Genomic DNA, 62,688 nt, shown 5'->3' with positions numbered 1-62,688 from the left:
AGTCTGAGACCAGTAAGAATTGGCAAGAGTTGCATGGCTTCTGGGTAGGCAACTAACACATACTGACAATGTAATTTCTATTTTCAATATGACTCAATGAAAAACTGATGAATATTACATATGTTAGAAATCATCCTTCTCTCTTAATATTTAAAGAAAAGCTCCTCTAAGTTGGTTTGGAAAAAGAAAAATTAGTTACATTTGACGCCACGCTCTTGTTTTTAGGAAGGGACCCTAAGATAGGACACCATCTACTGTAGAGTGGAGTTTTAGACTTTAACTAGACATTGATGATTAGGTGACTGGCCTTGAGGGTTTTTTAAAGTTAACAGTGCTATTTCCAAAGAGGTTTTAAATAAAAAGTTGTTTCTAAGAAAATTTTCCCTAATTAGAGGTTATAAACATTCTTTAACGTTTTCCTTCTTAGCACGTCATTCCTTCTTGCATCTCAGACCTTCCTTCTAGTTATTTTTCTCTACTCTAAATTCATCCTTATTCTTTAAATGAAAGTTTATTGGTCACAAATTCTCCTTTTAAAAAAAACAAAACTAAATATGTCTTTATTTTGCCTTTGTTCTTGAAAGATAATTTCACTGGGCACTCATTCTAGATTGACAGTTATTGTCACTTAGCACCTTGAAGATGTTATTCTACTGTCTTTTGGCTTCAATTTTTGGCACTGAAAATTCGACTGTCAAAATCTGTCATTCCTTTGCATGTGGATATTTAGTTATTCTGGCTGCTTTTAAGATCTCTTTGTCTTTGTTGTTCTTCAGTTTCCTTTTACTCATCTTGCTTGATATACGTGTTATTTCTTGTATATGTGGATTCACGTTTCTGATTAGTTCTGGAAATTTTTCAGCAGTCATCTATCTCTTCCATTTTTTTCTATTCTCCATCTTTGGGACTCTGATTAGACACGTATTAGATCTTCTCATTCAATCTTTCAGGTCTCATCACCTGTCATTCATATTTTCTATCTCCTTATCTGTCCTTACTACAGTATGTCTTATTTTCTCAGTTAATTAACTACTCATGAAAGCTTTTCATGATTAGGTCTTCAGCTATGCAAGTTACTAAAAGCTTGTATCTTACTCCTGGGCTAAATCTCTAGTTTCTAGAGATGTAAACTTGGTTTCTTTGATCCTGGTTTGACTTTAGCATTTCAGATGTACCATTTAACAGTTGATATGAAACTTCCAGAAGGCACTCACTAGCAACTGAAACTAGTATCAGTAAATCTTTGTTGAGGGTAAACAACTGCATTTCTAAGTTTCCACCAATGCTAAGAAATTTTGGAGTTAGTAACTACCGTCTAACGGTACTTACAGTAAACACTTAAAAATTTGTACTTTGGGTTTGCCAAAGTGGGAATTAATGTCCTTTCAAGTTTATTTAAAGACTCAGTTCAGTTCTAGCAGACTCCCTCTAAAACAAGTAAGGGTGTTATGCATGTAACGACTGCACAGGAAATCTGGTTTTGCCTTCCACCACTTACATTTTAAGCAGGAATGCCATCACTACACAAAACCTACAAGAATCCCACTCTGAGTAATTAAATGACCAACCTCTTAAAAACCTGCCAGAAGCAACAGGGTCTATAAAAATCTATTTAGTGTGTCGTTTAGTTCTACTTCTGCTTTTAAAATTAGAATTATTTGGAGAAAAATAAGGTTTCCTAATATTCATGATTTTCATGTTAACCAAAGGATTGTGAAAACAAAGGATTAAAATTGACCAATTGAAACAGTATTTAAATTATGAGAAAATGGGTTAATGTGAGCCATTGAGGGTGTTCTTTATTCCATTTTGATACCACAGAAAAAAATAATAAAAATTGCCAAGGGATAGGGCAGGGTTAAATTAAAAATGTTTTAAGGGACATTTTACTAGGAACATGCATAATGCATTGGCTTTGAGTACATTCTGAAGAAACATGGATTCCAAAATTCCCTTAGCTCTTTCCTCTTTCCAGTGCTCTTCCCTCTATTGGGAGTAATAATTTTGCAAAAGTCCTATAAATGTCAGTCCTATCAGGACGCCCTAGCTCTGAATCCAGATGCTGCCACCAAAAGATGGAAAGTTGTTTCCTGGAGACAATACATACAGATCAACTTTCCAATTAGTAGCTACTTTTTAGAAAACTATCACTTTTGTAGTAGTCTGTTAACTGAGAAAAGAGAATGAAATTCACTTACTTGGTAATGATGTAATAGGATAAACAGGAAGCCAGTCCTTAAGAATGAGCAGTCCCCAGGTGTAGGTGGATTCATCCTCATTCAGTTTTTCCCTTACCTCCTCTTCCTCTCCCACCCACCATTTTCCTCCTAACATCAAGTGTTTTTTACATGCTTAATACCAAAATGTAAGCTCCTTGAGGGCAGGGACCACATTCTTTTGGTTCACTCTAATACCCTCTGTGCCCGGGCATGTGGCAGCCTGGCACAAAATAAATGCCAAATTAAGTACACAAATATTTATTGGGCAACTAGGGAAGGACAGAGGAAGGAAACAGCTAGGTGCTGGGGTCCCAGAGTATATATAATACAGAGACTTTCTTCTGGCTGGGAAAATGGGCTTGTTTACCATTTAAAATCAATGTTATTTTTTTTCCCCACCAAAGAACCCCTAATGGAAGAGAATTCTGTGAGGCTTTCTGCTTCACCTTGTTTGTGCCCTTTCCATCTATCAGCGTTTCACCATTGTGATGGGCTGTCTGCTGTCACCTCAACATCACTGTCCCCTCCTTCTGTAGTGTTCTTTGCACTGCAGGGGAGCCAGAAACTACACTTTCCAGAACCTCCTTTGCTTTCTAGTTCTAAGTCAGTGTGGCCCAAAGAGAAGCATTTCCAGGGGATGGAGGAGGCAGAGAAGGGAGAGGCCACCCTCCCTTGGAGGCCATCCAGGCAGAAGTGTGCACAGGCCCACAGACACGGGCATCGCAGCAGCTTCCAAGATCTCTCACAGGTCACCTGCTTTGGTGCTGTCAACAGCCTAGACAGCTGGTGACAGTTCCTTGAGACTCACTGCGTCGGTGCTGCAGGCTGAGGTGACGGGAGCTTCCTGGATGCTTCCAGATTCTCACGGCCTCCTGGGCCAGCTCCTGAGATCCGCCCAGGGTGGTACTGCAGATGCACCTTCCCTCGCCTGCCCTTCTGACGCTCGGTGGAAGCTTCTGACTCCCCACATTGAAACACTTTATGCTTACATCATCAGGTGGTTGTTTTCCTGACTGAACCCAAATAGAAAGGTTAAAATACTTGAATTTAGCATTAAGAGAAAAACAGGTTTCCTACATGTCTTAACTTAGTGAAAGAGATAATGCTTCACTGAGTCTACTGACTTTGTTAAACGCAGATGAAATGAAGAAAGATGAACCTGCAGGTTTACATCAGGCAATTTCTTTATTTCCTGTGTGACAGTATTTTGAGGACACAGATTCCTAAAAAAGTGGGGGAAATGGTTTTCTCTTCACTGATTGATGAACTATGTCTGGACAGTCGTTAAGCAGAAATGTGATGTATTCTGTCAAGGAAGTGGTCCAGTGTAACACTTTCAGGCTCCTGTGTGTGCCAATCTTGCTATATTTTCTTGCTGAGAAATACAAGGTCAAGCTGCTCAAATCTTATGGTGTACCGAAGAGGTCTGGGAGCCAGAGGTCAGTTTTTTGTTTTCCTAAGTGAATTATGAAAATACGCAATTTTTTTTTCCAGGAAAGGATGCCTAATGATGTTCTTTCCCACTAATGAGAAATTTTCATCATATTTAAATGAACTAAAAATGTCATTTAACTCATAACTTACCCAAACAACTCTCATCTCCTTCTGAAATTTAATTTTTATTGTAGTAACCTGATCATGTGTAAAAAATAGTTTTGCTTTTCAAAAAATAAATGCTGAATAAGTTGCCCTTGTGAATTGCTCTTCATTATTACGGCGGACAATGACCTTTTTTTCCTTTATATAGTTTTTATTGTGACATTCCTTTTTCTACATGAAGAAACAAATGAAAATCACACCAACTAGAGAAACTACTCTGCATTTTCCTTGCTCAAACCACAGATTAATTTTTGTGGAACAAATTTTCAAAAGTCATTTTTCATTATAAATTTGTCTAGATCGGTATTCAAAACATGATTTTTTGTGTGCAAGATTTTACTTTTTCTTTTCGGTACGCGGGCCTCTCACTGTTGTGGCCTCTCCCATTGCAGAGCACAGGCTCCGGACGCGCAGACTCAGCGGCCATGGTTCACGGGTCCAGCCGCTCCGTGGCACGTGGGATCCTCCCGGACCGGGGCACGAACCCGTGTACCCTGCATCGGCAGGCGGACTCTCAACCACTGCGCCACCAGGGAAGCCCGATTTTACTATTTTTTAACAAAAGCAGTGAAGACCCTGAAGAAGGACCCAGTGGCAACGTCTTCCAGGTGCAGTGTTCTCAGTGAGCGACACAGATACAGCTGCCGGGCACCCAGTGTACTCAGTGCTCCTGACTCCAGAGGCTGCCTCCATGGTTTGTTGTCTCAGACCAAGCTTCATCTGTGTCCATATCTGTATTTTTTTAGGGTTGATCCCACGCCTAGTAAAACAAGCTGCATTATGTTGAAACGGCACCACTTATTTTTCTACCACTAATCATTGTGCAAAACCAGAACATTTTCTTAATATTTAATGGCTAGTACAACAGCTTAACCCTTCATGCCACACTGTCATTCAGTTTAAGCAAAGAGGCTGGTTAATCTCAGTCTGCGTTGTTCAAGTATGTCTTCAGAACACACTAAAATGAATAATATGTGTCACTTGATAAGGAAAGTTCTTCAGTTTGAGACTCAGTTCAACTCAAACAGATTCAGATATGTTGACAGTCATGAAAGTAAGCATCACTCTTTCAAAGAGATTCTAAAACTCACCTAAAGAAAACCTTTGTTAAGAACTTAAAAAAAATTGGCTACTGTATTGTTTTTCATTTTATTTTTTCTAATCAAGACTACTCTTTTGTGGAAAAAATTGAGTTTTGATGACAAGCAAAGCAGCTTCTACCTATTAGCGGCAAAACCTTTTAAGATTGCCAAAATAAAAACTTTTGAGTACGCCAGTACTCCAGCAAGATGCAGAATGGTGGCCATGTGGTTACATCTCCTCTGTTGAGACTGCAGTGGCAAAAGTGTGAGGTAAGTATCAAGTCCCACGGAAGCAGAGTTCTCCTGAAATAAAACTATCCAGACACTTTTTAAAATCATCTTTATTTTGGTTGCAAAGATACAATTTACTTAGTTACTTAATATTTCATTTGTTCCCATTTGAAGTCTCATAGCTTGCCATGTAAAACATTGCCTTCACTATCAAACTGCTATATAAGAACATTATAAAATACAAACTATAAACTAAGATAATCTTCTTTACAGTATTCAGATTAGTGCATTAAAACAACATTGATTAAAAAAGGCAAGTGAGTTAAGTGGCGAACATCCAATTCCCTTTCTAATGAAGGATGGTACAAAATGGTATGAAGGGAAACAGAATTTTAAGTGTTAGGTGCTCAAAAACGGTAACTGTGGGAAAGTTACTTCCCAAAAGTAATCTTTATTATTCTACAGGACATAAGAGAAGGTAATTAATTTTCCATCATAACAGCTGTGGAAATACACAGCCGAATACAAGTTGGGATCTTTAGAATTCTAACACAATAGGTATTGATCTGTCATACTCTTCCTCCAAATCACATTAAACATTTATAGTGACCACACAATCCCCTGCAAACGAACGTGAGACTTAAACAGAACCCATATAAAAACAATCTATCCTTAGTATTTTACTAGCCAATCTACAGCAAATGCTTACTATATACACATCAGGAGTAAGAGATATACTAGGAAGTTATTCACTGATTTCATTCAGAATAAACAAGGGTCTTAAGAGAAAAATAACAGTAAAAGTTAAATAGACAATTTGTGTTGCTGTGAACTAGATAAAAACAAAACTCCAAACACAAACATATATGTTAATTTTTAAAGTTATTGACAATACTTCCTCTGCTGGCCCAAATCAAAATTAAATTTAAGATTTGTAATTGAAGTAACACAAACGTGGGTGCATGTTACACTGTGACAGAGAGGTGCACACAGAACACACACACACCTTTGAATTTACTAATTCCAAAAACTAAGTCAACAGGATAAATAAATTATAAACGAAAGGCACATACAATGTGGGCAAAAAACTAAGTTACTAGGTCGAAAAGCAGGAAGCTATGCCAGCAGTGATATTTAAAAAAACTTTCAGTATTAGAAAATATCAGATTTAATCCAAAGAAAACTTCCCCCCAAATAAAAATAACAAAGTATGGGAACCATCCTTTAAGCAACAGCTTTAAAATAATAACAATTAAAAAAACCTACCATGATTAAAGGAATCTTCCTACATAATTTACATAATGTAGTGCAATATTGTGCTCCTTTATAATCTTAGCCTTTCACTCCCCATATGATGAGACCGATAATTACGACTCCGATAACAAGGATAAAAATGATGATGCACAGGGTTTTCCTGGATTTGCGCTGCAGATGCGAAAAAACAAAAACACGTTTACAGATGTAGTGGAGCACCTCTATAGCAAGTGAAGATCATTCGGTTCACTTCTAGAGTAAAATCAATAGTAATTTATTGCCCTCATTTTGGGCTATATTTTTTTGCTTTTCAATACATATAGCCCTATGCTTTCAAAAAATATTCTTCTTGAATTAATGGTATAATTCAGGGGGTAATTATTCAACTTCTGTTGGTACTTTTTCTAGATGTGTGGTTGGGCTTAATTTAAAAATGACACAGAGAAATAAAAATTAATAACTTGAGCAATAGAGTTTACCTATGTGTGAAAACAAAAAACAGCTTAAAGGAAGATAAAAAAAGCAGAAGGTAAATATTGGTCTTTGAAAGCAGAATTTTCCAACAAGAGAAGAACTTAGAACTCATCTCTTTCAATTTCATCACGAAAGGCAGGAAGAATATTTAATTACCCTAATGGTTTACCCTAATTTATTTATTAGCGGAATTAGCTCCCCAGTCCAAGCTGAGTTAGTACAGGACTGGCACAGATTCATCTGCTTTCACCAGTCCTTTAAGGAAGGACGGTGGATGGGGAGAGGTTTTGGTTGTACGCGTTCCTGCTGGCCTGATGCCTGGTTCCTAGGCATCAGGCCAGGCCAGAGGCCTTCTAGGAGGCTCTGGGGTAGGGAAGGCCACATGGTTGGGGATTTAGGGGCTGGCCTCACTCAAAGCTGACGAAAGGTAGAATATATGAGTCCCTTCTTTAAAGTGGCAAGAAAACTTCCCTTCTCATCCAGACACCTACTCTCTATTCCCTTTATCCAAACCTCATAGAATTTTAACCAGGAGAAACTTTAGACAGTTTTTTGTCTCTTCCTTTTATAATAAGGAAATGGAGAAAGAGAAAGGGGAAATATCTTGCCCCATGGTCATACTGCTAGTGATTATCAAAAAAAGGATGGTTCCTTTCCACTGATGACTTGTCTACTGATCACACTGTGCTTAGGCTGTGAGCTACGTTTTTTTTAACATCTTTATTGGGGTATAATTGCTTTACAGTGGTGTGTTAGTTTCTGCTTTATAACAAAGTGAATCAGTTATACATATACATATGTTCCCATATTTCTTCCCTCTTGCATCTCTCTCCCTCCCACCCTCCCTATCCCACCCCTCCAGGCAGTCACAAAGCACCGAGCTGATCTCCCTGTGCTATGCGGCTGCTTCCCACTAGCTATCTATTTTATGTTTGGTAGTGTATATATGTCCATGCCTCTCTCTCGCTTTGTCACAGCTTACCCTTCCCCCTCCCCATATCCTCAAGTCCGTTCTCTAGTAGGTCTGTGTCTTTATTCCTGTCTTACCCCTAGGTTCTTCATGACATTTTTTTCCCTTAAATTCCATATATATGTGTTAGCATACGGTATTTGTCTTTCTCTTTCTGACTTACTTCACTCTGTATGACAGACTCTAGGTCTATCCACCTCATTACAAATAGCTCAATTTTGTTTCTTTTTATGGCTGAGTAATATTCCATTGTATGTATGTGCCACATCTTCTTTATCCATTCATCCGATGATGGGCACTTAGGTTGTTTCCATCTCCGGGCTACTGTAAATACAGCTGCAATGAACATTTTGGTACATGACTCTTTTTGAATTATGGTTTTCTCAGGGTATATGCCCAGTAGTGGGATTGCTGGGTCATATGGTAGTTCTATTTGTAGTTTTTTAAGGAACCTCCATACTGTTCTCCAGAGTGGCTGTACCAGCTCACATTCCCACCAGCAGTGCAAGAGTGCTCCCTTTTCTCCACACCTTCTCCAGCATTTATTGTTTCTAGATTTTTTGATGATGGCCATTCTGACTGGTGTGAGATGACATCTCATTGTAGCTATGATTTGCATTTCTCTAATGATTAATGATGTTGAGCATTCTTTCATGTGTTTGTTGGCAGTCTGTATATCTTCTTTGGAGAATATCTATTTAGGTCTTCTGCCCATTTTTGGATTGGGTTGTTTTTTTGTTATTGAGCTGCATGAGCTGCTTGTAAATTTTGGAAATTAATCCTTTGTCAGTTGCTTCATTTGCAAATATTTTCTCCCATTCTGAAGGTTGTCTTTTGGTATTGTTTATGGTTTCCTTTGCTGTGCAAAAGCTTTGAAGTTTCATTAGGTCCCATTTGTTTATTTTTGTTTTTATTTCCATTTCTCTAGGAGGTGGGTCAAAAAGGATCTTGCTGTGATTTATGTCATAGAATGTTCTGCCTATGTTTTCCTCTAAGAGTTTGATAGTTTCTGGCCTTACATTTAGGTCTTTAATCCATTTTGAGCTTATTTTTGTGTATGGTGTCAGGGAGTGATCTAATCTCATACATACTGGACATGTACCTGTCCAGTTTTCCCAGCACCACTTATTGAAGAGGCTGTCCTTTCTCCACTGTACATTCCTGCCTCCTTTATCAAAGATTAGGTGACCATATGTGCGTGGGTTTATCTCTGGGCTTTCTATCCTGTTCCACTGATCTATCTTTCTGTTTTTGTGCCAGTACCATACTGTCTTGATTACTATAGCTTTGTAGTATAGTCTGAAGTCAGGGAGCCTGATTCCTCCAGCTCCGTTTTTCGTTCTCAAGATTGCTTTGGCTATTCGGGGTCTTTTGTGTTTCCATACAAATTGTGAAATTTTTTGTTCTAGTTCTGTGAAAAACGGTTGGCAATATTTCTTAAAGTAGACTTATTAATTTCCCAAATCATTCCCATCCTTGAATATGAATGGAAACTGCATTCAAAATCTCTCAACATTCAAATAAACTATAAAACACAAAGAGCTAAAAAAAATTCTAATACTGTCATTTAAAATATAAACGTTAAGAGTTTTGCTCCATTATTCATTCCTGGCCCAGCTGTAGCTTTCTTTATTTCTCCAATGGCTTGTATATCTCACAGCTACAGGCAGGAATCCTTTTTCTTACAAAGTAAAAAAATTTGTAATTTACTTTGTGTCAACTAGAAGTAGTATAAAATTTACAAAAAGAATATGTTCCTGACTCTGAAATTATCCTGAAAACTACTTATACTTTTCAGTATTCCATACGGCCATCTAATTTTTCAACAGAATATACTCTGCATATATTACATATATTACATATATATTACTCTGCATATAAACAGTTCAAGTTTCAATCTCATCATGCCCATGTGTTTTCCCCAGATTCCACCTGGTTACCGCAGACCCATGTGTAACGTGCCTTCATCAACAATGAGAGCTGTTCCCCTAGAGTATCTTTTTTCCTGGGGCACCCTCTCCAGCGTGCGGTGGTGAGGTCCTGGGGTGCCATGGTGATGAAAGCATTTTCCACCTTCCTTTATGTTCATGGTCCATCCAAACTATTTAGAAGCACTGCACCGTATTTTGCAGAGGCATAAGTTTAATATCAAGGCTGCCAAGTGGGACTATTGGGAAGCTGCTCTCTTTCTAGCCCTTGTGTTGCATGGCTCTTTCCTCATCCCTCCAGGGCCTGTGGGATTAAGGATGGGGGCAACTCTTGCTCTGGAGGTACAACTTGGGAAGATGTGTTCCTTTTCCCCAGGGTGGCTATAGGCCTTCCCTTCCACAAGGAAGAGTAAAAATAAAACTTGGGGATATATCTATATCCCCCTGAAGTCCAAAAGGAAAATGAAATTATATGGAATCCCAGTCACTGATGAATCCTGCTAAACACTCTGAGCAGCTATAACTGTTGGTATTTACAGATTACTCTGTGTGTGTGTGTGTGTGTGTGTGTGTGTGTGTGTGTGTGGTCAACTATTCATGAATGACACCTACATTCTAGGACATGGTGACATTAGCTATCTTGAGCTGCATATCTGAATCTCATGCACAAAGACAGTAAACATGAGTTACTCTGTCGGTGAGCACAATTGGTTGTATAACTCAGCATCCTCTATATGCACTGATTTGTCCAGTGAAAAAAATGGCATTGAAACTAAAGGGAACTTCTAAGATCAGTGAGAAAAGTGAAAAGCAATTAAAAAATACCTAGGATGGTGATAATATCTTAGAAATTTTATAAGAAGGTAATAAGTTTCTGAGAAAATAATTATGAACAACTACATCAACAAAAAAAAATGAAGTTTTAAAAGGGAAATCAAATGCTAGGGTGGTATTTAGGGGTTCCCAAAGAGCCTGGGCTTATCTTTGTTAAACGTCAAAGGTCTACATATTAAGTGATATATTAATAGTTCATGGTGCTAATATTTGTAGTCCTTTATATATATTTGACTCATACCTATGGATTCCCTATACTAACCTGATTCACTTAAGAGATCAGTTCATTCCTGGTGAAGAGTCTGCTGAATGCTGACAGAATACCCACTGGTCAAGGACACTCACTCTAAGCTAATATAATTTCCACAGGACCTGAAGAGATCTTTCTGGACAAGGATCTTTGCCTCTTTAGTCCATAGTATCATTGACAAAAAAGAAAGGTAGAAGGGAACAGCAAGAAACAGAAGGAAATCGCTATCAAAGAGGTTTCTGGGTTGAAATGTCAAAATGACATCGGAGACCAAAAGTTGTCAGAAAAGACTGGAGTTGTGTACTGCTCCCCTCAAGACTCTAAACTTCCCATCCCTGTGGGCACAACACTGGTTCAAACCTGAGAACAGACAGGCTACATACACACAGTTTGAACTGACTGGCATATTTCTAGCCTGTCTTCCATGGTATTTTGAATTTTAACATCTCCAGCCACTTTAAACCTGATTTTACACACACACACACACACACATGTTTAAAAGTCTGAGTTATAAGACAATTCAGCACAGTTAATATTACCTGATAGTCTGCCGCCCTTGACAGCTGCTGGTTTGCTTGCTGGACGTGCACCTCAGCATTTTCCACATTGGCTTCTATGCTATCTTTAAAATAAAACACACACACAAAGCGGGTGCTGATGCTTTAGTAACAGAGCTGTATCAATCACCAGATTTTATTCAAGGTAAGATTAAACATGTTCACTATTCAAAGGTTAATATTAATAGTGTATGGGTAAGGCTGAATTTTTTTTTTTTAGTGATACTACTTCTCAGGTGATCCAAACAATACTGAAGAATTTGAAGGAAAGAAACTTGATTATCTTCATTATAGTGCACTCCAGTTCTACCTGGTAACCCCCAAAAGTACCGTCACCAGTACCTGCATTCTGTGATGGCCAACTCAGCAGCAAGCAAGGCATCTGAACTTTGGTTTAGGGTAAATATAGAGAACTGAAAACCGTCATCTGCTGGGCGGCCCTCATCAACCTCCTTCTGTGCTGAAACCTAGGCTCCCTGAGGGTCCCCAGAGCCTTCTCAACTGGTGACAATTTCCTCCCCCCCTCCTCTGACCTGGGGGTGGAACAGGTGTCAGTCTGTAGGATGGGTGACCACTGTTTCCTCCTCCTCCCTGCCGACTTTCAGTTTTAGAGCTATTGCTGCCCAACTCATTCAACCCACCTTGCTGCAGACATCCACAGATGTCTTTTCTTCTCATTCTTTGACTATTTTAGCCCCTGAGTCACTGATGTTCTTTTCGATGCTTCTACTGTCCTACATATCGGTGATTTCAATATCCAATTGCTGAGCCTCTAATGCCCAGGCCTCTCAATTCTTTGAACACATGTTTTTTCAAAGACTTTGCCTGTGGCGCTTTCCGAGCCACCCACAGCCATGGTCACACCCCAAACCTGTCATTACCAATAACTGCAGCTTCTCTATCATCTCCATTTCAGGTGTCACTCTCTGATTACCATCTGCTACCTTTAGAGTTCTCGCCTTCTAAGACCCCAGCTTTAGTGATCCTACCACTTTTTCACTGCCCCTCACATACTTCATGTCCTCACTTTCCTCTTCCCTAGCCTAGACTCCATATACACAGTCATCTGTCACTGGTTTCTTGCATTTCTCCTCAGCCCTCTTCCCTCCTACTGTGGTCACAGTTAGGTGACAAAACCCCAACCTGTCCCACGCAGCTGAACATGGGTGCAAAAAAGAATCGCCGTGATGACTTATTTCACTTTAAATTCTTGACTGCACAGCACGCCTGCCTCATCTCCCCAATTCCTGGAACACTAAGTCACACTTCCTCCTCTCTCCCCTAACTTCTCATGCCTCGTCACGCATTGTCATTCTCCACCAGTGACCTTATTTCTAGATCACTGAGACAATAGGAACAACCCGAAGACACTTCCACAATCTCCTTTGACCCTACCCACCACCACATGCAACAGTCTCTGTGCTCCCCATGCTTGTACTTTATCCCATTCCTTGTTGCCTAGTTCAAAGACTTCAGGCCAGCAATTTCCTCCCTCTCACTATCAACACTTCTTTCCCATCAATCCTATTGCTGTCATCTTAAAAACACACAAACAAACCCCCAACCCCTTCATTTATGCCACACCCACTGGCAGCTATGACCTCACTTGACTCCTAGAAAGACTTGTCTCCACTTGCTATCTCCAGTCGCTCTCCTCCCAGTGTCTTTTGAGCCTACTTTATCATGCTTTCACCTGCACTATTTCACCAGCACAGCTCTCATCTGAGGTCACCTATGCCCTACACATTGTTAAATTCAGCAGTCAATTCTAAAGCCTCAGTTTACCTAACCGAATAGCAGCATTTGAGAGAGCTGACCTGCCATCGCTCTTGAAACGCTTTCTCCTCTCCATTCTAAAACTATACATTCACGTGGTTTTCTTGTGTATCACTAGCTATTCTTTCTTGGTCATTTTTGTTCGTTCCTCCTCGGCTCTCTAGGCTCTAAATCAGGGATCAACAAACTTTCTTTGTCTCAGATAATAAATACTTTAAGCTCTGCAGTTCATTCATATGGTTTCTGTCATAAATACTCAACTATGCCTCTGTTGTACAAAACCTGTTGTAGATAACACATAAACAAATGGATGTAGTTTGCCGACCACACCCTAAATATTTACAAGTCCTCAGACACCCCTCTTCTCTATCTGCACTTATCTCCTAGGTGATCTCACCTAATCTCATGGCTTTAAATACCATCTATGTACAGATAACGCCCAGATTTATACCCCCAGGCCAGACGTCTACCCTTTACCCCATCTTCTCGGTACCAATGCCTATCAAACCTTTACCTGGGTGACACCTAGCCCCTGAATCGTAACAGATCCAAAAATCACTGATTTATAGCCATCCAAACCAGCTCCAGTGACAGATTTCCGCATCTCAGAAAACGGCACCGCCATGATTTTCGTGAGCCAGGCCAAAACCTTACAGTCACCCTTGAATTTACTCTCTCACATCCATATCCAGATAGTCAGTAGATCTTTTTGGCTCTACATTTAAAAAATATCCAGAATCCCACTGCTTCTCACCACTTCACTGCTTCCGTACTGATCCAAGACAACATAGCTGCCCACGTGGATTCCTGCAATAGGCTTTTAAGTGCTTTGTTTTTGGTCTTGTCCCTTTGCAGTCTGCTCACCTAAGTCAAATGATAACGCTCCTCTGCTCAAATCCTCCTGTGGCTTCCCCTCCATTAATACAAAAACAGTCCTCACGATGGCTCAGGGGCCTATGTAATCTGGTCTCCTGTGACTTCTGACATTGTCTCCATCCTCCTCTTGCTGACTCCATTGGCCCACGATGTCAGGCGTGCTTCTGCCTGAAGGCCTTTGCACCTGCGGTTCCCTCTGCCTGGAACATGTTCTCTTGCCTGCTCCCTTACTTCCGTGAAGTCTTCACTAAAATGTCACCTATCAGTGAGGCCTTACCTGACTCCCCCAGAAAAGCAGCACATTCCCCCCACCTCCTGCAGTCCTACCCCCGACCTGGCCTTATTTTCCCCGTAACACTTATCACCACCTACTTACTTTTCTTTCTGTTTTAATTGTCTCTCTCTTCCAATTAGATTATAAGATCTTTTATCTGTTGCTTAATTTCAGCTGAATCCTCAAGGCCTAGATATATGCCTGGATATAGTAGGCATTCAATAAACATTTACTGGATGAATGAATGGCTTTTGAAAATTTACCCTACTGGGGCTACAGAGGAGGGTAAGAATGGACAAATAATAATTATATTAAACTATAGGTCCAAGCATTTCAACTGAACCAAATTCAGAAAATGTATTAAATATATCTTTAGCATACCCACAGATATCTTCATATATCAAAATGATAAAGATGATCAGAATCCTGATCAATGTTGACAACTACACCTTAAATGAATTACAATTACATTTAAAACTTAAAGGAAGTCTTAGTCACTGATTTTTTTTTAAAGAATTTTTCAAAAAGAATTCTCAGTATCTAAGTAATACAACTAAATTAATGTACTAAAAAAGCTATAAGAATTAATGTTCAGGCAAATGGCTTCTTATTCCCTCTACTTTAAAAGACAAGATAGTGTGCACAATTATGAACAGATGTTTTCCCCAAAGTCCTTGGTGTGATAAGAATTAAATTGGGATAAGACAGAAACCAGAGATCCTAGAAATAAGCTAGAATGATGTTAAATGTTACCTTCCATGATCTCAGCAGCAGTAGACCCTGATTAAATTTGGAACTTCTTAAATAAATTAAGCTGGTCATTTCCACCAGTAGGAGCCGAAAACGAGATCTGTTTTAGATAATGCCAAGGGTGATGCTTTGTTTATTACAGACACTGTACTTTTGATTTCAGGAGGACCGAAAGAGAGGAAGGAGCTACCCTGGCTTGAGAAGTTACCACAGGTAAACTGAATGTAGCTTCCTTCTGCCTCATGAAATCGAATGAGTAGGGCTTACCTATTACATCTCCTTGCTCATGAATCATCATTCCCAAATCTTTAAATATTTCATTAATATCCATAATATCAGCCTAAGAGAAAAAAAATGCATATTATTGTAATCAGAAATTCAGTCCCCAATCCACAAAAGGAGAAAATTTTAAAAAACACAAACCACTGCTCATACCTAGGTGAGCATGCATCTGGACCTAATAACATATATTTGGGGAATATCAGAAAACTATTCTACTATAGGCAATACCAAGTAAGTAGCCTCTGAATCTCAGTTCTCTAAAATAAGTTTGTGATGTTAAAAATATCAAGTGATTCAGAGTGGAAATGAAGGACTATACGATAGAGAAGGGTTGTGGGTTACTGAATTTATGTCACGCAATATGATTAGTTTTGTTATCATGAATAGTATTTCCTCAAAAAAGTAAAAAATATTCTTATTGTATTTCTAGTAAAAATGTATATGTCAATTTGACACTTTAAAAGAATAAAACATTAGGTGTAAATTCAAAGCCTCACATTAATAAATCTGAAAATGCAATGGAAGAGTGATGGATAAATAAGTTATAAATTTAATTTTCTTCAATATATAACTATTATTTTGCTTGATTAAAAAGTAAAGTTTAAACACTTTATTCAGGAAAGGTGGGGCAATTTACATATTCATCCTGTGCCTCAGTTTCCCCATCTGTAGAAGGGCAATGATAATGACACAGTTAATTACTTCACAGAGCTTTTATGAGAACTAAGTAAGACAATTAAAGAATTCATCACATAGTGCTTGGTGCATGAAGCCCTCAATAAATGGTAGCTATTGTTAGCTATTATTAGCCCACTTCCTAGGGAACAGGTAGGTTCCCTAAGAACTAAGGCTACTAAACCTTTTAGACCTCTTTGATATCCTACACACACTAAAGAGAAATAAAACACTTTTAAAGCCCTTGGAAAAGTCTTATTCATGCAGGTGTGATGTGTATCATGTGCCATGGAAGCTTTCTAGACTCTCTGAACAGACCTTTATCTCTAGACTGATAATTTTCTCAATGCTCAGGTGGCTTGAGATGACTTAATAGAATTAAAAAAAAAAAAAAGTTGGAGTAGAGGGAAGTATATTTTCTCATCCTTGCACAAATTCTAAAGAAATTACTTTATTTTAACAGAATGACTCTAATTTATATGAAATATGCCATCAAATTGATACATCTATTTAGTTTTCTTTCTTGACCTCTCTCCCAGCATCATCTAAGCATCTTGAGGACAAACTCACTAAGAACAGAACAGCAATCCAATTCTGCAATGTAAAGCTTACTTCGAGTTGCCTAATAGAAGACTCTCTCTCCTGAATAAGGCGGAGGTCATCCTCTGTAATTTCTTCATCCTGCACCTGCACCTGAGGCTGAGTTTGGCTATTAAAAAGATAAGAATATGTAAAAAAGAAAAACCGGTATGAAAACAATGAGGCTTCCTTTTTATTTAAGAAATACTTATTGAATAGAATATTTTTCTTCAAAGTCATAGAACTGCTCACTTAAATTCTAAAAATATAACAGAAATGTTAACCAAATTTTATTCATGTTTCATTTCAATGATGTCATTATTATTTAATTATTGGAAACTATTATATTTGGCAAGTGAGTACTTCTTCTTGGTTGATTTAAACTTCACCTATGGGAATAATCTATATCAAATAATAATTAAGTCAATAATATTTATTTGGATAATTAAAGAGTATTATTGCTATACTGGAATATTTTTATATATTTTATAATAATGACTTTGAAAATTTTTCAAACTTATTGTTTTCTATTTATAAATAACTTAGGATAGTCATGATATATACTGAAAGCTTTAATTCTGCCCAGGGACTGTGATGTAAAAAACGTATTTGAAGAATTATCTTTTGATCTGTATAATGTTTTATACTTCTTACCTTTCCCAGGACACAAGATTCCTTTCTTTTGAGCTCTCCTCAGGAAAACCACCCTGAATAATTTAGTAACAGAATGGATTGAGAAGATGCAAAGGAAAAACACACAACACTCACATTTTACTTCATAATAATCTAAACTGATTTATGTACACACTGGAGTACAGGTGTAAGAAAAGAGAGAGAAAAGTTCTTGTTCTAGTATTTTAGGTCAATTACTTCAAGTAATAAAAAAAATTATATCCTAAGCTGACAAAGAAGGAATTCATTAAATATTCTCAAGGGCCAAATAACAAATATTATTTGATTAAAACATAATGTAGTCTTGGAACCTCTATGTTAAGGAACAACGAAACAACCTGTGATAGTTTCTAGGGAGATTTAAAATTAGATTAAGTCAAGATTCCACTCTAACTTATCCTTTATTTTCTCCAGGTGTACATTCGTTTTAAATATTCATACAATATATTCACTGTTCATTTACATCATCTTCATATAATGCAGGATTAAAGTGCTCTCTACTCCAGCAGGAATACAAAGTAACAGCCTCAGGCTCAAGTTAGGATTTGACTCTAATCTTTTCTGACAAAATGTTTCTATATTTTTACATAATCTTTTGTTCCACAACATTGAGAGAATAACCACAATAATACATAATGATCATCCTTCTTAAAAACTGATTAGAAACACCTGAAAATAAGTATTCAAATACCGATTTCCAAGCTATTCACAGGTCTTTACGACTCAAGAAACATGCCGTATAGCTCTTCACGGGGCCCTTGGAGGGTACCACGTTCTTTTTACAGTGCTGATTTAAATACTTACAGACACTCTGGAACTGGCTCTTACTCGAGCGACAAACTCTTTCTCTCTCTCAGCAGCCTGTCTCTGCGCCTTCTGAAAGTTTGTCAGTGATGTGGTGAATTCCGCCACTAAGCGATCCTTCTGTATTTTCCTTTGACGCTAGAGGAAAGCCGGGGGGGAAAGAAACCTACCAGAATCAAGCTGTGAAGCTCTATAGAATTTGCAAAAGCTGTTTTGCTGCTCTTTATTTAATTCTGAAAATTTCACTCACTCTCCTATTACAGGGCCTTACTGATTAACTCAATAACATTTTGAACAATTTGACAGTATGTTCAAATACTGTGCTTATTTTACCTTGAGGCAAAAGGCCCATAATGTTGGATTTCTCACCTCAAGTTCTCATCCTAAAAACTGGGCCATGATTTTATGTTAAAGTATTTTTTTTTAATGAAAATAAAACCTTTGACTCACCTAAGTAATAACTTCCACAAAGTAATAAGCAGGGTAATAAATACATGTGCCCCTAGGAAACCTCACATCTTGAATGAGCGTGTATGTTATATGAAGTCAGTCCTGGAAGGCCAGGAAACAATTACTCAGGAAGCATTTTCTGAGCACTTACTTAATTATGGGTCAGGGCAAGTGCATGGAAATAATTTTTGCTTTATTGAACCAAAGGATACTACCTGGGCAATTAAATATAGTTTTGTGTTCTGTGAACTAATCTCAAATTGATTTTTTCCCCCTAATTTCCTTTCTAGCACAACAGTTCAAAAATCCTACAATACATTTGATTTCTTTCACATTCAATACATCAACAGGGTGTCTTAAAGCTTCATACCTGGTCACTGGGGGTGGTGGGCAGAGATCCAAACTCTTTAATGTACTTATCTGTTTCTTTGGCAAGTTGGTTCGTATATTGCTGCTTCTGTTGCCTAAAATGAGAAAACACACATTATAGCAATAGAACTAACACATTTCTTTAAGCTATAACTCTGCCACTTGATTCAACCCTGATGAATAGTTTTAGAAAAATCACTTTTTTATAGACTGGCTCCAAATTTTCTCTATGAAAACAAAATTTTCAGGTTCTATTCTTTCATAAATATTGAACAAATACTATGTGGAAGGTTCTTTACTCACACATGGAGTAACCAAGCTCTGAGAAATAAATCAGCAGCCATTTAGAAAGGAAGATGACAAAAGCCAACAGGAGATTGTAAGGTGTATGATGTTTGAGATTTGGTGGCTGTGGGAGCCTTTGATGTGCATCCCACAATTGGGAGGTCAGTTGAATAAGTAAAGAAGATTTGTTGTCTTTAACTCTGCCCAGTTCCCAGGTCTCAGGGTACAGCCAGCCTCTCATATTTCTCTACCTGAACATTTATATCCTATACTTAAAAAAAAAAAAAAAAGCAGAGACGAGTAATAATACGAATTTACTATTATTTAAGTTTGCTGTGGAAAAAACAATAGCACTCCTCTGTAAAAAGAACAGAACAGAGTAAAAGAGGTAAATTATATAGCTATTTATATCTATCTTGCTAGCTAGCTTATGAAGTAAAAACTAAGATCTCTAACTAAAGAAATTAGCACTAAAAAAAAGCCTGTATTAATGTGATGCTTTACAAGTACAACATCAGTACTTCTCATATATATTATCTCTCATTTTAAACATGTATTGGTCACACTTAGGATCCTTTAAAATAATGATACTATGTAAAAATATGTTTTAGTATAGATATCTGTATTTGACTGATAAGGAAGAATTATACTCTACTTTTATATACTTACCAAGTGCCCTATCTTTAATATGCCTTTTAAAAATCTTTAGAAAAAGTAATATAATTAAAATTCTAAAAGAAGACTTTAATGATGTCTACATATTCAGAATCTCCACTATTAACCTTAGCAAAATATTATTAACTACTAAGAATTATGGTTTCTATTCCATTTTACTTTATTTTAATAAATGATGGTTTATTATTTAGATTTGGGGCATGTTTAGCTCCTTGATATCTATCCACTGCAGAAAACTGCAATACAAATTAGAAACAACTGCAAATTCCTCAAATTGTACTTCATAAAAATATGAATTACTATTACCTATCTCTTAATTTCTTCTTTGCAATTTTTCCTTCTGTAGCTAATGTTTGGCATATCACTTATTACATATATATTACTTGAAATTTGTAGCTGTTAACAGTGCTGAACTAAGATTTAAGATTCAGGTTCAGAATAATGTTGGGCAAATCATCAAACCCCAAACAGACATGTTTTCCTTATAAGCAAAATGGAAATAGTTCTTTTAATCTATCTAGCTCACTCCAATTTTGTAAGGTTCAGATGAGAAAATGCATAAAAACACTCTGTAAAATCTGTAACCCATGAAGTATTATTGCTGTTTTTCCAATAGCATGTTAATTTATTCAAATATGTACTAGATAACTTCATTACAACTTTTTTTTTTTAAACAGAGGCTAATGCTTTCTGAAATTCAAATATGTAAATATAAACTTCTGGGGCATATTTCATATTGGATATGCATTGAATCTAAGTGAAATAAAAATCATCATATGCATTGTTAGCTATGGGAAGTGAATCACACAAGTAGAGAAGCTCAGAGTACCGTTTTTCAAAGCCATCAAAAACAACCTATTAAAAGGTATAAAAAAGCTAACCAAAAAAGTTCTGCTTTGATAGAGTAAGCCAGATCTTTAAAATAAAGAAAAACATCTGCCCACTCTGGACAGGAAAAAACCTACACAAAAGCTTAGTACAAATGAGGCAGCAGAAAAACCTTATTAATTTTCCATTGTTTTCTCCAATAAACATAACACTACACACTATCAAAGGAACATAACGATAGGTGGTTTTTCCCATTTCCTTTTTCTTGTTTAATTAATACTTACAGCTGCTGCCTCAATTCAGGTGAATCTTGAGGTGTTCCAAGTTGATTCAGAGTCCTCTGTATTTCTGCAGCTATTATGATAGAAAATAAATGTGTAATTGTTACAAATGTTAGGGCAATAGAAATTAATACAAACAATAGGACAGTTAGAAAAAGACAGAAAAACGAAGAGATAAATATAAGAAGTATTAGTTGAGAAACAAAAAAGAAATGGTTTATTCAAATCTAATTAGTGACAATGGACTAATTTTCAAGATTAATTAAATTAATTAAAACTCAAGATTAGAGACAATGGATTTATTTTCAAGAGTATTGTGTGGGGGACCTTACCATGTGAAACGGCAATTATGAGCCAAAAATATTATCGTCTTCCCTATTCCATCAGAACATTTAGTACAATGGCACATGGACTTTCACGTAACTCTACTGGCATAAAAATTGTAAGGAAAATAATTATTACAATTACATAATTCACTGGGATATAAAGTGAATGAATTATAGCTAATAAATGAGGGGGGAATAACAAAATTAGAAAAATTAGTTTTCAACTATGAAGTGATTCAAGCAAAGATCAAAGGATGCTAAAACCATGGGGATACTCACATGACCTCAAATTATCATCACACAGATGTCACTACTTTGAGTTAACTTTATCGAAGATAAATCTGTTGCTTATAAAACAAATGATCAAATTTAGGACCACCAATGGTACAAACTAGCATTATGAGCCTCCTGACATAATGCAACACAAAAGTCACAATATGACCTATGTATTTTTCTTGCCAAAATATTTAACCCAAATCTAATCATGAGAAAGAAATCAGACCAATTTAAATTATGGGCTAATCTACAAAACAACTGGCCTGTACTTTTTAAAATGTCAAGGTCAACAAAAGAAAACAAGTATGAAAGCAGGAAAGCTTTCTAAATTAAAGAACTAAAATACACAAAATACTAAAACACCCAGTGTATGATTTTTGACTGGATTCTGAATCAGGAAAAAAAAAAAAGACAAACCCACAAAAACTATAAAAAAGTTGTGGAGACAACTGGAGAAACTTGAATTTGAATCTGGAGAGAGAGAGAGACGAAACAAAAGTTGAAAAATGTCAGCAACTGGTGAACCCAGGTAAAGGGTATATAAAAAATTCACTGTACTATACTTTTACTCTTCTGTAGGTTTTAAATATTTTATGCTAAGTTCACCACTCAGAAGTCTATGACCACTGTAATAAAAAAAGGGGCTCTTTACAAAAGGGGAGGTCCTAGTTTTACGCATTTATATACACAAATAAAATGTCAAGTAGAAACAAGTTGAAAATCCATCTCAAAGTAAGAAACTTTCACACTTCCAAGAACTACAGAAAAATGATTCAACCCACCCATTCTTTTCATTTAAAATAATCATTTATTTATATAGCTTAAATGCTTTTAAATAGTCACTATTTATTGATATTTATGGGATCAAAGGAATGACTGTATTCCGAAACACAGGATAACTTTTTTTCACTGAGGATGATGTAATAAATATTGGTTTCAAGTCAAAGATGAAAAATATAAATACTGGAGAGGAATCATACAGCAACTGTTAACCATTCAGCTACTTACAAAGGAATTTCTTTTTGCAGTTCTTTTCGGTAACAGATCTTTCTTTTGTGAGGTGGAGGAATTTTGTTTGCTGTTTTATAACATATGGCGGCTTCCAATTAGTTACATATTTCCTTCTTAATCTCAGCAGATTTTCTTGGGCTACCTTATAGGGGTTTAAAGCTTTTATTTTCAAAAAAAGTATGTTGATAAGACAAACTGATGCAGGCATTTATCACATATCTAGAGGGCTCTTGTCTTTTAAAAAAGGTCACAATAAGTGAAAAAAAAAAATAGATTGCTCAATAAATGACACCAGGAAAACTGACTAACCACTTGGGGGTTAAAACAGAGAACTCTAGCTTACCTCATGAAGTAAAATAAATCTGTAATAAATTATTAATATAAGAAACTATTAAACTGCTACATAAAACTATAAAAATGTATTTATTACACAATCTTATTTATGATCTTGGCATGAGGTATAAAATATTATCCAAGTATGATATAAAACTAAAAACCATGAAGGAAAATATATCAAACTGGCAAAACATACACAAAATTTTAAAATACTATATGAAAAACATGTATCTACATTACAAATAAATAGAAGTAACGTGTGTGTGTGTGTGTGTGTGTGTGTGTGTGTGTGTGTGTACGTACACGGGAGAAAATACCTGCAGCGTATAATGAGTAAAGGGGTTAATATCCCTAATATAGAAAAGAATCCTATAAACTGGAAATATAAAAATAGCTCAATGAAAAATGGGTAAAAGGTATCATCTTAAAATTATAACAAGCAAAAAAAATATGAGAAATTAAACTTCATTGATAATCAACACATATCAGATTGGTAAAAATCAAGAAAAATAAGCAGATGATAATATAATTACAATCAAAAGCCTTGAAAAAGGTAAAGACATAGGAAGGAGCAATGTCCATCATGTAGAAAGAATCAGAAATAACTGAGAAAAGGTCAGACAAGCCAGTACAAAAATCAGCCAGGAACAGGAACTTTAAAAATTGATAATATTCACTGAAAACATGAATAGCAAAAGAAAGATTGAAAAGAATATCAATCCTGGAAAGGATAAATAACTTTAATGTATGAACGCTATATAAAATTGTTGCACCCTTAAAAAATTTAAGTAGACATGCTTCTGATAGGCCCAGTGGGAAGGAGCCTAAATCTACCAAGTGGTTATTTCCCTAGTTTTTGTAAACAGATACACTCAGCAACCCGTTTTCACCCTTTCTCCCTGAGTAAGGGCTTATATGCAAAGGAAGAGATAACCGGGAGCCCCTGAGGGCGCAATACTCCAACAAAACAGAAAACCAGGAGCAACACCTGTTCTTGTGTACTGCTCAGAAAGGCCTCCGAGACCTGACAAGCTGAGCAGGGTGAAGCCTCCCCTATTCCCCTCTTCCCATTTAACTGGCCTGTCTGGAGGATGCAGAAGGCAAAGAGTTATGATGGCTAGCAGAAGCTTATTCAAATGGTGACTCCAACTGCAGTGCTCCTCAAAATGTGATCTATTTACTAGAACAGATCGTCACAATCTCTGGCACCTTGTATAAACCTGCTGATATGGTAAATACTTTTTCCTCTACCCTAAAAAATAGAAAACACGAGAAGGAGTTTGTTTTCAACTGGATGGGATGGCGTAGAGCCTTCACAGTCTTATCTTAGGGTTATATATACTCTTTATCTCTGTACTACAAGTTAGTTGTCAAGGTTGTTGATCCTCTCCTCCAATGGGACACTACACTAGTCCAACACACTGCTTACATGTGCTTTTAGGATCTGAAAGGCAAGAAGCAACATGCACTTTTTTGATGCCTTGGAAGGATGGAAGTATGCCAGTAGATAGAAGATAAATTCCGTGAAAATACAGGACCCTGTTTCTTTGGTGAAGAATCTCGGTCCGTTAATCCGTATGGATCACTGACATACTCCTGCAAAGTAAATGACAAATTGCTTTTCTTTGCAGTCTCAAATACAAATAGGGAAACAGTGCCTAGTGAGACTTTTTATGTGGCTCCAACCCATTTTACTGAATGCCCCCAAATGTTGCCAGCTCTGGCTTCAGCTCCGCAAAAGAAAAGGCTATCCAGCTAGTTCAAGTGTTGGTACAAGCAGCTCTACAACTTGGCTTTAATGACCCGGTTGATCCAATGGTAACTCAAGCGCCTGTGCAATTTCAGAGTTCTGTATAACACTAGTGGCAAGTCCCACTAGGAAGAAAAAAACCCACAGTAGTCCCTTAGAATCTTGGAGCAAAATCATGCTCTCTTTGGCAAACCAATGTTATCTTTTGAGGAACAGTTCTAGTTTTGCTACTAAGCCCTGGATAAAAAGTAAACAGTGGTATACTAGGTGACCCAGTGACCTGAGCTGCCTGCTATGTATTAGGTGTTATGTTATCTTGTTAGTTTATCTCTTTCTAGATTTTGTTCTATGTATGTTAACCAGCCTGCCCCTCACCCCAACTTCTACAGCACTTGTTCACTGGACTAATAAAACAGCAATGGTTTAAGAATAAAAACCACTTGTAGGCTCACCAACTGGACTTCCCCTTTCTCAGATTAACATGATTACTGGAAATGCCATGTACCGATTTGCAGCAATAGCGTCAAAAGTAAATAAGTGATGTGGCGCCATCTATGGGGCTATGAGCCAGTCACCCAGTGGCAAGATGATGACACTCCTTCCTTCGTGGTGGAGGCGGAATTTTATACTCACTGAAACAGCAGTACTGTGGATTTTGTTATGCTGCTTCTACTGCCCTCCCCCCATGATTCTACCAGCTTCCTAATCCATATATTAGTCACAATCACGGTATTCTACACACCGGTGCTTTTGATCAAGATATTCAATTTACAGAGAAAAAAAAATTAACAGAACTTCCAAGGACAATGGGATTCCTTGGTCTCCCAGTACTCCATTATCTGGAAGCTGCTGGACTTCTAGAATCTTTAATGGCCTTTTGAAGACCCAATTACGGTGTCATCTGAGAGACAGTGTCTTGGGAAGGTGAACTGCAGCCCCATGGGATCTTTACGCTCTCAAAGAACCACCACTCCTTGGTGCTGTTCACCCACAGCCAGAAAGAACACTCAGATTTAGGAACTAAGGGGCAAAAGTGAAGGGAAATAGTTCACATTTACACCTAATTACTCACTTGCAAATTTTCTTCCATCCCTTGAGGTGATTTACAGACAATATCCAAATAAGGAATATAATCACACCTCCATCTGGTAGAAGCAGAGGAGGAATGGACTGGAAATCACCCACTAGACCTGGCACTGGATGCAGGAAATAAACAGGCCTTGGTCCTACCCATCTGTAGAGATGGGAGAGGAGTTCAGGTTGTATGAGTGAAAGCGGTACCATGTTAGACAGGGGCTTTTTAATTTTTTCAAGCTTAAGTATGCAAAAAGGGAAATATGTTCATTATCGGAAACAAAAGGTATGAACTATAATGGACATTTATTTTTGGTCATCTGATACTCCAAATTCTTATTACATTGGCTCTTTTTGGTTTATATTACCATGACCACTGGGAAGCATCATTACAGAACCAGTCTTAGGGGAAAAAACTGGTTGTTAAACTAGTCTAAGAGTCTTTGGGCTTTGCTTACCTCCATTATGAGTAACGCAGGTGATTAACAGTCAGAGTCCTAGCAACAATCACAAAAAGAAAGGCCAGACTCATAAAACAAGCTACTTGTAATCAAAAGCTCGATTTACTTAGTGCTATTTAGGTTTCATAAATATTGAAGTTCTTTACAAGTCAAATGCTTTAGCTGACAACCTTCTTCTCACTCTGAAACAATAATTTTAGTAACACAGTATCTCATAAATTGAACTTTCTTAGAAACGCAACCATTATGCTTTGCCTAACAGAGTGCATTAAATTAATGACTGCTAGATGCTTTTCATGAATACAAATGTAAGACAAGGCCCCTTACAGTCAGGCAGCATGTAATCTAGAAAAGGAGAAAAAAAGGTACATTATATAAATGTTATAATAATGTTTCAAACGAGGACCTATAATATAGGCATTCAATTGAAGGACAATCCAAAAAGCCTTAACAGAGGTGGCATTTGTATTGTTTTTGAAGTAAGACACTAGACACTTTGTTTTGGAGATTCAAACCTCTAATACCATACTTAGACATAACTTGAAATGATCAGATTACCGACTGGTTCCCCCAACCACAAGGGTAAACTCCTTAAAGGCAAGAACTAGGTATCCATTGTTCATTACTGTATCTCTAGAACCCACCATATTGTTCACACTCAATGAGTATTTTTTAAACTGAACAACACAAGACCATTAGAAAGACTGAATCCTATATAAGAAGTCATATGTATTTCTAAAACACAAGGCATATATAAGAAGAAAGCTAAGAAAGGTAGGTACGCTCCTTTATTACTCATTCATTCGACATGGTCCGGCCATCCACTATCCACCGGGCACAGTGAAGGGTTTCTGGACATCAACACTCATTTACTTGTATATCTTTACTTTGTATAGCTCTAAACTTGAGGATCAAGTAAACGTATCATCTGATCAGGTGATAAAGGGCCTATGGAAACATAAATTTGAAATTACTGAATCAAATTTAGGAGAAATATTATATGGCATTAGTTCAATTCTATTATATACATGAAGTTGAGAACCAAACAGAATAACTGATTTGTCCAAGAAACTATGGCTATTTAAGTAGAAGAGCTGGGATTAGAATATAGATTTCTTAGTTTCTAAAACAGTATTTCTCAGTGTGCTAAAAGGGCTAAAAGTAAAAGGCTTTTAAAAAGATCATTTCATAATCCAGGTGTATGATAGTTGCCAAAGCAAACAAAGGAAAAATAAGTCTGTGCTAACTTGGAGTAACTTAATAGGAGTTGAGCTGAGATGCTTAGGTGTTGCAAGTAGTGTTCGAAGTACATTTCAAGTCCTACCAGTGGACCACAAGGATTCTTCCGCCCTACTGAAGCTGATCAGGAAATAAACACCGTCCTTTCTTCAGGTCTTATGAACTGGCAAGATTCCAGAGACATCAATTTACATATGACCAGTATTACCCTCTTACACCAGGGTCAGCCATTTATGACCTGTCCGGGCTTCCAGCCTAGTTTTATACAGCCCTCCAGCTAAGAATGGTTGTTACATTTTGAAAGGGTTAACAAAAAACAAAACAACCATGAATACACAAGAGACCATACGTGGGCAGCAAAGCCTAAAATGTTTACTGTTTGGCTCTTTATAGTAAAAATTGGCCGATCCTTGTCCTAAACTAGTAAAAATTCCTAAAACTTTGTATTCAAAAACTCAATTCAGTATGGTACTTGAGTGTACTAAGTACTCACTATGTTGTCTGTTTCACACAGGACTGAACAATGCTGCAAATCTTCCACTGAACACGCATGTATACTAGGTTGGATTTCTGCAATTTTCAGAAAGAATGTTACCAGTACATCACAGGTGCTGGCTTGTATGGGTTATTATTTTCAATTGCTGCTCTTCTCACATTAATTTAGAAACAATTATCGTTACTTTTTCATTGTATTGGATGAACATTTTTGTAGAGTAACTATGTCCTTACCAATCTATTATTTTATTACTCTCCAGTTTTTGACTATCTCCTAGTTTTAGGATAGTGGTTCAGAGGATCTCTTGCCTTACTCAAGTTGACCATGTTCAAAAATGTTTAAGCAAAATTAGTTTAGAGAAAGAGAGAGAGAGATAAAAAAGAGGTTTCTAGGTAGATGACAAACAGGATGGTGATCTGGAAAAACTGATAATCATTCCTAGCTTCTTCCAGGTCATGTCTACTGGGTTTCATTTCATTACCTTGCCTGGGATACTGTGAATTTATGAAGCAGTCATATTCATTTTTATTGGCATATGTCTAATTTGAAAGAAAAAAACCCTGTGAAACATAAAACTTAAGGAATAAATTTTTTACATAATCATAAACAGTTACTTGAAGAAAAATTCACCTGATACTGATAAACTGAGATAGGATTAAATCAAGATGCACCTCTACAACAATAGAATGAATAAATTATTTTTGCATTATCTACAATCTGCAACTATTTGCACCATTACTTCTAGAGAGGTGACTTCACAGTATATATTACATTTTTCATGACGTAAAGATAACACTATTTCCTACACATCCAGAAAAGGTGCATTATTATTTCCACAAAACCCAAACCATTCCCTTTCTGGCTCTTCATTATTTTCAGTACCAAACACCCATTCTGTTCCACGTGAGTCTGCTGCCATCTAGTGGATGATCTAAGGAAAAAAACGCTTCATAGCAAAGGGTATTTTTTTCTGCTGTACAACTGTAAGCAACAGTTGGCATCAGGGGCTGTGTAATGTCACCACCTGTCAGAGTGCCCTGGGGACCAGGGAGGATTATGTCTGACCACTGAGAGTGGCTGGGCTTCCTGGGCCAGCCCTAACAGGCACGTGCGCCTTCAAAGAAATGTCTCCAAACAACGGAGAACAGAATACAACTACTTGCTCTTTTAGCACAAAATATCTGTTGCTCAACCCAAAATAATTCACAGTTGACACTGTCAATCGTAGAAAAAAAATAATGGTTATTAAAACCCTTGGACAAGTGGTTTTGAGATTCTGACTTGGTCTCACCCACATCACACTGAGGAAGAAGAAGCAGAGTGTAACACTGACCACCAAGCAGCCTGGGAGCCAGACAGTCTGATTTGGAAATCTGACCTCACTTCTTGCTGGCTGCTGACCTTGGGCAATTGACCTCATCTTTCCAAGCTATAACTGCCTCACCAGTCAAGCAGGGGGGGAATCACCTCTGCCTCAGTTATGATGAACTTCAACTGAGGACAATGTATGTAAGCACCTTGTACTGGAAACAGAAACAGTTCAATAAATGAGAGCAAACAGTATGAAGTGGCTTAATGTTTTTCTCCTGAAAGTCAGAAATGAACAGTAAGAATATTCTTATTAATATATATTAATGTGAACCATGCTGTAGGAGGGTGCTGAAACTTAATAAACTCTGATATAGTTATGAGAATTGTAGAGATAATGATAAATATCAACTGACACAAGACAGTTATAACCCCTAATTAGGAGCGAGCTCAGCTACCACCTGACAGTGACATGTATACACACAAGTAAGAAACTGAACTAGAAAAAAAAACCAACTAAATATTAATAAAAACAAATTCTGTTTTAGACAACTCCTCACCTATCAAACACTCTATTTTAAAGGGTGGGTTGAAATATTACAGACGATGATATATATAAAAACATTTTCAAAATGGCATAGATTTCTGAAAGAACACGAGATGCTATTACTGGTAAGTTTACTATAATCAGAGTTAGAATCATTATGTTGGGCTCATTACACAGTATAAGGTGCATAGGATAATGTATCATGAGAAAATATATCAGCTAGTTGAAAATAAGTTTCAACACAAAAAGGTTCTGAGAAAAATAATCAAGTGAACTAGGTCCCAGAAAAGTATAATTCTAAAAAGCACATGTTAAGTAGAAAAACTCCTTAGAGAATCTGAAACAAAGCTACTAAAATAATTATGGGCTTTTTTCCAATAGGCTCGCTATCTCATGCTCTGTCTTGTGACCTGAATAGGGAGCTTATCTTCTCTGTGGGTAAAAGAACTGATGTGAACGGTGGGGAGGAAACTGAAGGATCTTCTAAAGGATGAGTCTTGAGCTGAGAAGCTCAGGTGAAGCCTGCGCCTCGGGGCCAAGCCTGCTGGTTTACTGTGCCCTCCTTCCTGGCACTCCAACACTTGCAGGCAAGTCCTGCTTCCATGAAGCAATCTCCCATTTAGAACACATTTAATTTTAAATTTCTCATTGGTTTTCTTTCCAAATACTTAGAGGGAGAAAGGCATACAGGCTAACGAAGTAGAAATTTAGGGCATTTTAAAGCTACTGTAGACTAATAAAGAGTTAAATCTAAAGTCATGATTCTTAAAAATGAACAAAGTGCAAAAACAAGCCATTTGAAAACTGTATGTGAACAGTACTTCGGATTTCTAAGATGGCCAGAACACTGCAAGCTCTGTCTTAGCAAAGATGTTCAGTCCTAACATCTTATCATGTGGCCCTGCTCAGCTGACCTGCTCAGAGAGAGTCGAGAATCGGGAGTAACAGAGGTCAAGAGGAGGACGTGGCCCCTTGAGTAGGTGATCTGTGTACTCAGCTAACACAGGGGGATTTGCCAGCGGGGCAGCCTTACTCCTTGCGGTTCTCCAGCCTTCCTGAGCCCTCCTTGGCCCTCCTCACCTCCTGGATGAGTTTCCTTCCTGTCATCCACCGGATGGCCCGACAGTCTGCTCCAAAAGCAGCCTGAGTATTAGCCATGTGAGGAAGTTCACCTCCAGCTCATATGGCAGTGATTCCTCAACTGTTTATCTCAGACCGAATTTCTAATCAGTTTTTTTTTTTTTTTTTTTTTTTTTTTTTGCGGTACGCAGGCCTCTCACCGTTGTGGCCTCTCCCGTTGTGGAGCACAGGCTCCGGACGCGCAGGCTTAAGCGGCCATGGCTCACGGGCCCAGCCGCTCCACGGCATGTGGGATCTTCCCGGACCGGGGCACGAACCCGTGTCCCCCGCATCGGCAGGAGGACTCTCAACCACTGCGCCACCAGGGAAGCCCTCTAATCAGTTTTATTTGCAAGGCCCTGCTGCTCACATGTTTTTGCTAAAACACTACAAATGGATTTCTGCTTCCTATAGGAACATGGTACAAGTTTTTTCCTGAATCTTCCCTCTTCAAGCCATATAGAACAGAGAGGCAGGAAAAAAGAAAACCCATGTAAGCTACATTTTCAGAGAAATTAAGACCACAAAAGAATTCTCAAAAATATGTACATGTGGCCAGAAGAAACAGAAAAGAGCAGATCGTGAGTGGGAAGCCATGGGGATGGGATAGGAAACAGGGGTGCTGCAGAGGAGAATAGGGGAGGCAGAGCGCCAAAATGTCACCACCAAGTGTGCGCCACCAGGAGATGATGGTGATTCCCAAGGGGGACCGGGGCAGGGCTGACAGGAAGCAGACACTCTGCTGAGTGAGGTGGAGAGCAGAGGCTTGGACCATGCTCGGGGCCCCAGGCTGCTCATCTCTGAAAGTGTCACCTTTCCCTAAGAGGAAGGGGATGCCTTATGCACTGGGGAACCAACGGAGTGACAGGGGGACGTCTGGACTGGAGGGGGAACTCTCCTACGTCAGGCTAGGTTCTGAGAGGCAGAGGGGGAAACAGTGCCTCAGGTCAGTGCAGAGAGGAAGGAGCCCGAGGGCACAGCCTGGGCACCCTCTCCCTTCACAGCTGTCTCCTGCCAGGAAAAGCAAGCTCACTCCACTGAACAACAACCAAGAGAACAGAAAGAGCAGCCATGCAAAAGATTATATAAAACTGTGGAAAAGAACAGCAAAACTCGCTACAAAGAAAATGCAGCAGGAAAAAATGTTGCCACGGAAGTGGATAAGGTGAAAATTATAACCCAAAATAGCACCCTTTTTTTTGTTTTAACTCAGTGAGGCAATTGCAATTTTAAAGGAAAATCACAAAACAGCTCATAGACAAGATGGCCAGATAATAGGCAGCAGCGAAGCAGAAACTAGAGGAACTCAGGGAAGAAAAGAGAAAGACAAATTCAGAAATGAAAGGAAAGATTAGATGCACAGAAAGCATGAGCCCCGTTAACAGTTGTTGCCATTTTGGGTTGCTCAGGCCACAGCCCTTGAATTGCTGATGGCTTTAGCTCCTAGCTCAATGTCACTGTCACATCCTCTCTCAACTCCTAGTGATTTCAATACCCATGCTGATAATCCTGCCACCATCCTGGCCTCATTTCTTTGCACGCTTTTCTCCAAATGATCTTGTCCTCCACCTTCCCGTAATCACACACTCCAAGATCTTACCAAATGCCTTCTCATTACCAGCAACCGTAACTCCTCCACAACCTTAGTTTCATACACACCACTGACAAATCACCACCTCCTGTATGTCTAGCTCTCTCCCACTGGCACCCTGACCCAATGAGCCTCTGACCCACCCAGGACCTAGCATCCTTTGGTCCTGCCACTTTGCCACTTTCCCTCGCATGACCTCCCCTTCCCGCCATGTCTTCGCTTGCCTCCCGACCCAATTTAAATGCCACAGTCAGCTTAAATGTCATCATCTTCACTCTCTTGCTTATATCCCCTCAAGCCCCTCTCTCCACTTACCTTAACCACTTGACAAATCCAAAACTCTAGTTAAGACCAACACTGTGCTTCCTCTATTATGTGACTGTGCCATACGTCATTTAACCAAACCTCTGTTAATGGAGATTTTATCCTAAGTTTATAGGTTTAAAAGTTAGGGAACTTAACCATTTATGCTGTCTCTACAAATGAATCCTTCTGAGAGAAAATAAAGTGTAATGCTGACTAGATGAGAACATTCTCCTATCTATGTATCGACTTTCCATTTATTTACATGCTGAAAAGGCTGGTTCTACCCAGAGTAGAAGCCTGAATTCTTACGATAGCCTGTAAGGCACCCCCCAGCCCCTACTCTGCCCTCTCTGTGCTCTGCACACACTGACCCCTCCTCCACTCCTCCAACACCCAGGCAGGCCCCCACCTCAGGGCCCCTGTACCTGCTATCCCCCCATCTAGAACATTCTTTCCCCAGATACTGAAGGGTGCATCCCCTTACTTCCTTTAAATACATGTACAACTATCATCTCCTCAGTAAGGCCTATCCTGGCTCCCTGTGTATCCCATTTAGAAATGCAGTCCCCTCTCCAGGATACCAGATCCCCACTGTTATGTTTTCGTCAGGGTGCTTCTCATAACACTTAACACCTCCTTCCAATACACTATTTACTTATTTATTTTCTGTCTGTCTTCTCTCACTAAAGGTTAGTGAGGTATTTTGCTTGTTTTATTCACTGAAATATCTCTGGCATCCAGACGGCGCCTAGCACATCACAGATGCTTAATACTCATGGTATGAATGAATGCACATAAATGCACAATGACCTGGTACAATATAAAGCATGATCCAAATGCACAGTGTTACGTGAATCAGACTGTCCTGGGTTCAAGTGCCAGCCTCTCCAAAATAATTATATGAACTTGAGCAAGTGACTTAACCACTTCAAACCTAAAATTTCTCATCTGACAGAGTTGGCCAGAAGATCAAATAACAATGTACAAAAAACAGATTCAAAATACCAAATACGAGGCACAGAGTAGACAGTTAGCAAAGAGAGCTAAAAGATACTAACCTACATACATGTCTTCCAGAATGAGATTTTTTGTTTTCAGAATGAGATTTCTGAGTAAAGCAGGGTGTACAGGCAATACTCTACAACTAAAGTCACTGGATGCATTTGGGCCACGCTGCCCAGCTCTCCTCCCCCACCTCAGCAGAAACGCAGTGCTCTGAGCACTGCCAAGTAAACAGGCCTTAGCTGGATTTTTAGCTAAAGGCTTCCACATTCCCCAGTAGAAAAATAATAATCCACAGGCTACGAGGGGATCTTGGTGATGTCTGCAGGCATTCTCTTGGGACGTTAAATGGGATGAAGAACAAACTATTCCAGAGAAGTTGGTGGCCATACTCAATGAGTAATATGCTACTGCAACAATGGTTTCTTCAAATAATGATCATGATAATGACACTATAACAAGAAAGATGACTCCAAAAGGAAATGTCCCAAGACTTACAGAACACCATTTTGTATGACCATTGGTTTCTTCCAAATCAATTAATATGCAAACCAATTAATAACTGCTTTAAGAAAACACCCAGACTGGAGTAAGTATAAACGGCAATATACTCTTTAATAAAAAATATTGCTTATTAATTGGTGAAAAACAACAAAAAAGTGTCAAAGAGATGAGGACAAGAATTGTCAAAACCATTCCAGGAAACCAAAACTAAACAGCCCAGCCTGAGTTTTGTTGTCCCGCTCTCACACCAGCACTGAGACAACTGAACTGTACGCACAGGCAGCATCACAGGGCAGCTGAGCAGCAGTTACACAACTGACCACGAACTTTATTTAATAAGAGAAGCCACTCTGTAATACAATTACTGAGCATATTGAATATATTTATAGTGGAAAAAGCTAACAATAGTTAAATTAATTTTTAAATAAGCGTCTGGAAACATATATATGAAAATTTTTATGGTATAATCAGCACCACATTTTATTTATACAGAACTCAGAGGAAGGATTCATTTGGGAGGCAGCATAAACAGTAAGCTCCTCAACTTTTTTTTTTTTTTTTTTTTTGCGGTACGCGGGCCTCCCACTGTTGTGGCCTCTCCCGTTGCGGAGCACAGGCTCCGGATGCGCAGGCTCAGTGGCCATGGCTCACGGGCTCAGCCGCTCTGCGGCATGTGGGATCTTCCCGGACCGGGGCACGAACCCGTGTCCCCTGCATCGGCAGGCGGACTCTCAACCACTGTGCCACCAGGGAAGCCCGCTCCTCAACTTTTAAACATATAATTTTAGGATAAAATGTCCATTAACAGAGGTTTGACTCCTGAGCAGTTTCTCAGAGCTATCTGAAATGCTGTCTCCTGGGCTACAGTCCTCATTTTGCCCCAAATAAAACTTAACTCACAACTAAAAAACAAACCAAAAAAAACCGAACAAAAACAAAAAAAACACAGACGTTTGAGATGTATGGCAAATTCATATAATAACAAATTATGCAAGCAACAGAGAAGAGAGAAAAAACAAGCAGCAAAAAAAAAAAGGTATAGTATTATCCTATTTTCATTAAAAAAAAGAAGGTAATTATGTATAAATATTTCTGGAATCATTTAGATTTGCTACTAAAGAAAAGAATATGCAAGTTGACTTTAATGCTGTTTTCCTCAGGTTTCCATTGAGGAAAAGCACTCTGACAGGTAAGAGATTTTGGTAGATAAGTGCTGAAAAAACAACTGATGTCACACTGTCAGTCCTGACTTACTTTATGATCATTATCAGTAGTCGCTTCAAATAGAAGCAAATCTTATAATTAATGCATGTTTAATAAAGGTATTTCTATATTATTATGCATTAACTATTCTTCTTAATGTGCTATTTAGTAAGTGAAAACATCTTTCGGCATCTTGAGTTTTTCATAAAAGTCAAAAGAAGTTAAAATAAATATCTCTTCTTCCATTCTGTATCATGTGATCAATAATATCTTCCTAAGCACAGGAGTGCACATTACTTTTGAAATACAATTAGTTACAACAAACTGTAGAATCTCGGGATTCAAAGGCAAACTTCACCATTATCTGGGTTTCCCATAACTTTAAATCCCAGTGCATCACGCCAAGGAATGCAGGGCTGTATTTAGTTTGTGAGGTCTGCCATAACAAAATACCACAGACTAGTAGCTTAAACAACAGAATTCTATTTTCTCACAGTTCTGGGCGGAGGCTGGAAGTCTAAGGTCAAGGTGCCAGTGGGGCTGGCTTTTCCTGAGGCTTCTCCTTGGCTTACAGATGGCCTCCTTCCCACTCTGTCCTCAAGTGGCCTTTTCTCTGTGCCTGGGCGTCCCTGGTGTCTCTCCTCTTAAGGACACCAGTCATACTGGATTAGGGCCCCACTCTTATGACCTCACTTAACCTTAATTTCCTTTATTAAGGCCCTATCTCCAAATTCAGCCACACTGGGTGTTGGGACTTCAACAATACGAATTTTGGGGGGAAGAAATTCAGTCCATAACAAGGACCCTGACAGTGCTTATGTGAGAGGAAGGTTAAAAAACAGTACTAATGAGTAAAAAGATACCTGTTAAGTATGTTTGACCTAAGCTCAAACACCTGTATGAATGAGTAACTTGTACCGGTCCACAGCATCCTTGGAAAGCCCTGCTGGAAGGACCACTCATATTTGCTGCAACTTCTTTCTACTCATCTCTTAACTGCCCTCCTTAATATCATACAGAAGGAAGAGTGACCCTCTTCCACCTGACACCCCTTCAATTATATGAAGCAGCAATCCCAGCCCCCCAGAAGTGCTCCTAGTACTTCCAAATGCTGTGTGTATCAATGGATCATAGTGTGATTTCTGTACCCTTCTCATTCCCCTCTCTCTTTCCATTATTCACATTCAACAACTGCTTCTTTTTCAGAACTGGGCTCACAGAAAGGTAGAAAGGTAACGTGCCTTTCCTTTAAGATTTTTCTTCTTTTTTTCCCCCATGTCATCCTTCTGCAGGGGCTATGCTAATCGTCTGTGTATTGTTCCATTTTTAGTATATGTGCTGCTGAAGCGAGCACTAAGATTTCTTTATATAACTTGTTTCTTCCTCATTCAGGTGATTTTACATTGCAGTCAGGATTTCTGAGAGCTTCCCATCTTCTCAAACCATGTTCCTTCCCTCCAGTGTCCCATCTTGGAATCACAACATTCTCTTTTTTGAAATTTTCTATTCTATCCTTTCTGTTCTATCCTTCATCATCCAATAAATCCTTACTAGCACCTGTATGCAAAACTCTTGAGAGAGATAATTCTGCATAAAGGTACGATCCCCAGCCACAGAAGAGATTACAGACCCTGGTAGTTAAGGGAAAAAAATGCTGGCACTTAAAAAAAATTATAAAGATGAAATACAGAAGAATTCACAAGCCAGCATCTCATTACCAAATGAGTGAGGGAAGATTGCTGCCATAAGGTCAAAGGAAAGAAAAGAAATAAACTTATAATGGTTACTACATGCGAGGCACACTTATCCCTACTTGTTGAAAATAGATAAATGTAGTTTAGATACATTGGGTAACCTACCTGAGGTCATTCACTCCAATTTTATTAAGGGCTGACTCATGGCCAGGCACTGTTCTTACAATACAGAGCTGTGAACAAGGTATATTAAGCCCTTTCTCTTCAGGAGCCGCCATTCTAGTAGGGAATGCAGAAAATAAGTAGGCAAATGTGGTAGTTTAATTTACTGATCAAAGGCATTACAAAAACAAACTGGTTGGGCTTCCCTGATGGCGCAGTGGTTGAGAGTCCACCTGCCGATGCAGTGGACACTAGTTCGTGCCCCGGTCCGGGAAGATCCCACATGCCGTGGAGCGGCTGGGCCCGTGAGCCATGGCCGCTGAGCCTGCGCGTCTGGAGCCTGTGCTCTGCAACAGGAGAGGCCACAACACTAAGAGGCCTGCGTACCGCAAAAAACAAACAAAAAACTGGTTAATGAGAAAAAGAATGAGTGGAGGAACAAAAATGATAGGTCAGGGAAAACATCTCTAAGGATGTGACCTCTGGGCTAAGACCTAAAAGCCAAGGAGAAGCCAACTGTGTGAAGATTCGGGAAGATGTCTGAAGCAGAGGAAAAGTAAGCGCAAAGGCCCTGAGGTAAGAAGGAGCTCAACTGTTCAAGCAGCAGAAAGGCAGCCAACGTGGCTGAAATCTGAAATCTTGCAGCTGCAAAGGGGAGAGTGGTAGGAGTTGGCAAATGGGGGCAGGATCAGATCTGGAGGGTGTTGTGAGGCATGGTGGGGATTTACATCAGATTGTGAGTGCCACGGGAATCACTGCAGAGTTTCCAGCTGTGAGATGGCATGGTCTGACTGATTGTTCACCTGGGCTATAGTATGGAGAATAGACTGTAGACAGGCAGGAATGGAAGCAGGGAGAACATTTTGGAGGCTACAGTCATGCCGAGAAGAAAGAGCAGCAGCTGGGACCTGGGTGGTGACAGCAGAGATGGAGAGAAATGGACAAATTTTGCAGGGAGAACCAATAGGATGTACACTTAGGTTGCAAATGGGGAGCAAAGACACACAGTACTAGGGATTGGGGTTGTAACCAACGGTAAGAAAATTCATGTTCAGGACAGAGGCATGTAGATGGTTCACATATAGGAGCAGTGAGGGACAGAGCTCCCTGGAGCATATTTTAAAGTTTTAGTTCATAAAACAAACAGAAAATATTCAGTCATAAACAGCACTCGTGTTCAGTCATGTAGGAAAAATCACCAGAGAGAAGAAAGGATGGTTGTTCTCTGTTCAAATTCCCTTGGATATGACATTAATTTCCACCCTAGCTCTGTTCTATGTCAACACCTTAGGCATGAAGAGAATCACAACAATGAAATGAAAGCTATTAAAGCTTTTCTCCTCAAGGGGAAAAAATTCAACCAGGTATTTTCAGACGTGTGACGTCAGAAGTAGATATAACAAAGGGCGTTTTAGGGGAGGGAGGAGAGGAGGGAAAGAGAGAGAGAACACGTTTTCAACTCCTTTCCCTCTGTAAACTGCCTTCCTGTCCACCAGACCACCCCAGGAAACAAAAGGTAACACCTCCAATTCCTCGGTAAATACACAGTTCCAGTCAATTCATTAACTTCTCAGGACTGGAGTTCTTTTGTTAAAGAAAATTTGCCCTGGCAACCAAAAAGGAGAACTCAGTGATACTAGCTTCCCTTTTCTGCAGTCATGTGTTAAGGTGCAAAACTAGTGTCCCTTTCACCAGACTGTAGTTAAAAGAACTGCATTCATTCTCAAAAGTATAACAACAAAAAGGCTCAAGCTTTTGTAGAGATTTTATTTTTCTTCTCAAAGTCCTAAGGACCTTACAGGGACAAGAGCCAAGCACTGATCCTACCTAATAAACAATAAAAGGACGCACACAGAATGAGAAGCTAATTGCAACACAGAGAAACCAATAATATTTACTTCAAATCTAAAGAAGTCTGTGGTGGACCAACAACTTTAATCTACAGGAGATAAACGATAAAAAATAAAACAATTAAGATTCAACACAGACCTTTTTCAGTCACCTTCTCTTAACCTTTATAACATGGGCTTAAGTTCACACATTTTATGCCCCTCTAAAAAGTTCTGACTTCTCAAATCTTCCGGAACAAACACATAAGCACATATGACATATCATGCATATTTCTGCTAAAAAGCAGAAAACTTCTGGACTTACACATTCCGCTGAGTATATTTTATAAAGTTACCAATGGATCTATTGGGTTCATTTTCCAAAGGCTAGCTTTTAGCCACTCTCTATCTTCCTTTTTCATTCTTTTTTTAAAATACATTTTATTTATTTATTTATTTTGGCTGCATTGGGTCTTCGCTGCTGCACACGGGCTTTCTCTAGTTGCTGAGAGCAGAAGCTACTCTTCGTTGCAGTGCACGGGCTTCTCATTGCGGTGACTTTTCTTGCTGTGGAGCACAGGCTCTAGGCACACGGGCTTCAGTAGTTATGGCATGCGGGGTCAGTAGATGTGGCTCGTGGGCTCTAGAGCACAGGCTCAGTAGTTGTGGCGCACGGGCTTAGTTGCTCCGCGGCACGTGGGATCTTCCCAGATCAGGGCTCGAACCCGTGTCCTCTGCATTGGCAGGCAGATTCTTAACCACTGCGCCACCAAGGAAGCCCTCTTTTACATTATTCTTTAAACCAATACTCAAATGCCAGAGTTCTCATTAGCACTGGTAAGATTTACTATAATATGTACGTATGGGAAAATTTTATCTCAACGACTGTGTTTCATGGTCAGCTGTGGTTATTTCTATCTATCAATTTCCTGCAATTCATAACTTAGTTACTTCTGACATGATTCACTCCAGAATCCCTTGTGACCGCAACTCTCCCACCTCCTAATACTTAGATATGTAACTCTTAGTGGAACTCCACTTGTGGCTAACTTGTGAATGACTGTTTCCATTACGGGAGTTTAAAAGCATGCATGATGGGTCCAGATATGGCAACTGGTTTCTTAATAACAAAGAGAATAATCCTGCATATGTCAGAAGAGCTTTCAGGATTTTTTACAACTTTAACTTGGTTAAAATTATAGCCTGCTAAAGTTGGTACAGACCATAATCCGGCCCACAGAAAAAATACATAAGAAAATCATGTCTTGGAAGGTAAAACAACTTACTCAGGCCACACTGCTGTTGGATGTGATTTCGGGAAACGAGCAAGCACGCACATACAGCTTGCCTAATTAGAAACTTTTCCTATTGTCCCATTGATTTTCTTAGCTCAGCTACATTCTGGAAGTCTGATTCTAATCAGGGAATTGCAATATACATCACAGTGGGACACACTGAAATTTAAGACTATAAATGCAAATGTTGGCAAGGATTTGGAGCAACACAAACTCTGATACCCTGGCTGGTGGGAGTACAGTCTGGAACCACTACTTTAGGTAACTGTTTACCTGTATCTACTACAACTGAACATACACATATCCTATGACCCAGCAACCCAATTCCTAGACACACGTATGAAATAAAAGAACATACAAGAATGTTCAGCATTGTCCATAAAAGCAAAAAACAAAACCAAACAAAGCAAAAATACAGAAACACTCCAAATGTCCACCAACTGTAGAAAGAATAACTAGATGTGGTATACTCGAATACAGTAATGAAACCAAATGACTGACAGCCACCTGCAACAACACAGATGAACTGCACAAACCTAATGGGAGAAAGAACTTCAATATAAAACATATTTCTTGATTCCATTAGATAAAGTTAAAAACTAGGAACATTAATCAATGACATTAGAAGTCGGGACACTGGTTACATCTGGAGAGTATGGAGGGGGCTCTAAGCATGAGAAGGGCTTCAGGGGGCTGGTAATATTCTATTTCCTGACATGTGTGGTGCTGTAACATAACTCACTGAGCTATATACTAATAATTGGTATACAACTCAATATATATAATATGCTTCTATTTTTTTTAAGTTAAAAAAAAAACAATGTTTAATTATGTGATGGATTTCAATATATTTATCTGCTTCCTTCAAAAACACGAGTTCTTTCTGTGTGTTCCGTGTGTCCCAAATCCATTTTTCTGTATTGTGTGTGTCTATTCCAGGATGAAGGGCCCCTGTGAAATACCCTACTCTGGTTCACCTCATATAATAGGCTCAGCATTTTCAACCCACAGAGGCTTGCTTATCCTTGTCCTATATGTCACAGGTAGGAGCCTGTCTCCAAAAAAAATACAGACGGATGTTAAAGGGTAAATGAAGGGGATATGGGGATGTATGTATGCATAAAGTTGATTCACTTTGTTATACAGCAGAAACCAACACAACGTTCTAAAGCAATTATACTCCAGTAAAGATGTTAAAAAAAAAAAAAAGGTAAATGAGTGTATATCTCCTTTCCACATACTGCTAATGAAAATGGTACTTAAAAAAAAAACCTTGAGAACTAAATCTGAAGTTTGAGAACTAAATCTAAGCATGTCTTTGATGCACTATGATCTTCTAGACCTTGGATAACAATCAGTTTTATTTAGATGTCGACTCCAGTCTATTGGGAATGGTTGCCTGGAGCACTGTGTTGAGAAAGATTTAATGCTGTGTTAGGGCCAGTGACAGAGAATACTGTCAACGCCCGGGCAAAGGATGGAGCACAGACACCTTGCCGACTCAGAGTCAACAGAACACTTTCTCCCCTAGGATAAAAATAGTTTCTTAACTGTTTTAAATGCTCCACAGAGAAATCTCTAATAAAGTTCTAATTTATAACATTTGTTTATTACTTATACTTAGAAAGTGATATTATTTAATACAATTTTACTTCTAATATATTTTACATTTATGTATTTATAGTATTTAAATATTTTATGTTTAATATATATTACATTATTGTAATGTGGTTTAAATACTTCACAAGTAAAGTAAATCAATAAGACTATAGGTTATTTTTTTAACAAAAAGTAGTTTAACAGGAAAACAAAACCACTTAAGTTTAAAAACATTTTGTTTCATCTATCCTACTCTTTGCAAAACAGAACTGCCAGAATACTATTTTAAAAACTCACAAAATTCCAGTCTTACTAAATGTTATTCTTGGGTTCCTCCAAGAATCAAAAATCTTTTGATTGCTATTTTTGGTATAAATTAAACCATACAACTCAATATATTTTTGGTATAAATTAAACCATACAACTCAATATTTTACAAGTTTTTGTTGATCTTAATCAAAGCTAAAATGAAAATAAACTTTTCCCACTGCAGTACTCTGGAAGACTTTAGCTTTAGCTGAACAGATGCACATATTCTAAGTCCAAGGGGATTACCTTACTTACAGCACCTTCTCATTAGATTTCTTTTGTAAAATTAGATAATTTGTGCTGACACAAATTCAAAAGATGCAAATGCAGTGTGAAAAGAAGCACCTAATGTGGTGCAAAGTACCATCTTATTCAATCACATCCAGTATTATTAGCATTACCAGATGTAGAAAAAAGTGAACTGAAATTTCACACTTCTCCCTTTCACTTCCATGTGATTTCTGCATAGCCCTTATCAGTAATGCACACTGGATGGTAGGTTAGATTTTTAGCAATAACTTGCTCTACCGAAATCTAAACTTCCCATCATTTAAACATTGAATCTTAGAATTAAAAATATACACCATGATGACTGGTTTCACTAAATTCATGAACCCAAACCTCAAATGAGTAATCAAACTGCCACACAACACTTCTCTGCTTCTGTTTCCCTGGTACATCCATTCTCTCAACTGTCAAAACTACAAGTAATGCACCTTCTCTTCTTTCCATAAACTTCTAACAACTTTCCCTCCCATTCTCTATCTGATGCCTTTGCCTATTTTATTTAGAAACACTCAGACAGACACTTTCCATCTTTACCCATCACACTCTGCACCAAATCTGTACAGTAGATAAAAGGCAAACCACTCATTAGTGGTCTATTCCCCATCGCCTCTCACCTTCAAAGACAATTCTTTTGCAAGTATACTCTCACTAGAGTCTCTCTTTTGTAGTGGAAAAAATGTACCTTTTCTTTGACCCTCTTCCTATTTCCATGGTAGAATCTACTAGTTGCCTCCTAAATACTGATTTCTCCTTTCTCTCTCAAGTGGAGCAGTCCCCATTTTTAGTGAGCACATTGCAATACAGCTAAAAGATGCCTTCAGCTTTCCTAGCAGTGGATGTAGCCATGTGACTGTCTAAATTCTGGTCAAGGGGCTTCCCTGGTGGCGCAGTGGTTGACAGTTCGCCTGCCGATGCAGGGGACACGGGTTCGTGCCCCGGTCCGGGAAGATCCCACATGCCGCGGAGCGGCTGGGCCCGTACGCCATGGCCACTGAGCCTGTGCATCTGGAGCCTGTGCTCTGCAACGGAAGAGGCCACAACAGTGAGAAGCCCACATATCGCAAAAAAAAAAACAAATAAAAATAAAAAGAAATAAATTCTGGTCAATAATATATGCAGAGGTGAGTAGGATGCTAAGAAGTCTCTTTAGATGGAAGAGGTCAGTCCTTCTGCCTCCTCTCCATCTACACTTGGAACGTGGATAGGAAACCACCTTTTTTTTTTCTTTTTTTGAATTATCAAAATTTGTGAACCATCTTTTTTTTTTTAATTAAAAAAATATATATTTTTACCTTTTGACCCCCCCACTTCACCCATTTCTCCCACCCCCTACCCCTGACAACCACCAATCTGTTCTCCATACCTATGAACTTAGTTTTTCTGGTTTGGGGTTTTTTTTAGATTCCACGTATAAGAAAGATTATATGTTATTTGCCTTTCTCTGACTTATTTCACGTAACACAATGCCCTTGAGGTCTAATCATGTTATCGCAAATGGCAAGATTTCTTTCTTTTTCTTTTAATGGCTGAATAATATTCCATTGTGTATATCTATCTATCTGTCTACCCACCCACCCACCACATCTTCTTTATCCATTCATCTATCCATGGACTCTTAGGTAGCTTCCATATCTTGGCTATTGTAAATAATGCTGTAATGAACATGGGAGTGCAGATACGTTTTCAATCTAGTATTTTTGTTTTCTTTGGATAAAAACCCAGGAAGAGTACTGCTGGATTGTATGGTAATTCTACTTTTAATTTTTTGAGGAATCTCCAACACTGTTTTCCATAGTGGCTGAACCAATTTACATTCCCAACGACAGTGCACAAGTGTTCCCTTTTCTCCACATCCTCACCAAACCTGTTATTTCTTATCTTTTTGGTTTACTTTGTTGTGCAGAAACTTTTTAGTTTGATGTAGTCCTACTTGTTTATTTTTGCTTTTGTTGCCTTCACTTTTGTTATCAGATTCAAAAAATTATTGCCAAGATCTATGTCAAGGAGCTTACCACCTATGTTTTCTTCTAGGAGTTGTATGGTTTCAGGTCTTATGTTCAAGTCTAATCCATTTTGAGTTAATTTTGTGTATAGTGTCAGACAGTGGTCCCGTTTCATTCTTTTCCACGTGGCTGTCCAGTTTTCCCAACATGATTTATTGAAGAGACTATCCTTTTTCTATTGTATATTCTTGGTTTTGCTGTAAATTAACTGATGATATATACATGGGTTTATTTCGGGGCTCTCTATTCTGTTTCATTGATCTATGTGTCTGTCTTTAATGCCAATACCACACTGTTTTAATTGCTATAGCTTTGTAATAGAGTTTAAAATCAGAGAGGGTGATGACTCCAGCTTTGTTCTTTTTCTTCAAGATTGCTTTGGCTATTCAGGGTCTTTTGCAGTTCCATACAAATTTTAAGACTGTTTATTCTGTGAAAAATACCACTGTAATTTTGATAGGGATTGCACTGAATTTATAAATTGCTGTGGGTAGTATGGACATAATATTAATTCTTCTGATCCATGAGCATGGAATATCTTTTCATATCTTTTCATTTATCTTTCCATGAGCATGGAATGTCTTCTTCAATTTATTTCCTTAATGTCTGATAGTTTTCAGTATACAACCTTGGTTAAATTTATTCCTTTCTCATACAATTATAAATGGGATTTTCTTAATTTCTCTTTCTGATAGTTTGTTATTAGTGTAGAGAAACACAACAGATTTTGAGTACTGATTTTGTAACCTGCAACATTACTAAATTTGTTTATTAGTTCTACCAGTTTTTTGATGGAGTCTTCAGGGTTTTCCATATAATATCATGTCCTCTACAAATAGTGACAGTTTTACTTCTTCCTTTCCAGTTTGGATGCCTTTTATTTATTTTTCTTGCCTAAATGCTCTTTCTAGGACTTCCAATATTTCTGAATGAAAGTGGCAATAATGGGCATCCTTATCTTGTTCCTGATCTTAGAGGAAAAGCTTTTAGCTTTTCACCACTGAATATGATATTAGCTGCAGGCCCATCACATATGACTGTTATTATGTTGAAGTATGTTCCCTCTATACCCATTTGGTTGAGAATTTTGATCATAAATGAATGTTAAATCTTGTCAAATGTTTTTTCTGTATCTACTGAAATGATCATATGATTTTTATCCTTCATTTTGTTAATGTGGTGTATGTATATCACATGGCCTGATTTGTGGTCGTTGAACCAGCTTTGCATCCCTGGCATATATCCAGGGATTTATTCTTTCAAAGACACCAGTTTGCCAGATCCCATTCTCTGCTTTCATCTCATTCAGTCTGTTGGCAGCATTAGACACATGATGCCTCACTCATTCTTGAAACACTCTTTGAATTTCTGGAAACCCAGCAGAGCCTGATTTTCTTCTTACCTCACTGGTCACTCCTTCCCTGACTATGGTGTCTTCCCCTGCTTTCCTGACTTCTACATTTTTTTAAATGCTCCAACACTCTTCTCTGAACTCTACTCACTCCTTTGTGATTATTTTAGACCTATGGTTTTAAATACCATTTATATTCTGATGACACTCTGATCTCCAAATTCACACACCTAAACTAGATGTTTGACACCTCCACTTAGATGTTTAAGACACCTCAAAATTTACTTGGCCAAAACAAAACTCTCCCCACATCTCCTGAACTATAGTTCTTCCCATCTTAGGACATACTCACCACCATCCACTTGGTTGCTCAAAGCAAAAACCATGAAGTCATCCTGGTCTCCCCTCTCCCTCTCACCCCACCCCCGTGCATCAGCAAGTCCTGCTGTCTGTGCCTCCACAGTACACCCATCACTTCTCTCCATCTCCCTTACTACCACCCTGGTGCAAGCCAACATCTCTCTCATCAGAGCCCTGCCATGGCCTGTGTGTTCTCCTTCTATTTCTTCAAAGTCTGTTTTCTAAGCAGCAGCCAAAGTAATCTTTTCAAAGTGCAGATCTGATTGTGTCTCTTCCCTGCCTCTTAGAACGAAATTTAAGCTCCACATGGCCTCCAAGGTTTTAGGTGACCTGATCGGCCTCCTCTCTGATTTCATCTCCTGCCACTCTTGCCTCAAGTGCTGTGCTTCGGCCACACTGGATTTTTCCTATTTTCTGAACACCCTAAGCTCTGGACTGCTTTTTAAAAATACCAGCTGTGGCCTCCATCTAAATGCTCTTTCCCAGTATTTTCTCACTACCAGCTCCTTCTCTTCCACATTCAGAGAACCACCTAAGATAAGGCAGCTTCTCCCTCATCACTTGCTCTCATCACATCACTCTCATTTTTTTTCTTCATAGGGAATTATGTTGTTCATTAAATGTTTAAACCATCAGTTTCTCCTCACACTGGAAACTACAGGAGAACAGGACCTTGTGGATCTTGTTTACTGCTCGATTCCCAGGGTCTGAAACAGTGACTAGCAAACAGCTGGTGCTCTATAAATTATTTGCTGAATGAATAAAGACTTAATATAAAAATGAAAAGTCATTTGTTTAACCATTATTCCAGTGTCTTAATTACAGACCTGAGAAATATCTCACCGCCGTATGCTGTTCACTTAGTAACAGGGATTGCACTGCTCCTGAGGCAGACAATTTTTTCCCTCAACAACTAGGATTATTCAAAGCCCCTTATTCCTTTCTCAAGCTGTTGCTTCCGTTCATCTGTGGAGGCCTCTGTGATCAAGTAGAGTACATTTCTCGTGTTTTAGACAAGACAGTTCTTCAAATATCCGAAGGTGGTGATTGTACCTTCTCAGAGTTAACAGTCCCAGTCTCCTTAACAGCTCTTCACAAGGCTGTTAAAAACAAGAGTTTCAGGTCTTATCATCACCCTCCCATGTACTCCAAGACTGCCCCAAACCACGATGTAGTCACACACTTAGCTATCAACTATGCCATGAATATGCAACTGTGGTCCAATCTACCTCATATCATCTGGCTGGTCTCATGAACTGATCTCTTTCTGAGAGAGTGTAACCTGACTGAAGTTAACGCTTCCTTCCTTCCAGTTCAAGCTCACACACCATCTCCAAGATACATCTCCATGTATCTTTCACACCACTAAGTGCACAAGGCTTCTGTAATCTCCATGCACTACAGTCATTCCTCATCTTCTTCCCAGAATTCCCGACACCGTTTAGCTTCCCCAACACAGGATACCTGCCCTATCCTACAGAAAAAGACTTCCTGGCCTCCTTTCTTGGGTAAAGGTCCTGATTTTCCACATGTGCAAATTAAAATTATAATTTTCACACAAGTAGCCTGAGGCAGACTAGCACTATTTCTAATCAGCAGCAAGGGAGCCACAAAAAGGAAAGGCCCTTTTGGCTACCATGGAAACAATTTGAAGCAGGAAGAGCAAGGTGGAGCCAGCCAACGCTGGTGCCCCAGGACAAACTGGAACAATCCTTGACGTACCAATCCTATAGACCCTACTGCGGACAAAGTGATACCTCTACGCTATCCCCCTCCTTGCTCCTCCAAGGACAGCCAAAGAAAACAGGAGCTGCCCCAAATCAGGATAAGGGTTATCCTACACTGCTGTGCAGGTCAGCACTTTCTTAGAACTATCTATAATCTAGTTTTACTCCCTCTGCCTCCAAAACAACTGATATCTCATTTCAGTCATTCAGGCAGAGTAATAATTGTTGGGAAGTTAATGATTAAAGAAACACAGTTGGTCATCTGAAAACATTTCAGATGTTCCACAGTGTGTTTAGCATTCTGGTAAAGAGAGTAGCCTTAATGAAGTAGGCTGAAGAATAAAACTATACATATTTAACACACTCTGAAAGAGTTCAGGCATGCCCAGAGGGCCAAAATACTGACCGCAAAATGACCGGAATAATCTAGGTATATGATTAGCTGTGATTCAGAAAGAAAAACTAAAAAACTCTATAGGTTCAAATCTGCTACAGGGATTTTTTTTTTAATTTCTTATATATATTCTGAGGAGTACTGATAGTGCTTGACAGTGCTTCCCAGTGCCAAACCTATGAGATTTCATCAAATCTCATTTATCTCATCTAGAACCTGACAGTTTTAATGCAAAGCTAAGTATCTATCCTTTTAAATCTTTCTTCCATTAATGAATGTTTATCAGGTGCCTGATACTCTACAGAAAAATGCAGTTAAGTGTTACCTCTTCTAATATAACTACTCCTTATCTTTACTCTATAGAGGTCTAGCCTTTTAAAATCTGCTCTTGGAGGAACACTAATTGTCCTTTTTTGAATCTCCACCAAGTTTCAATGAAGAATTGAAAACAAACAATGAAGTCAATTTAAAAACTCAACTCACAACATTGTGTGATCTTCTGGATGTTGGAAGAGATAAGCTGGGCCAGCTGGGCAGGGTCACCACCAATTCCTGGAGTGTAAGACATAGTTGATTTGCTTGTTCGCTAATTTCATCAGCTGTTCATGGGCTGTGCAGTTTTCTAAGCAGTCACCTAAATAACATAAAAGAAAAGTCACATAATTGCATTTTTAAAGTTACTGGCTTACACTTTCCAAATTGTCGATCTGGGAGGTTACAAGTACAAATCTGACGATCCTACTAGGGTTGAAATCTAGCTCACAAAAACACACTGTATGAGGAAGTGTTCCTCTTTCTTATTTATGTACTCTCTTGGGGGTGCTCTTCCATCTACATTCACAAATACACCTACACACAAATGAGTCTCACATCCACATCTCCGAGTCACACTCTTAACTCTCTTTAGTGTCTATATGCCTTTGAAGCTATAGGAACTCGCCAACTGCCCTTTTAGCTGCCAGTGGAACTGGCAACAGGAAATCTCTACTTTGGGGAAGACACTGAGCATTTGGGCCTGCTGCCAGGATCCAAATAAGATACTGCACATCCAGGGACCAAGAACTTTCCCACTCTATACAGAAGAAAGGTAAAGATCCACTCTTGCATCTACAGGACTAGCATCAACAGATCAGATCCCTTGCATCAGGACCACACAACCACACGATTAGCTGAGGCCTGCTCTCTCCCCCAAAGAGGGACTATAATCAGTCCTGTTGATTGCCACTTAGTATTGTAGCATTTCCCTCAACCCTCAAAACTCAAACAAGTCTGGTCTAAGCCTTCTCCTGTTTTCTTTTATGGTCTCCTTTTCCCCCCTTTAGAGAATCAACCAATCAGCTACAAACTACCAGTTTTCCTCATCCCTTTACTCAAGCGCCTAAATTTGAGAAAGTTCCTGCTGGTGAGATAACTAAGCTTCATTCATCCAAAGAGCTGCCACTGTTGGACTGGCTGGCATTTCCTTAGAGAAGGGGTGCAATGGCGATTCCCTCAGCTCAGTGCTGAGTGAAGAATGAAAAAAACCTGTGAATGATGGAAGAGAAAGAAAAATTCAACAAGATTAACTATAGCTAACTTATTATTTCCTAAGCATTGTGTTTAGGACTTTCACATTTTCTTAGTTGATTCTTCCACCAAGCTTATGAGGTAGGTACAACAATAATTATGATTTTTCAAATGAAGAAACTGAAGCATAATGAGAATAAGCAACATGTTTAATGTAAGAAAAGAGCTAAAATTTGAAACTAAATCTTAGAGTCTGTGTTTTGAAAACACAAAACCATCTTGTTACTTCCCTGTATAACAAAATTAAGGACAGGTCAGCCCACTCAATTTAGAAAAACCAAATTTATCACCTTTCTGCAGACTCTGTATGAAGTTTTGCTAAACTCACAAGGAAGATGAGGAATTCAGCTTGGGATAACTACATGCATGGATCAAGGTAACACTGCCGAACAGCTTACACCTCTTCTCTCTTATTCTGCTAACAGTGATATCTAAAATACAACAGTGGTTGGCTCTCCTGATGATGAGATATGAGAAATAAAGGATCCAAATAACTGACTGTACTTTAAAATATATGTATATAAACAGACAGATAGACAGCTAACTATAAACTGACTTAACAGTGTACGATCTTTGCACACAGGCTACATCAACCAAGTTATTCTGATGTCTGCTTTCCACATCAGTCTCCAGCACCTAGCCCAGGGCTAAGATGCACTAAAGTACTTTTGCTGTATACTTTGAAAGCCCATTCAGAATTCCTAGTTTTATTGCTCAGAATAACAGTGACTCATTATCTATACCTGCACTATCAAGTGTTCAGCTATCACACGTGTGGCCACTGGCTACGATAGCTCACGTATGGAACATTTCCATCACAGCAGAAAGTTCTATTGAACAGTGCTCACCAAAAATCTCAATAATTAGCCTGCTATGAGGATATAGAAACACTATAAAGAGAAAGACGGGAAGAGGGGATCAAGGTGCAATACTCATACTGAGAATCTTCTCAAGACTGTTTCTACAGAGCACAGATAAAAGAACAAAGGGAATTTTAAAAAGAAATCTTGAGTGTCAAACATTACCCCTAGTTGCTACTGGACACAGTGTAGAATCCTTAAGATTCCCATTAACATAAAGCTCATGCTCTATAAATCCTGTGTGGATAAAGCAACAGAAACAGTCAGTTTCACTTTCTTAATGGTGAGCACCAGCATAAAGCTCAGGACTTCCCTCCACCCTGTGCTCCAAAATGATAAGTTCCCAGAAGGGCAGGTTTTTTGTTTTCAGTTTTGATTTTTCTTTTTTTGGTCTATTTTGTGGACTGCTCTACTCTCAGCATCTGGATATACAATAGGTGCTTAATAAATATTTGTAGAATGAATAAATGTACCTATTTCCTAAGAACACACACCCAGTCTGAGGGTAAATATTACCATTTCTAAGACAGTGAACTCCAGGGCCTTCTTTCAGATCCAGGATGTCCCAGGCTTATCGCTGCCTTGGACTACTGCTTGCTGCCATTTCCTCTCCCTGCAGGGCGCTTCCCATGATCTCCATGTGACCTGCTCCGCTTCCCCAGCAAAGTCTCATCACGTGCTAGAGAAGCATTTCATATTCACTTTGATTTGAAGTGAGAAGTCACCACTCTGTCACTCTGCTGATCTAACCTACTGCATCATAGTACTAATCACCATTTAAAATGATCTAGTTCGTATATCATTTATTATCTATCCCTACCTCTGGAACATAAACATGAGAGAGACAAGGCTATCTTCTTTTTCTTTTTTTTTGAATTTTATCTTTTTTTTATACAGCAGGTTCTTATTAGTAATCTATTTTATACATATTAGTGTATATATGTCAATCCCAATCTCCCAATTCATCCCACCACCACCATCACCACCCCTGCTTTCCCCCTTGGTGTCCATACATTTGTTCTCTACATCTGTGTCTCTATTTCTGCACTGCAAACCAGTTAATCTGTACCATTTTTCTAGATTCCACATATATGTGTTAATATATGATATTTGTTTTTCTCTTTCTGACTTACTTCACTCTGTATGACAGTCTCTAGGTCCATCCATGTCTCTACAAATGACCCAATTTCATTCTTTTTTATGGCTAATATTTCATTGTATATATGTACCACATCTTCTTTATCCATTCATCTGTCAATGGGCATTTAAGTTGCTTCCGTGACCTGGTTATTGTAAATAGTGCTGCAGTGAACACTGGGGTGCCTGTGTCTTTTGAATTATGGTTTTCTCTGGATATATGCCCAGTAGTGGGATTGCTGGATCATATGGTAATTCTATTTTTAGTTTTTTAAGGAACCTCCATACTGTTCTCCATAGTGGCTGTATCAATTTACATTCCCACCAACAGTGCAAGAGGGTTCCCTTTTCTCCACACCCTCTCCAGCATTTGTTGTTTGTAGATTTTCTGATGATGCCCATTCTAACTGGTGTGAGGTGATACCTCATTGTAGTTTTGATTTACATTTCTCTAATGATTAGTGATGTTGAGCAGCTTTTCATGTGCCTCTTGGCCATCTGTATGTCTTCTTTGGAGAAAGGTCTATTTAGGTCTTCTGCCCATTTTTTGATTGGGTTTTTTTTTAATATTGAGCTTCATAAGCTGTTTATATACTTTGGAGATTAATCTAAGGCTATCTTCTTGTAGACTCCACAGTGCCAGGGACATAGATGTTCCATGAATGTGAGGGTGATCACTCTCCTAACAGACATGAGCATTCTCTACATAAACTACATTAACTGCATTCATTAGCTCAGCTCCTCCATCCATTAAACTATTATACTATTTGGGTTTAGTCCACAATACCGAGAATTATTTTTCACTCTTTCACACACACTAAACTTTCAAATTAAATAGAATTATGGCAAATCTTATTCAGACTTACTGCAGGTGTTTTATACAATTTCTCACCCAGCAGCACCTGGCTAAAGTTTGAGATCATAACCAAAATTAAGATTGACTTTGAGATCGGGAGCAAAAGTAAAATATCTGAAGAAAAATGTAGATGTTAATGAGTTCACATGGTATCATATTAACTCTGAAACTAGAGCATAATTCTTAACTAGTCACAAGTCTGAGACAACCTTCTCAAAGTGGCCTGCAAAGCAGAGGCGTGTCCACATCACAAGACACAGCTAAACACTGCTATCAGTCTCTGACCAGGAGGGATGATCAGGCCAACCCCCGAAGAAACGTCCACCTCCAATATTACTAAACAGTACAGCATTTCATAATCATTTCCTTTTCTTCCAGATCCCGAGCAAGCTTTAAATTATATATAATTATGGTCAGAATATGTTGATCTGAATTAAACAAAAATTAATGTATGTCTATAAGAACCAAGCAAATGTAAGAAACTTGAGAGTAAAAAAATATACAGCATTTGACGGGAAAGGCATTTTTGTTTTCTTTTTGTCTGAATTTAAAGGAAGTAACAACCTAAAAAACAAGAGGGGTGGGCTGAGGTGGGGTGGAGAGGCATCTTGGAATATTTTATGTAGCTGTAAAGGGCTTAATGCAAACCAACTAAGGACAGGTACTGAAAAGATCAAAGAAAAGTAGTGTGTCAAAGTCTCCAGGCCAAATAGAAAACCAACTACGATGAGCCTCCGAATAAACGTATACGGTTCCTCTACTATAGAAATATATATCTTCAGTTCTTCTATATTCGGGAGGAGAACTTTAAAGCACGTTTTCTAAATCCGGGCCTTAAAAAGAGGAAGAGGTCAATTCGTGTCCAGCATGAGGCAGAAGCTGTTCTCCTGAGCTGGGCCGGAGCGGCTCGGGCTCCAGCCCCGCCCCGGAGCGCTCAGCCCGCCGGTGCGCCTGAGCGAGAGCGGCCGGGGCGGCCGGGGGAGGCGGCGAGGCTGCGGCGCAGCCGGCGCAGGGCGGGCCGGGCTGACTAGGCCGGCGGCAGCAGCCGGACTGCACCGCGCACCCGCGCCGGCCCGGGGGGCGTGGGGAGGAGCGCGCTCCCGGCGCTGGGGCAGCGCCGGCCCTCCGACTCCCGAAAGCCTGCCGCGAAGCGCAGGGCGGCGGCCACCTGACAACGCGCACAAACAAGGTGGCGCGGCAGCCACGGGGACACGCGCTTTCGGGGCGCCCAGCCAGGGACACCCCCTCCAGAGACTCCTCTTACCCCGACGTCCTCGGCTTCCTTCTCCTTCTTTGGCCCCGGCCACCCAAGGGCCCCAGAGCCGCCAGCAACGAGCCTCAGCTGATGGGTGGAGGCGCTGGAACGCCCACTGCGCATGCTCTCAAGCCCTCCCTGGGAAGGAGGCGGGGATATCCCTCCTCTTATTGGCCAGCGGGGTTGAGTGACAGCGGCCCTTCCCCGCCCCCTCTGGTTCTAAGCTAAGGAATAGGGGTTCCAGCAAAACTGCAAGGGAGGTGTTCTTTGAGGCCTGACGTGTAGATGGTGAACGCCTTATCCTGCGTGTAAAAAACAAGAGGAGGGAATGGAGAGCAGCTGTTTTCTTTATCAGGTGATGCCGGCCTCCCTAGACTCGTGTCTTCAGCCCGCCCCATCAACTCACGCCTGTCTTGTTTCCTAACCCTTAACCTCAGTAGAACATATTCGCAAGTCCATTAAAAAATGTGAACGCAAATACGCAGTTCTAGCAGGAACAATGAGTGGAGTCATTTCCGTGTGCCCACTTAGTAACCGAGTTTTCGTAGCACACTCAAGTCATATGAAGCATCCTTGAATGGCAGGAAGTAGTTTCAACAGGATTTGAAAAGAGCAGAGAATGTTCTCATGATAAATATTCAAACATAAAGTAATTGTTAGATAAAAAGCATCAGTTGCTTCAGGTGAGAGAAATACCAAATTAATTAATTAGGCCTTTGTCTGTATTAAGGCAATAATATTTTCTGAAAGGATCATCAGGACATCAAAAGTCCAGATGGACTAAGATGGAAAAAAAAACTAAAACCAGAATATTTTGAATTGGTACCACATGAGCAAATTCTAGTTTGTTTGGAATTATACATACATATGTGCATAAGTGAGTGAGGTCAACCAACGATAAGAAACATAAGAGCCTCTCCATTTATTTTTCATTTTTCTACTTTTAAGAGAGAAATGGGAACAAGAAAATTTTTCTGTTTCGCATTTTTTCCAGAAGAAAACTGTGGTATAAGTGTGGTAATAAGCAACAACTTATACTCTGCGTCTGTGAAGAGGGGGCAAGAGAGAGATGGGCAGGCTGGCCAAACAGAAGGCACACACCCCATCGAAAGGGGCAGCATGATTCAGCTAGAGCCGATTGTGGACTTTTAGGAATAATTGGCCCAATGTGATCAAGTTATCTGTTTTGTCAAGATACAGTGTAAATTCTAATTTTTATGTGAAAAATCTTTTTTTCGGTATTCATAAGTTTTTATAAAACATTCTGTGATCAAATAATATACATATATCAGCCTTTGTAATAGGCGATAGTTTCAGCCATAGAGTATTAAAGCTGGAGAAAGCCTACCAGAAAAGCTACCTCTAATTCCTCATTTCACAGATGAAAAAGTCTGAAACCCAAAGAAATGTCATCAAAATCACACAAATAATTATGAGAAGCACAGATCCAGATGACCTAATTCAGAATCTTGATTTCTTCCTACCATATAATTCATTCAGCACATGTTCACTGGGAATCTGCCATGTGCCAGGGACTGCAACAGGCACTGCAGATATCAAGATGAGTAGGATATAGTATTTTCCCTCAGGTTGCTCAAAGAGTGAGATCCTTCCCAGAACACTGCAAGAGATGCTGTGATAAAGATTTGTACACAGCACAGAGGGAGCCCAGAGATGAGGACGACTTACTGTGGGATCAGGGACCATTCCAAAAGGGAAGTGTTAATAGAATCCTGAAAAATGTGTAAGACTTCACTGGGAAGACAAGATGGGAAAGGACATTCCAGCCAAAAGGAAGAACACATAAAACTTCATAAAATCACAGGCAAGTTCAAACTCTCAGGGATCTCTTCTAATTTTCATTAGACTAAAGCAGAGTGGGTGGAATGGAGGGGCATCAGACTAGAAAGTCAGGTGGAGTTTATATAATGAAAAGCCTGGATATCATGTTAAATGAATATCTAATAGGAGTTAAACTATGAAAGCAAAGGTGTGATGTCCTCATATTTCCATGCTCTGAAGAAACCTTTGGAGAATGGGCGAAAATAAAGGGAAATAAAAGTGAGAGAGAGTTTTGACCACTTAGGAGGCTGTTGCAATGGTAGCATCCCCCAATTAAGAATCTTCCCGATATCAGAGATATTGAAGGACTGTAGTAAGGCAAATACATTGGAGAAGAGGAGGTGAGGACTGCTTTGAGAAATATTTAAGAAGACTTGGAAATCAATTAGATATAGAGAATGAAAGAGATGACTCCTCTTTTTAAGACACAAAACTGAGCAGAACATGATGTAGCTGAGATCTAAGATTGCTGATAAAGCAATTGCAGTTTGAGGATGGAGATGGTGAAATGAGGGAGCAAAGTGACAGTAAGTTTAGCTTGGGATGTGTTGTTGTGTTGAAGACTCTGGGGAAGTGAGACTCAGAGATGTCCAGTGTCCTACAGGTACTTGAGAATGTGAGCTGGAGTTCCGGATAGAGTTCTGGTTGGAGTTACGGGAAGAGATGAGCTCACTGACCCTAAGGATGGGATGTTGTGGACTTTCTGTGTTTAAGGGAGGGCAGAGGAAGAAAAACCATGAAAAGGAGTAATCAGAGAGATAGGAAGTAAACCAGGAAGAGGTGTAGTAGAGAATGAAGGAAAACATTTCAAAAAAGAGGGAATGGTCTATGATAGCACATGTCACAGAAAGTTCAGGTAAATTGAGAACCGAAAGTTGTGCATTGGAGTTGGAAATTAGGAAGTGGTTGGCAAATTTAGGAACAGGCATTTCAGTCATTCAAGGAACTATCATGCAAATAATTTACATTTACGTAGTGTCTGCTGTGCTTTCCAAACATCCTATCATGTTTGATAGAATCCTGGGCTGTGAGAGGGGGCGTCACGAAGCACTGTTGAAGAACTGGAGGCTTGGTGGTCTCTTCAGGTCACCCTGCTAGTTACTGACTGAATGAGGACCAAAGCTCTGTTGTCTGAATCCTCCTCCTGGGCTCCTTCCAATTTTTCATGTTTCAAAATATAAGTGGATTTCTTCCAGGTCTTTTGAAAACTAGGAATAAGATTTCACTCCTTTGTATCCTTTGTATTCAAGTGAGAAAAAAAAAGGTATAGTTTAGGTAGCCCTGCAAAATTTAGAGGTACAGAGGATAAATGAATTCCAGAAGAGTTCCTGATATTTATGGCATCCCACCTGAGCATCAGCCTGCTTCTTAGTGAAACTTAGCCAGGTGCCTTGAACACAGCAGGAATCAAAAATTCTGCCAATTTAACAGGTGATCATTTCACTTCTCCCCAAACAAATCCTTTATACTTGCAAGAATTCCCTATGTCTGAAGGCTTGTGATTTGGATTTTTCAGAGCTAGTAATTTTGGGGATTTGGGTCTTCTTGGAAAGAATTCGAAAGGCAAATCAGAAGTAAGTCTTTGAGCGGGAATTGTTATCTGCATACTTGTGTCCTTATTAATATAAATACCACCTAAATAACGTCTGCCATGTAGGCTAGGGAACTCTTCACTGCTGTATCTCCAGTGTTTGGAATAGCAATTCTAGCAAATCGGAGACAATTGCCTGTTCACATTATAGCCCCTGAGCTAAAATATTTTTTAAAAGGCCCACCATGTGATCTTGTGGGACAGCCAGAGAAGTAAAAGACACAAAAAGGAAAAATACAAAAAGGCAAGGAATTTATTGATAAATGAGACGTACAAGTGTACCGGTGAAAGTTTTTGATTATAATGTACGGGAGAACCAAAGCTGTTTTAAGAAATCTGTGCTAGATTAAAAGGCAGTTTAGGAACTTCCCTGGCGGTCCAGTGGTTAAGACTCCACGCTTCCACTGCAGGGGGCCACGGGTTTGATCCCTGGTCGGGGAACTAACATCCCACGTGCTAATATTCCACATATTGAGCAGTGTGTCACCACTCTCCCAAAAAAAGTCAGCTTAAATTAATGTCTAATAAACTAGAGTTTGTTCCATTGTGCTTTGTTTTTAAGCACCTCTCATCTCCCTCTGCAGTCTGCTTGTTTTCTAAGACCACTCTGCCCCTAGCTATATGCCAAGCACAGAGCAGATTTTGCTCTCACTTTTAAACATAGAGCTAATAGGAATCCCACAGAAATCTTATATGGACCATCATAGCATGACGATTGGTCTGTTCATCTCTAATTTTACCTCCTACAATTATTATCGTTGTGTGCCCTCTTCTCTCTGTGTCCCAGTCCACTACAATACCTTCCTCATTGGCATCTGTACCTCCAGTTCTACTCAACGCATTATCCTCAAAGCCACCACTGAGTATTTGAAGCGCAAATCTGAAAACATCACTCCAGGCTTCATGCCATCACCATGATTGCCACATGCCCCCAAATGTACTTCTTAAAAATAAAAGTGCTGGGGCTGGTCAGGGGTGAAAGGTTGTGTAGATTGGGAGGAGGAATCATAGAAGGGCATCTATGGAGAAATGTCTGGAAATCTTATTACGATGCCTTCCTGAAGATTCGAGGTGCGTGTTTGTAAATTAAATGCTCCGAGAAGTGGTTCGGTAAAGAAACAAGTATAACTTTCTTTAACTCAGTATTTTCTGAACGTATTTGACCATAGAACTTTTTTTTTTATACTTAATGGCTGTAGAGATCTACATGGTATCTATTATGGAAAACATTGCTCTCAAAATCAAATCCAAGCCCCTTATCAGGGCATATAAATAGGGTGATCATACAACCAGTTTGCCCAGGACAGCCCCAGTTTAGGCTGGTTTTTCCAGCCTTCTGTCTCTGAGCACTCCCTTTCCTTCTCAAAAGTGTCCCAATTCAGATGATACATTACATGGTCACCTTATATAAAAGGACCTATGTGATCTGCATTCTGCCTTTCCCTGCACCAAAATTTATGTTTGGAATATGCTAGCTTAAAGAACTTCTCCATCTCTTTCTGCTCCCACTTCCTTCCCACCAGCTCTCCAAAACCACACCAGGGGTTCCCTTATTTCTGTGCTTTGCTCTATCAGTTGCCTTTAACTAGAATGCACTTTCTTCCTCCTCATTTTTAAAGTAAACTCCATTTTATAATAATTGTAGACTTACAAAAGAGTTGCAAAAATAGTACAGAGTTCCCATATACACCTCACGCAGATTCTCCCAGTGTTAACATCTTACATAACCATGGTGCATTTGTCAAAGCTAAAAAATTAACATTGGCATAGTACTTTCAATTAAACTATTGATTTGGATTTCCCTAGTTTTCCACTGATGTCCATTTTCTATTCCAAGATCCAATCCCACATTGTATTTACATAGCATGTTTCCTTTGTCTCCTCCCATCTGTGACAGTTTTCTGTCTTTCCTTTTTTGTCATGAACTTGACACTTTAAGAGTACTGGTTAGGCATTTTGTTAGAAAGTCCCTCAATTCAGGTTTGTCTGATGTTTTCACGATTAGACTGTTACAGATTTTTGAAAAGAATACCAGGGAGGTGAGGTGTTCTCAACATATCATTTCAGAGGATACATGATATCAGGATGATCTGTCTTCTGGTGATGTTAATCTTCACACCTTGGTTAAGGTGATGTCTTTGAGTTACTATTTTTCCATTTCTATGCTATACCCATTAGAAGAGAATCACAAAGTCCAGTCCACAATCAAGAGGAGGAGAATTGAGTTCTACCTCCAGAAGGGAGGAATATGAAAAATTTATGAACATATGTTGAAACTACCACAAGAACTAATAAATATTTGGACAGAGACCCTTTGAGGCTAAACCATCAGAGGCCACAGTTATTATTACGGAAAGAAAAAATTTTCAAGTGGATAGTTATGGAAAGTACCTCTCACATCAGATGCTTGATAATAAGAAAAATTCTCAGGCTCCACCCTACCTAGTTTCTTAGGTAGAAACTAAGAAACTGCTGTGATTGCTTTTCTCAACTTCATGTACATAACTAATTTTGCCTTCTTTTTCTAAAGAAAGATCCTGACCGTGAATGTTTCATCTAGCTCTTTACACTTTTGTTTGTTTGTTTGTTTTTGTGGTACGCGGGCCTCTCACTGTTGTGGCATCTCCCATTGCGGAGCACAGGCTCTGGACGTGCAGGCTCCGGACGTGCAGGCTCAGCGGCCATGGCTCACGGACCCAGCCGCTCCACGGCATGTGGGACCTTCCCGGACCGGGGCACGAACCCATGTCCCCTGCATTGGCAGGCGGACTCTCAACCACTGCACCACCAGGGAAGCCCCTCTTTACACTTTTGAACCTCAATTTTGCCTTCGCGTATTCTCTTCTGGTATTGCCATACTGCCTAGTGCAGTTATTACTATTGTGTTCTAAAGGTGATTTTCTATTTCCTTCAATTTTTCTATGAGGAATATTTGTCACTTCTCCCCAATTTATTTATTTCTTCAATCATTTATTTATATCACTATGAATTTATGGATTTTTATTTTCTTCTTTAGGTTATAATTAAGTTACCTCTCTACCATTTCAGGTTTTTTCAGGTTGGTTCCTGTGTCCTTTTGACAGGCCCCATTTTTTTTTTCCCTAGCGCTTCCTTACTTGTTAGTATAACAAGATGCTCCAGGCTTATCTTGTATCTTCCTTGTTCCAGCTCTAAAATCAGTCATTTTGGTGTGGAGTCATTGTTCCTTTTACCAGAAAATAGTATTTAGAAACCAAGATCTGGGCACTAGCCTTCTTATTGGTACTGGGGTGTCATTGCTTCTGTGCCCTCTCAGTGGACAGAACTAGGAAATAAATGTCTGTGTATTAGCTCATGTATACACATGTATCTATAAGTTTATCTGACTTTATTGAATATATAAATAAACATGAGTTCATACAGTTATTTCCAACTCTCATCCAGCATCACAGGGTTCATTCTAGCCTTCTCTGCTTCCTTATTGTTAACTTCCTCTTCTGACAGTGAGGAACCCGGCCCCAGTATCTGTCATCAATTACTTATTTGTGTAATGTAAGGTAGTTTCAGAACTGCTAACTCATACTCCTGTGAGAGAAAAACTTGAGAACAGTGTGTAAGGACAATTCTTTTTGCCTTTAGCCTTACAGTACTGAGTCAAAACAATGTTTTCCAGAATTACCAAGATCAGCTCTTTTTTCCTCACTCCCTTCAGTGAATGTGTGTTTTATGTTTGTATTGCACTTTGGTTCATTTGTTATGTGCCTATATTCCATCTGGATCTCACCAAACATACTGGTTGATTTTTTTTTTTAATTTAAGTAAAGTTCACTCTTTTTGGTATATATCTCTATAGGTTTTTGACAAATGCCTGGAGTCATGTATCCATCACCCCAATACCATACAGAGCAGTTTAATCTCCCTTAAAGTTCCCTTTTGCAGTAACTTTGAGTCAATTTGTCCCCCAACCCTTGACAACCACTTATGTTTTCTCTCCCTATAGCTTTTTGCCTTTTCCAGAAAGGTATAAAAATTGAATCATGCAATGAGTAACCTTTTGGGTTTAACTTCTTTCATTTAGCAGCATGCATTTAAGATACATCCACCTTATTCTATGAATCAATAGTTTGTCTTTCCTATGGCTGAGTATTATTCCATTGTCAAGATGTAATGCCCTTTAGCCTTTCACCTATCGGTTGTTTCCAATTTTTGGCTATTACGATTAAAACTTCTATAATTATTTGCATGCAGGTCTTGATACAAGTATAAGTTTTCAATTCACTTAAGTAAATATCTAGAAGTGGGAGTGTTGGGTCATATATGTTTAGTTTTATAAGAAAATGCAAATTGTTTTCCAAAGTGGCTGTATCATTTTGCACTCCCACCAGCAATGAATGAGGATTTCTGTTGCTCTGATTCCTTGTCAACATTGGGTAGTGTTAGATTTCCTCTTTTAATTTTATCTATTCTAATAGTTGTATAGAGGCATCTCACTGTGGTTTTAATTTCATTTCCTTAATGATGCTGGACATCCTTTTTAGGCCTATTTAAAATTCATATGTCTTTTTTACTGAAGTGTCTGTTCAGATCTTTTGCCCATTTTTTCGTTACATTGTCTCCCTGTTGTAGAGGTTTAAGAGTTCTTTATATGTTCTTGATCAAATATGTCATTTGCAAATGTTTCTCCCATCTTGTAGTTTGTCTTTTTTATTTTCCTTACAGCGTCTTTCACAGAGTAAAATTTTTAATTTTGATAAAGTCCAATTTGCCAAATTTTTCTTTTTGTGGATACTGCTTTTGGTGTTGAATCTTTTTATTAGCAAACCCAGAGTTACACAGATTTTCTCCTATATTTTTTTCTTAAAGTTTTATAGTTTCATCCTTTACATTTAGGTCTACAATACATACTGAGTTAATTTTTATGTTTATATGAGGTATATATCAAAGTTTTGCTTGTTTTTGCATATGGATGTCTAATTATTCCAGCACCATTTATAGAAAAAACTATTCTTTCTCCGTTGAGTTACTATTGCACTCTTGTCAAAAATCAGTTGAGGAGAATTAACAGCTT

The 62,688-nt window shown here is 38.9% G+C and overlaps 1 protein-coding gene, 1 long non-coding RNA gene and 1 other non-coding gene across 6 annotated transcripts; all 3 read right to left on the bottom strand.

Moving 5' to 3' along the window:
* Positions 1-2,414: 2,414 nt before the first annotated feature.
* Positions 2,415-54,329, bottom strand: STX7 (syntaxin 7). Of its 4 annotated transcripts, none has more exons than XR_009543815.1 (11): positions 54,218-54,329; positions 49,018-49,168; positions 20,978-21,047; positions 18,907-19,000; positions 18,087-18,224; positions 17,265-17,317; positions 16,644-16,740; positions 15,342-15,414; positions 11,381-11,463; positions 6,398-6,556; positions 3,167-3,232 (listed from the first exon to the last, which is right to left on the bottom strand). XR_009543815.1 is itself a non-coding variant. In XM_060167758.1 (10 exons), the coding sequence occupies exons 2-10, from the start codon at positions 49,100-49,102 to the stop codon at positions 2,987-2,989; spliced, it is 939 nt and encodes a 312-aa protein (XP_060023741.1). In that variant the 5' UTR covers positions 49,103-49,168; positions 54,218-54,329; the 3' UTR covers positions 2,415-2,986. The 4 variants fall into 4 exon arrangements, 2 of the variants coding, with proteins under 2 accessions (XP_060023741.1, XP_060023740.1); XR_009543814.1 differs by lacking the exon at positions 3,167-3,232 and adding an exon at positions 3,367-5,214; XM_060167758.1 differs by lacking the exon at positions 6,398-6,556 and having other exon boundaries at positions 2,415-3,232.
* On the bottom strand, positions 22,496-26,329 carry LOC132530553 (uncharacterized). Its single transcript, XR_009543817.1, has 3 exons — positions 26,206-26,329; positions 25,746-25,907; positions 22,496-22,729 (listed from the first exon to the last, which is right to left on the bottom strand). It is a non-coding gene; the product is annotated as an uncharacterized LOC132530553 (long non-coding RNA).
* On the bottom strand, positions 36,771-36,877 carry LOC132530957 (U6 spliceosomal RNA). The gene has a single exon (XR_009543963.1). It is a non-coding gene; the product is annotated as a U6 spliceosomal RNA (small nuclear RNA).
* Positions 54,330-62,688: the final 8,359 nt, after the last annotated feature.

This window comes from Lagenorhynchus albirostris, chromosome 12 (assembly GCF_949774975.1).
Source record: "Lagenorhynchus albirostris chromosome 12, mLagAlb1.1, whole genome shotgun sequence".
Classification (NCBI taxonomy): domain Eukaryota; kingdom Metazoa; phylum Chordata; class Mammalia; order Artiodactyla; family Delphinidae; genus Lagenorhynchus; species Lagenorhynchus albirostris.
The sequence above is the reverse complement of the archived record's forward strand: the minus strand, read 5'-3'. Positions and strand labels throughout refer to the sequence as shown.

Excerpts from the sequence above, each read along its gene's own strand:
- STX7 (XM_060167758.1), bottom strand. The coding sequence starts at position 49,102 with ATGTCTTACACTCCAGGAATTGGTGGTGACCCTGCCCAGCTGGCCCAG. Across the intron at positions 21,048-49,017 it reads CCAGAAGATCACACAATGTT|CTGCAGAAATACAGAGGACT; the intron begins GTGAGTTGAGTT and ends CTATCATAATAG. Across the intron at positions 16,741-17,264 it reads AATCTTGTGTCCTGGGAAAG|CCAAACTCAGCCTCAGGTGC; the intron begins GTAAGAAGTATA and ends TCTTTTTAATAG.